Genomic DNA, 70,242 nt, shown 5'->3' on the forward strand with positions numbered 1-70,242 from the left:
ATCTTTTTCCTGGTTCATAGTTTATCTCTCACTCTCTTAACGACATCTTTTGAAGGACAAAAGTTTTTCATTAAAAAAAAAAATCTAAGTTTTCTCTCATATATTGTGCTTTTGATACATCTAAAAACTCATTTCCAAGCCCAAAGTCACCTAGGATTTCACCTATCTTCTAGAAATTTTACACTTTACGTTTAAGTTTATGATCAATTTTGTGTTACTTCTCACGAAAGATGGAAGGAATGGGCTAGGTTCATTTTTTTTTTTTTCTTGCACTAGATTTCATTTGTAAACATCTGAGCATTCTACTCTCATTTGTTAAAAGACTATCAATTCTGTATTGAACTGTCTTTGCTAATTTATCAAAGATCAGTTGGTGATATTTGTGTCAAGTCATTTCTGGGCTCTGTAGTCTAACCTACTGATTTTGTACCTATTCTTTGGTCAGTGCCACACTGTCCTGTAAGCTTGATAATAAGTCTTGAAGTCAGGACGCATCAGCCCTCCGATTTTCTTCTTTTCCGCACCTCCTCCTTCGTCCTCCTCCTCCTCTTTTTTCTTCGGGTTGTGTTGGCTGTTCGAGGCCTTATGCCTCCTAAACTTTAGAATCAGAAAATATGGTTGGCGGACATTTTTTGTGATTGCGTTAAGTCAATACGCTAACTTGGGAAAAGTTGACTTCTTAGCCAGAGTGAGTCTCCCAGTCATCATCTTTGATTTCCTCCCTAATGGTTCGTAAGTTTCTGCCTATAGATCCTGTACATTTGCGGTGGGTTAGACTCATATTGTAATTCATTTATGGTGCTATTTTAAGTGACATTGTGTTTTTTTTAAAGATTTTATTTATTTATTTGACACAGAGAGAGAGATCACAAATAGGCAGAGAGGCAGGCAGAGAGAGAGAGGGGGAAGCAGGCTCCCCGCGGAGCAGAGAGCCCGATGTGGGGCTCGTTAACCCTCTGAGCCACCCAGGCACCCAGTGTTGTGTTATTGATTTTGAATTCCAATTGCGTATTGCTGGTATCCAGGAAAACGATGAAGTTTTGTGTATTAACATCGTGTCCTGTAACCTTGCTCTGCTTGCTTATTAATTCCAAGAGTTTTTCGTTGTTATTGTCGAGTCTTTGGGATTTTCCACATAGACGATCATGTACAAAACATGCTATGTTTTCTGTGTACGAAAACAGTTTCATCCTTTCCTTCCCAATCTGTGTATCTTTTATTTCCTTTTCTTGTCCTACTGCTCTAGCTAGGTTTCAAATGTAATATTGAATAGGAGTTGTGAAAAGGCACACCAAGACATCTTTGCCCTTCAGATTTTAGGGGGAAAATATTCAGTTTCTCATCATTAGGTATAATGTTAACTGTAGGTTTCTGTGTGTTTGGTTTTTTTTTTGAAGGTGTTATCTGGTGACAACTCTCTATTCTTTTCCTACTTTGCTGAGAACTTTTTTTTCTTTATCACGAATGGGTGTGATGTGTGTGTGTGTGTGGTTTTTAAAGATTTATTTATTTATTGGAAGTGGGGGGGCAGAAGGAAAGCAAATTTGCAAGCAGACTCCCGGCTGAGTGTGGAGCCTCAGATCACGACCGGAGCTAAAATTAGGAGCTTGCTGCTACACCAATGGGGCCAATAGATACTGTGTCCGCATTATCTGATAGGATTAGGATTTTCTTCTTTAGGCCTTCAGTACGGTACATCACATAAGTTAATTTTTGAATACTGACCCAGCCTTATTCACCTTGCCGTCCCATTTGGTCTTGTACACGTTTTACATGTTTTAACAAACGATTTGGATGACCACTCAGGTAATAGCTTCATACTGGAAAGATTGTTTATTCCTTATAACTCTCTTTCAATCTATAGCTTCCCTCTTTAAGTTTTTCTCTTGTTTTCTCAAATTCAGTCATTTGCCTTGCACAATTCCCAGCGGTTTGGATTCTGCTAATTTCCTCCCTATATAGTTTTTCAATGTGTTCCTCTGTATTTGGGTACTTGGCTTCAGAACGTGTTTTCTGTTTCAAAGCCATTGGCTTATTGATTAGTGTGGGGGCAAGACAGGGGATGAGGTATGCTCCCATCAGGCAGTACGTGATGTTTGCTTGTCTCTGCTCCATCCCAAGCCACTGATGTCTGTGGCCCCGATTCAAACACTCATAAAGGAGCAAACCCAGATGCTTTATTTCCCGCATTCTTTCATCGGTCGTCGGCTGGAGGATCTCTACAAAGAGGGAGTTTTCTCTCATGAGCTATTTGATACCTAGTGAAAGAGTTTACATAGGAAAGGCCAGAGAAGTGTCTGCTTCTTTTGCTTTATTTCCCAGTTCTCAAAATCTCGGGCTGATTTCTGTAATGAGTTTTTAAAGCAACACCGAGGTACTCGAGGATTGAAACACCGTGTCTTCCTGTCACTATTGTTCCCTTCTGCCCCTTCTGTGGCTAACGAGAGCCTCTTCTAGGAGATGCCTGGCTCTGTTCGGCACGCCCCTACAGTTTTGGCAGTGCCCTTCCTTTCAGACATGAGCGAGCTCTGCTCATGCATCTTCTACAGCTGCAGACCCAGGTCTGCGGTCAGCCAATGCTCAGGGAGCCCTGGTCCCTCTTGCTGGGAAATGTGGAGATTGCAATCAGCGGCTTAGCAGAGTTTCCACAAGAACATGGAAGTTGCATGCAGAGACCAAGCCTGAGTGGTCTCTGAGGCCCACGTCACATGTGGAAGGCCTGAGTCACGTGTGTCCTGGCTTGCGAATGTGTTCCCACAGAATGGTTTTGTTTTCCTTTTGCTGGGGGGCCGCTGAGTTTCCCCTATTCAGGACAAGTTTTTACATTCATTTCTTGGCTCGGGATCCCTGAACCACATTCACAGGGCAGATCTGGAATTCTTACACGCATGTGGTACAGCTAGAGGTTTTCATTTCTCATGGGAAAACGGCTTCCATTTAGAGCCCCAGGCAGATGGCAGGCCTGCGAGGCACATCTGGGAGGGGCAGTTGGAATTCCTCTAACTTCCTTCTCCTCGGGGCGGGGCTGTCCCCACGGATAGCTCTTCTGTTCTCCCAGCCAGACGCTGGGGGCTCGGTGCTCTGGGTGCGTCCGTGTCTCCTCCCCCTGCCCCCAGAATAGGGTAAATGTCGGGGCTGTTGCTGGGCCTGTTTCCAGGCGGTGGGGATTTGTGGAGCCTGGTTTTTGCTCTCATTTGAGTTTGCTTTACATGTGGCACCTAAGGTACCTCTTTTCTCTTCTGAGCTTGGCTAGAGGTCTTCAAGACAGTCATATTCAGCCTTTCTATATCTGTCCTCACTTCTACCTACTTATCAACCAGGGAACCCTACAATTACATGTTCTGGGGGCTCTCTCTGTCTCTGACGGGGTTGCATCTTGTCCCTGAGGGTGGGGCGTGGGGGCATGTCTCCCTCCTGGGATGCTCCGTCCCCACCTCATGCCCTGTGTAGGGGAAGACACCCACACACCGAGGTTTTGGCTTCTGTACTATTTTAACACAGCAGGGCAGGGACCTTCTCCCATCTCAGGAAGGCTTGATGGGCGACCATGCCTCCGTTCCTCCAACGCTTGACCTGAGAGGGACGTGTGCTCACGGGGCTTTTCATGGCCTTCGTGGAGGGAGGGCTGCGTTCTTGCCCGGGGAACTTGCCGGGTGTTGTGGCCACACCTTCTCCGCTCTCTTCCCCTTCCTTACCAGGCCACATGTATGTATTTATTTCCAGGTCACTCTTTCAAAAAAAGACATTTTTAGGAACATGGCTGTTAATGCCTCCCACTTCCTCGTCAATCGGCTCTCTTCTATAGACGCGGTCTTCAGAGATATCAGGGCCCAGTGGTGCCTGGGGGCATCTGAGCTCACACTTGACCCACTAGGGAGCTCACTGGATGAAGCAATGATGCGCTCTGGGACACTTCCCAAGACAGGAACACAAAGGCTGATATTCTTCTCCTCCCGGTACGTGTTGTTTCTTCTGAGGCGCTTTATGACCGACCGAACACTGGTGAGCCCTTTGTTCCTAATTCGGAGTTATGAATTAGGCATTATGCAAATGTCCCACTTCTCTATTTTGCTTCCCCTCAACCTCAAGAAGTAGAGAGCCGGTGGAGGGTGAACCCCAAGTCCTGAGCCCAGTTCCACGCTTCCTCTCCGGAGCAAAGCCTGCTCGAGAGGGACTTGGTCCACATGATTCCCTCTCATCTCAATACGGCAAAGGATTGCTCCCGGGCAGGTACGGAGTGGCCGGGCCAGGGGCGTCACCTGCGGAGGCTGCCGATGTTTCCTGCGGCCTCTCGCCGAAAGCGGTTTCTAAGGAGCCAGCTGGCGAGAGGGGCCTCACAGCTTTGAGTAAATGGTGCATTTGCCAGAAAAAAAGTGAGCCATGTTACGACCTAGTAACGGTTGCTTAGAGACTGTTCTTGAAACCTACGATTCCGGAGGAGGCGGCAGTGAAAAGAAACATGCGGTAGACCCAGGTTCCAAAGACACGGGTGGGAGTCCCGATCCCATGACTCGGGCGCAATCTTGGGAAATTCGTGTTCATTTCCCAGAACCTCGTCCCCTCAGCCACTTCAAGGGGGACAGGGTTGTCCGCTTCAGGGGAACGTGCCGAGGGCCAGAGGACACTGCCCCATCCGGCAGCAGGATGTGTCTGCGGTCAGCAGACGGCACTGGAGGTCCTCGGCGAGCGTGACAGCCGTGGCCCCCCCAGGACGGCCGTGGAGAAGACACGCCCTGTGCCCCCAGGCAGCGTGGTCCTCCGGCCCCCCGCTCCTCCGTGCCCTGTACGGACGGACTCCTTTGGGCTCACGCCATTTCCCCAGCGCCCAGCATCCTGAGCAGCGCCTGCTGCCGTCTCGAGTAAAGCCGGTTCGTGGGCAAGCTGAGGGTCGGAAGCAAATGAAACGTCGTGGCCGGCCGACTCGGCCCCTTTCTGCTGAACATGAGAACACGCTGCGTTAAGGCTGGAGACCCACGTCCACGGAGGCGAGCAGAGCAAACGTCGCTGTGGTTAGAACCTTCTCTTGATGGTCGCCAGAGTCTCCACCTGTGCCTTTCATTCAGCATAGACCGATACCTCCCCAGGGCCCAAGGGCATCTGCTTCCTGTTCCCACACTCAAGCTTGGTGGCAGGGGGCACCCTATGTTGACTGCTCACTCTTGCTGGACACTTTCCCAGGTGCAGGAATTGGAGTGGTGGTCCCAGCTCCCCCGGGCTGCAGCTTGGGCTCCCCGAGAGCAGCCCGGGGGTCCTGCAGGAGTGTGGGCCAGCTGTCCCCTTTGGAAAAGGACAGACACAGACGCATATATCTTGTGGCAAGCTGGCTTTTAGATCATGGAGGAGAGGGTGTTGGGTGACCCCATGGCCAGGTCGGACTAACTGTGTGCCCCAGGCAAGCCCTTAGGGTTTCCTGAGCCCCAGTTTTCTCACTTGTACGTCGGGAGTGGGACTGTGTCCTCGCGAGGGCTCACTGGAATGACAGCAGGTGGCGAGCACTGTCTGTCCCCTCCTGCCCGCCCCTCTGCTCGTTTGGGTGGACACTCTGCTCGGTTGCTTCCCTCTGGTTGCACGGCTTTCCCGAGTGCCATTTCCTGTGGAACTGAAAGTTTCAGCCCCCTTAGATATTGTCCTCTGCAGTTTTGGTCCTCTGACTAAAAGTCACTGTTACTTGGTCCCCATTTCATTGGCTCCAAGTTTTACAGTAGTGGAGACATCGTACCTGGTTAGATTTGAGTAGACAGCTCCAAATTCCCAAATCAAGGACTTCGAGTGGAAACTGCCAAGAAAATCCAGAAGCAGTGAGGTCAACAAATGCAATGGCTGTCATTTGTCCCTGGGAGGTCCAGTGTCACAGGCCTCAGAGTTTGGATGTAAATGGTGTGTGATTACCTCAACAGAGGAGCAATGAAAATGCCAAGTTAGTTGCTTGATTCTCTTCCCTTCTTCTAAACGCATGTGCATGGCCTTTTACAGGGAACTTTCCTGTGCCTGGAGCGCAGGCTGGCTCCGGGCTCCTGTGCAGTGCCGGGCATGGCATGGTGTGCAGAGCCCCACACACTTACCCAGGCCTGAGTGCTTTTCCTACAGGGCACGTTGACATCAGGGCTTAACGTCCTGCCAGGACGAGGAATTGTGCCTCACGCTCTCCTGCCTTCCTTGGAAATGTGTCATTCCTGATAAGGGCACAGAACTGCTTGGTGTGTTTATAGCTCCCTCCCTTCTCTGGTTCCTCAGAAATCTCCAGGGCCACGGGGGCATCCAGCAGACAGGCTGTCCCGCGCTGCTGGCTGGGGTGGTGTGGATGCGAGGCCCGGTTCCCAGCCTGCGGCGACGAGTTCATGGTCATACACTGGCGCGTATCCTAAACTCCTTGTCATTCCTGAAATTCCCAGGTGGGGCATTTCCACTCAGTCAACCCTGTGCTGTAGGCACCTAAGGCCAAGCTCGCTGGTGACCAGGCCAACCCCCGTCCTCCCCTCCTCAGGATCAGGGTCCCAAGTTTTATCTGGACTCATTACAGTGAGCCCCAAAAGGCTGCGTTTCCCAATGACCCCCTCCAGGAGACGGAGCCCGGAGCCTCCTGTGCGCTCTAGGGGAGCCCCAGCTTAGCCCAGTGCCCCACCCCCAAACAGAGAGGAAGCTTTATTGGGAAATGTCATCCCAGAGCAGCAGGAGCGAGGGAGGGGACTCTGGGCAGGTGGACAGGACGCAAACCCAGTGCCTTCCTGAGGTACCCACAGCATCTCGGGGAAACGCGGCAGGTTACTTGGTCATGGGGATTTCCTTTGCCACGGGACATGACATCTGGGGGAGGGAAGGGAGCAGTGGGTCTGCCAGCAGCTTGTCTCAAACCTTTGGCTGGTCACATCTGGATGCATGGGACACAGTCCGCGGACCCGCCAGGTGCCAACCGTCCCCTCCACGTCCCTGCCCTGCACACCGTTTCTGATGCATCCCTTCTCTCTCCTCATACCCTCCACCCTTCCGCCCCCTCCCCCTCCACGGAAGACACGACTTATGTCTTCCACAGAGGAGGTACAAGCCTCCAGGTGAGAACGCGTCTCAGCCTCGTCCCCTCTCCCGGGCGAGCCCTCAGCACATCTTGGGGTGTCTGAGGGGCCCGTCTCGTTCCCATGGCTCTTAGGTTTACTGGAGCAATTCCCTTTCCTCTTGCACCGTCAGATTTCCCATCTCCTGAGTCACTGGCGTCACCATAGAACCATGCCGGGATAAGTCTTAAAGGAAGACCTTTCAGTGGCCGCCTCCCTTCTCTGCCCCCTTTATAGAAAAACGCCCTAAATGAGGGACGCATTAGCGCCTCCTCCCATCCGCCCTTGGGTGCCCGGCAGTCATTCCTTCGTCCCCTCCAAGGTCACCACTGACTATGACAGAGCTAAAGCCAGTGGTCAGTCCTCAGTCCCGGCCCCAGTCACCTCCAGCTGCACGGCAGTGCCCGCCACACGTAAACACCGTGGTGACAGTCGCTGGTTGACCGGGCGGCTCTGGACGGGCCTTTCCCGCGGCCGCGGTCGTCCGAAGATGCACATCCGAGCTGGTGCACTCGCGCCCCACGGCCAGCCAGTGCGGCCTGCGGCCTGCGGGGCCCGGTGGCCGTGGCCGGCTGACACGTGGCCTGTCCCGTGGCTTGGGCTTCTCATCCTGTGGGGCGGGGCTTCACGAGACTGTCTAAAGGTGAACGTTCGGGAGACAAGCCGGAGAAGCTGCCGGGCAGCTTGCAGGCTCTGCCCTGGTGGACGCGGGGTCCTCGCACTCTGTTTGGCCTGAGCAGGCAGAGGGCCCGTCCCCGTTCAAGGGGGTGCGGGTGAGCCATGAACTCTGCCCCCCGGCGAGGGAGTGGCAGGGCTACCCTCTGAGCCAGTCCCTCCCTCCCCTTGCAATGACCTTCAGGGCCTTCGGGATGTCCTGTCCTCCCCTCCGCCAGCCTCCCCGGCCCCTCCTGGGTTCTCGGGGCCTTTCCTGGGTCCTTCTACCTGCCCGGGCGCTGCCGGGGACGCTTTCCAGAGCTCCGTTCGCTAGTGCCTGCCTCAGAGAAGGGTCTCTGGGCCCCTTGACTTCCCCGTGGTCTGTGAACCAAGATCACGAGGGACATGTACCCCGCCCCCTCCCCCAAGGCCCAGAAGTGCTTATTCACCAGTGCTGGCTTCTCTCCTCCTTCCCCTGCTCGTGGGAGGCCGACAGCATCGTGTCTGGAGAGAAAAGCATTCAACAGCACTCGGAACACGTTTGTTATGCAAACCTCCACAGAACACCTTGGGTAAAGACGGAGGAAAAAGTCTCACCTCTTTGTAAGAGTCTCAAACGTCACAGTGTTATTTCCTATCCTCAAATATTTAAACAGAGTTTAGAGACTTAAATGCATGTTTTCTTCTTCGGAGAGCGTCCAGGATCTCCTAGTTCCTGGTCCGCGCAGGTGGAGCTGTTCTGCTGAAATGTTTTTTTCTCCTCTGACTTCCTGAAATGGATTTGCTTAAGAAAATCGGTTTGTGGAGCTTAGTATATATCCGTGGCAAGCTTGCGGGAAGCCCACTGGGGTCGCGACATAGCCCATGAGCACGTGCACGGCAGGCTGATTCCAGACCCGGGATGCGGACCCCTGTGCGACCCCCTGTCTCTGGGACCGCACCGGCCGGCTTTGGGGACAGCCACGCATAGCTGCCCCCACGTCCTGTGGGAGGACGGGGCAGCACCCAAGGTCTCCGAGGAAAGAGTCATTTGAGCAGGATCCAATTCCCGAGGCTGCGCTCTTTGTGGCTCTCCATTTCAAATTGGATTTTTCTTTGAGGATGTGGTCTTCAAGGACAGATCATCATCTGCGCGTCTTCTGCGGAGGCTCCCGGGAGCCTCGTGGTGAAATCAGACCAGAGAGACGAAGGAAGGAGCAGATGGGCCATTTTCCAGTTCAAGCTCAAGTGGGTCTCGAGGAGAAATACGGCACAGTCAGACGTCCTCTGAAATGCCGTCTCCAGGGCGCACACTCAAATGGTCTCCATGCAGAGGACATGAGTCCTTTGGTAAAGCGCCCGGCGGGGAATGCAGCTGCGCCCGGCGGGGAATGCAGCTGCCCCCGGCCGCCCTTTGCTGGACCAGGCTGAGGGACGGTAGTGAGGGTGTCCCGTGCCGTGCTATGGACCGAGTGCGGCCCCCAAAGTCATTCATTCCCTGCGGCCTCTGGTTCTCGGCCTTCGTGGCCTCCTGGATTCGAGGCTCTCTTCTATGTCAGAGCATTTCCGCTCCTTCCCCGCCATCTCGCTGGTTCACGATCCCACGCCCGCCGCAGGTGTCTTTCTTCCACGCCGCCGTATTGGTGGACCCAGGAGCCAGGGCCTGCCTTCAGAGAGCGCATGGCCGGCTGTGTGGTTGCCACGGCGAGTGGGAAATGAAAAACATCTCAGGGCATCGAATTCTCACGTCTTTGAAAAATAAGACAGGAGGATAAGGAGTGCGACCATCCGGCTAGGAGCGTGGTGAGTGACACACTAACGGCGTCGGGCAGAGGCTGCCGGTCTGCACGCTCAGAAGGACTCGCCCACCTCGTGGTGAGGCCTCTCTGTGCGTGAGAGTCCTGAACACTCTGGAAGGGGCACGGGCAGATGGCAGGCCCTCTGTGGACAGGACCCTGCTGTGAAGCCCTCCCAGCTCACTCACGTGGTGGAGGAGACACTTGGGCCGGCACGCTGGGAGCCGTCATTGCCGGCAGCCAGGGAGAAGGGGTCAGGGGCAGGGATCAGCATGCACAAGGGTCCTGGGGCTGCGATTATAGCCTCGATAACGGGGGGAAGGATGGGACAGAAGAGGCAGGGGAGGCAGGCTGGGTTACCCTGGACAGGCTGGTGGGGAGAAAGCCAGCCAAGGCGGGAAGCCAGCCGGGGTCCCACAGCTCGGTAATGGCAGCAGAGAGTAGGGAGCCGGTTTGAGATGTGGTTTGGAGGTGGAGCTGGCCGGCTTTGCTGATGCGGTGTTAGAACACCGCACATTTAATTCTGGGTGGCCATTCTTGCGAGCCCTGGGATGGGGGCTAGTGGCGAGGGGTGGGCAGGTCAAATTAAAGGACAAAATGGGACCTCAGTGTTGACGTCATCCTTCTGGTCCTCCTCTGTGGCTCTGTGTGGATACAGACAGGGATTCCTGTCCTAGGGTCGTCATCATAAAGTATTAATAGATACCCCCCCCCTTTTCTTTTTGGCCATTTTATTTTCTGGAACTATCCTCCTGAGCCGCTGCAGAGGAAGTCTCCCTGGGGCCTGCCAGCCGCTGGTCCGAGGGCGAGCGCCGTGCGGATGCCGAGGACAAACGTATCCTAGTGCTTGGAGCCTCTGGACACTTCCCAACAGTCAGCGAGATTTCCTTTGGAGACGGCATCCGTGCAGGGATCTTGAGAAGGACAGACCATTTGGGATTACTGGGTGCGCCCCAGCCACCAGGGTCATTAACCGAGGGGGTCACAGACCCAGAGCCTGTGCCCTGGGGATGGACGAGGCGTCAGGAGGCGAGGACGGCGGGCCTGAGGGCACTCGGACTATTGCTCCGTGACACAGACTTCTGGTCTCCTGAATCAGAGACAACGCGTCCATGTCATTTGATGCCACCAAGTGTGTGGCAATGCGCTCCAGCGCAGAGGAGGTCGGGCACCAGCCCGCAGGGGCTGCCGTGACCTGGCTGCTCTGGACTCCGCGTCCCGCGGGACGATCTGCTCTACGCCGCCCCGAATCTCTCTCCTTGCTTCTTCTCCGCCGACCTCGATTCTTCATCAAGGATTACGTATTGTCCTTTCCCCCAGCAGGACGAGATGATCTCGGCTGATTTCTGTTGTGTGGGATGGGTGTGAAATCAGCATCTTGTCGCCCAGGTAGCTATACGGGGGTCCTGACGTCTGGACGGTAATCAATAACGTGATTATCCCATGAGCCGATCAGCTCATAGAGCACTCCACGCTCCCAGCGTGCTGGTGACCAGAGTGTGGGACGGGTGGCCCCGGGGACAGCCCCCAGCAGGCCACGGACACAGGGGAGCAGACTGCTGACGGGTTTTATCACAATGCTGGGTCAGCAAATCAATTCGCGGTCACAGGCATTGACTAGACGTTGGTGGCTTTTATTGCTTCTGTCCACTGACTGGATGACATGACACCAAGTTCACTGATGCCCTCCGTGTCTCTTTACGGAGGGCCAGCCCTCGTCAGTTACAGCGTTGGGACCCTGGCGTGCAGAGAGGGAGCAACGTCGTGGCGCCTGATCCCGGGGGGCTTCGGTCTCACGGAAGTCAGGCGCGCAGGCGGCTGCGGCGGGAGGGAGGGAGGAGCAAGGCAGCCTGGGGCGGGGCGCAAAGCTTCCCTGCAGAGGTGGGGGGAGCTGGGATGGGAGGCAGGGGAGGCAGAGGGAAGCCCGTGGGGAGACCCCGGGGGCAAGCCCGGCACACAGGCGAGGGTGTGGGCTCAGCTGTCTCTGACCCACCCGCGAGGCCAGGACAGGGTTAGGCAAGAGGCCCACGATCAGAGCCTGTCTCGGGGTCCCCCAGCAGCCGGCTGTGTGAAGGGCACCCGGGGCACCCGGGTGGAGAGTGGAAGGTGAGCCCTCTGCCCGCCATCGGTCCCTCGCTGCGACGGAGAGCCTCTGAGGTGGTCGTGTAGTCCTCTGTGCTGCCGCGGCCGCGGGTGCTTTTGGCCAGACGACACTTCCTCAGGGAGGGCTGCGGATGCGGGTCCCCTAGCAGCTGGGCATTGGGGGTTCCGGGGGGCACCAGCAGTGCCTACTGCGGTCAGAGTCTAGGATTAGGGGTGAGTGGGTCTGCAATGGGAAGGATCGCTCTGCTGGAGAGGAAAAGGAGCAGCAGGTATGACAGCAGACGGCAGACTTGGCTTGACGGGCGCTCGCCACGCACGGGCGAGGTCCGGGTGAGAGACGGGGGCGAATGCCAGAGGCTTCGATAAGGTCCGACGTCCTGGCATCACGAGGCAGACTGGCCGTCGCTCTGGGGCAGCAAGCACCAGGGAGCTTCCGAGGGACAGACCGACGGAGCAGGGGCAAGTCTCGGAGACACTGCACGTGCGTGCCGGGCAGCCTGGGCTTCCAGCGGCTCCTCGGTTGCGCTGGGCGTGTGCTCCGCTCCAGGTAGCAGTCAGCTCCGCTGCAGACGTGTCCAGCCCTCAGACCCGCTCCCCCTGCACGGCTGCCGTCTTGGCCCAGAGACTCAGGATGAGTGTGAGTGTGTGCCCGTGTGCATTAGGGCAGGTGAGAGTGTGTGTGACCGTGAGTGTGTGAGCTTTGAACACACTGGTTGCCGGGTTCACCCCAGCAGGTCAGTCCTTCCCTGACAGCAGGAGCAAATTGACCGCCCAAATCTCGTGGCTTCACCAGCTGTAAGTAAAGTCGACCTTGCACTTGAATCAAACAGGAGTGTTCTGACGGGCAGGCAGCGGACCCCTCCCCAGGCGTGACTTTCAGGGACCCGGCCCCTCCCATCATACGGGTTCTCCGCCTTCTCTACGCGCCTGGGAGGGGGAACAGACACGGTGCGGACCCCGGGGCAGCAGGTCCCCGACGGTGGGCCCACGCGGCGTGCGCACTGTGAGGAGCCTCCAGCCGTCCCCCGGCCTCCCGGCCTTCACTCAGCGGGAGCGCGCCTCGGCCAACACGCAAACCAGATCTGGTCGTCACGGCGCCCGTCCAGGTGACGGACATCAGGGTCATCCTTGCAGGTCTATTCGGTGGGTCCCCTCACCCTCTGTTCTGTTTTCCGTCGTTTCAGGCACCTGGAGTCAGCTGTGGTCTGGAAGCACCTAGATGACCCTCCTTCTGACATATGGCCCGGAGGTGAGCAGGGACCTCCGCGCAGTTCGCTGTGCCCACACCGCCCACCTCCTTCCCCTCATCTCCCGGGCGCTTTACCCCGTCCCGTCATCACAAGAAGACGAGGGGAGCGGGATGAGGTATTCCGAAGAGAGAGCGCAGTCCGCAGCTTCTGCTGGAGCATCCTGTTTCCATGGCTCTCTTTGTTGTTATAGTTACTGTTACTAATGTCTTACTCTACCTAACTTACCCATTTATAAACTTACGAGTTAAACCTCGCAGACAGGGGTTCGGCACTAACCACAGTGTTAGGCATCTGCGGGGGGTGTCGGGGAGTGCCCCGTACCTCCAGTCCCGGCGCGGGCAGCCGGGCTGTCCAAACACCCTGTGCTTCACCCCTCCGTGGCGTTGAATGTAAAGTTCCTTCTTGCGTCGTGCTGTTCCCTTCCCAGGAGCTGCTCCTGCTCCCTGAGCACGTGTCTAACCTGTCCCTCCTTACAGAGCGTCACGTCTAGGACTCACACACCGTGGGGTCCGTCCTGCACCCCGGAGCCTCTGCTTCTGTCTCCCTTCCTCCAGGTGAGAGCAGTGAGTGCCACAGCGGCGGGTCCTCCGGGCGGACGGTGATGACGACGGGCCACCGCTGGAGGCCATCGGGAAGCTGAAGCCGTGCGGAGTCCTTGTCCCGCACGGGGTGGCCGAGCTTTCTGGAGCTGCCCGGAGCCCCGTGCCTGAAAAGGGAGGGGGGTGGATCGGATGATCGGAAGCTTTCTGACCATGTCACACCTTCTACGCCGGTGTCTGTCACGCGGGTGGCTGGGGACAGACCATCGTCAGCCCAGGGCTGTCAAGGTGAGGTGGAGGGGCCGCAGCAGCAGCCCGTGGCCCCGCTGGACCTACTGAGTCATGAATCTGCCTTCTAACAAGCTCTCCGGGGCATTCTGAGGCCCGCTAGTTTGAGAACCACTGACCTAGAATTTGGTCCATTGTTGCCATTCTATTATCTGCATTTAAGCCTTGTTGTATGATTGTTCAGCATCTACTGTGCAAACAGCGCTGGAACCGGCTCCAGAGGACCGAGATGAGGCGGCGTCCTTGGCTTTGAAGGTCATACATCCTAGGGGAGGGCGGCCAGCATGGGACGCTGATCGCGCACGGTCAGGGTCATTAAGGGGCCGCGTGGTCCCTGTGGAGCAGAGGGAAAGAAGCCATATCTCCTGGGGCACCACGGGACGGAGGCATCGCGAGGGGGTGTGCGTCCTGCTCCCCACACGACAGCCAGCAGGCTCCTGTTGCCGCGACTCTATGCTAATGGCAGGGCCACACGGCCGTGTCTGGAAGAAGGGGCGTCTGGGCAGAGCTTTGGAGGAGGAAGAGCCGTCATTCGGGAGATCTGGGGCACGCTGGGAGGGAGGGGTGAGGGGTTCAGGGTGTGGGGTGGGACCTGCCCACTCGTGCTTGGCGGAGCCACGGCCCACAGACAAGAAACATCCGCAGCTGTCGTGTGAACAGGAAACCAGCCTCCACTGCCTCCCTCGGGGGAGCTGGGCCTCATTTGGTCGGAAGCACCTTATCCTAACACATCTTGCTGTGGGTGCGGAGCACTGACTTACATCCATGTGGCCAGACCAGCTCTCAGAGCCTTAAGACCCCGAGCAGGTGTGGTTGGGCACCTGGGTGGGTAAGCGAGCAGGGGGCTGGGAAGGAGGCAGCTCTCAGTGTGGGGGCCGGGAGGAAGGGGGTTCCCCAGGAGGTGCTGGAACCACATGGCAGCCAACCAGCCAGCCAGGGCCCGGCAGAGTGACGTCCCTGTTTACCCCCAGAGTCTGGACACCTGGTCCAGCCTGTTTACACCCACGATGCAAGGTTTACAAGAAGCCCCCTGAGCTGGATTCTCTCTCCGCGGACCAGAGCAGCCCTGTGGCATAAACAACACGCAGCGATCCGTTTCCTGGATATCCCCTCCCCGCGTGCACCGGGTTCAGCAAAACTGAAGACGCCAGCCTCCAGGAGAAAGGCTTCCTTGGACTTTATGACCCACTTTTATGGGCCTGGTGATGTGGGTTCTGACCCTGTGGATTGCGTTCTTGTCCATCACGTGACCCGGGCCCAGCCCAGTCTGCAGACTCTGGGCTCTGGGCTTTGATGCTTTTTGAAGGCTGAGTGCAAACGGCTGCTCTTAAAAACACACAGTTAATTATTCTCCAAGCTGGGAGCCAGGATTTGCACCACCGGGAGGGCTGACTTTGTCTTGCGGCGTCCGCCACGACATCTGGCCCTTGGCAGGGTTTCCGGGACATGCAGGCAGCTGCTTCTTTCTTTCCATTCTGGAAAAATGCTGGGATCCTGACAACCTCCACAGCTGTGGGGGAGTCGGCACATCGTGGTCTGGGGTCTTCCATCCTCAGATCTCGCTGTGGATGAAACACTGGGGTGGGGTTCTAGGGCCTGCCTCCCCACCCCCGCCCACCTTCGATCTGGTACCTGTTGCCTCCCTTCCCTTCTCCGGACATCTGTCAAGTGCTGGCTTGGAGGTGTGTGGGCAGCAGCTCCCTCTGGGCCCCAGCACGGCGCAGAGGGCCGGTTAAACCTTCCCCCGAACTAGGTCGCCTTGTCAGGAACAGTCACGGCCCCACAAGCAGCCAGACCTCATGCGGAGCCAGCCCAGCTCTGGGAAGCATCTTGGACACATGGCTCTTCTTCTCTGAATAGCATTTCCTCTCCAGGAGGGATGCGTCATCCCAGGAAAGATGCCCAGGGCCTGGCACACCGGCACTCAAGACACGTCTGTTATCGCTGTCACGCCTGAGGCCTGGGAGGCTGCTGCTGCTTCCTGCGCTCCTCTGAGCAAGTTGCTGGACTCTAGGATGCCCCTGGGCCCACAGGGAGGTCAGTGTGGGGGGAACCTGAGGACGCTGTTTCTGCTGGTGATTATGGGAACGAAGTTCGGGGTCAGGAGGAGAGGTGGTGGCTCTGGCTCCTGGGGTGCTTTTCTAGTCCTGGGTGGCCGCAGGGAGATAGTATTCATAGTTCTTGGCAAGTAACTTGCAGCCTCAGAAAGTGGGCATTGCTGTATGAAACACACAGGCTTTCCACCCTGGCGCGGAATCCAGCATCACAAACTACCATCCTCCGGCACCGTCGTCTCCCTGTGGAAGTGCGCAGCTTCTGGGGACAGGCAGAAGGAAGACAAAGCCATGGACAGAGGACCAGCGTGTCCCAAGTTCCAGATCCTGTCTCCAGACATACAAGCCTCCGTGTGGAAAAGGAGGTGCCTGGGCAGAGCACGGCCTCGGACACTGGGACGATGGTGAGTGGCTGTCCAAGTGCCCGTGCAGGGTGGTTGACATCGGTCCCGGCCCGGACAAACCCGCCTGGGCAGAGGTGCTGAGACCACGGCCTTCTCCAATGGGGGAAGAAAGGGGCGGGGCCCTGCAGGGGTTCCTGGGGAGGCTGAGGCAATAGGGTGTCCCGGCCCCGGCAGGCAGGCGCGGGAGGGCGGGGTCTGTGGGACACCTTGTCAGGTGCTCGGTGAGGGGGTTACAGGGGACGGAGCATGGCGAGTTTTGTCCTGTTTCTGCTGGGGTGGAAACAACCCAGCAGTGTCCCTGGGATGTAAAAAGGGCACGTTTTGATCTCAGTTTTGTGTTTATAAAATGCAAAAGAACTGAGTCCCCGGGGATAGTGTTCCAACGCACCCTGGGAATACCGCAGTCGGTGTGGGACGGTGTTCTCAATGAACACCTAGCTCCTCATCCTGAATGCAGGAAGGATACTTTCTTTCCGGGGCATGGGACCAGGTTCGTACAGAACGCCGTGAAGATTCGTTTGATGACTGCAGGAGATTGAGGGAGGCACTGTTTTTAGTTTGGAATGTCACCGGTCACGTTGGATCCTTTGGGGCTCATCCTGCAAATCAATTTTGGATTTTGGAACTGGTGGTATGTGTATTCCCAAGGGAAGAGAAACGGGCCTTTGCAAGGAAGCCGGGGCACCGAGTCTCAGGCTTGGGCACGTCTGTCTGGAGCTGCTGTTTGGAGAGTGCTGGCTGTGTCGTGCTGTGACAGAGCAGTCACCGATCCCGCCTTAAGTCACACCCCACACCGAGATCCCGTTCTGTGCACGAATGGCAACCAGGTGAAGGGGACCAGGAGGAAAGGGCACCGGAGATCCAGAGGAAGAATCCGGTCCGGCCATTCAGAGCGCTGTGACAGAGATGGGGCCCAGGTGGCGGGGTGGGAGACGTCTGATGGAGTTTCGGGAGGCTTTTCTTCATGGACGCATGGCCAGGACAAAGCTTGAGTGGACACAGCTCGGCTCGGCCTGGCCACCGTGTTATCCTTCAGGGATGTGGCTTGGGGCTGGGCAGGGACCATGGACAAGCCCTGAGCGTGTCCTCCAGCCAGGGGAGCTGGGCTGGTCAGCGCACCTCACCGGCATGGAGGGGCAGCCCCTGTCCTCTGGCCCGGCTCGGTGGCTGCTCCACGCGCAGCTTCAGATGAAGAAGAAATCCCGGATGTGGAGACTCTCCTGGGTTTTCATGTCACCGCCCTGAGGCAGGTAACGTGCACAGGGGCAGGGACATGGGCTCCAGCCCCCCATGTGCGATGGGGGGAAAGGGAACCACCCAACGGGCTCAAGGCTGGTTCTGGGGGACGGGTGTGCCCTGCAGAGCTGCTGTGCCCCTGGACTTCCATCCACCTGCCTGCGCCCCGTCGTCCCCCGTCACCCGGATACGCCGTCTCCCCACCGCGGGGTCTCTCTGATCAAGAGTCTCCTTCTAGACACGCCTGCCCGCGTCGGCGCCCCGTCTCCTCTCTCTCTCGGTGGGTGCGGGAGACAACGGGCCCCCTCGGTGCTCCCTGTGCCCCCCCCCCCAGGAGAGGACACTCTCGGCTCTTGCTCAGGCTCCTGGCATCCAGGTGGGAGCCTCGGGGCTGCCCCACCCCTTTCTCCACTTTCCCTTGGGAGCCGGCGGGGGACGTGGCGGTCAACTATTTCCCGAGAGTTCACAGCTCGGCAGCCAGCACGTCTGTCTTGTCTTGCGCGGCAGGAAGAAGCTCTTCTCAGACAGCGTGCTGCCCTGCGCGTGGGTCCGGGCATGGCTGCAGCCACTATAAATTGGAACGTATAGGCAGGACCCCGTGGGCGCCCCTCTGCCTCAGTCTCCCCCTCCGAGGTAGGTCGGCACCTGCCACAGGGCTGCCTCCGACCCCAGCTCATCTACGCGGGAGCGAGGGCACAGACACACCGGAGCAGGAGCCTGGGGCCTGGTCACACCAACACCTGAGTGGGGACGCTTGTGTCCAGGTCCTTCCTGGAAAGACCTCGTCGGCATCCTCGTCGGGGCTCCAAGGTGCAGGCAGAAGGGGAGAGGCTGGGGTTGTCGGGAGCGGCCGCCCCATCCAGGACCACACACAAAAGGAATGTGGGCACGTGTCTCCTGGTGCAAACGAGATGGACGTCTCCCAGTGCTGCCTCTGAAGGACGAGGCCATGCGACCTCCGGCCTGCAGGTGTTCAAGCTCTAGGGGGATCAGAGATGGCTTCTTTCTGGCAAGATCAGGACACTCGAGGGCAGAGGTTCTCAGCCAGGGGCAGCTTTGTGCCCTGGAGACCATTGGCAAGATCTAGAGATGTGTTAGGTCATCACAACTGGTAGGAGGCTCCACACACAGCCAAGTGTCCTACAGGGCACGCGCAGCCCCTGTGGCATCCCTTGGCCCCAACTGTCCACGGTGCTGAGGTTGAGACTCTCTGCCCCGAGCAGCTGCCTGGATGGCTGGTTCTCCTCAAAGGCTGGTGAATTTCCATGGGGTCAGGCGTCCAGCCCAAGGTCCCTGGGGGACAGAACAAGAGCTCTAGGTGCAGTACCAAGGGTCCGAAGGTCAGCCTACGATCCCCCTGGCAGCTCCCAGCATCCTCGGAGACAGGACCCCAGACCTCCAGAGGCGAGAGCTCCAGGCGCACTAGGATGTGGACCTGCACAAGGCGGCCGGGCAGGAGCGAGATGCCCGGGCGCGTCCCGCTCAGGCTGTTTATCTGCTGGACGACAGAACCTCGGTGCTCAGTGACCAGACAGTGTTGGCTCTTGGGATTACTGCAGGTCAGCGACCCAGGCGGGGCTTGGCGGGGGGGCTCCTCCTTCCGGGAAGCTGATGGGGGAGGCTGCATGCCCGGCTGGGCTACGGTCTGGCTCCGAGGGCTCGCGCACTCCTCCTGGCCTCAGCTTCCCCGGAGGGTCCCCTGAGACGGGACAAGAACGCAGCCACTTCCTGTTGCTGGGGCCCGGAGGCCGATCACGTCTGTGTCGTTGGCCACACTGCACGGGCTGAAGGAGACCCAGAGCCCCGTGATTTGGGGTTGGGGGGATGCAGGGCCCAGCCCTCTCCAGGGCGCAGGTCAAAGGCAGGTCAGGTGTCTTTAACCCCTCCTAGTCCAGCTTCACCTCGAAGGCCGTGAGAGCACGCCAGAGGGAGGAAACATGGGGACTGAGCCTCAGGAGCTCCTGCCCTCGTCTGGGACAGACACGTTCTGAGGGAAGTCGTGCCAGGACCGTGGGCAGCAGAGGTCGAAGAGTGCTCACCCTGGGTCCCCTCCGAGGAGGAGCGTGTGGCCCTCAGACTGCTCCCTCACGCGGCCCGGTGACTCCCGTCTCTGCTCTGGGGCTCCCCTCCTGCCCTCCGCCTCCTTGCGCCAGCCTTGGGGACCCCCCACCCACGAGCTGCGCTCCGTATGGACCCCTCTTCGGTGTGGACACGCCCTGGTCATCTCAATCGCTACCACTTGTGCCAGCACGTCCCCGTGCGCCTGGACGTCCCAGGCAGAGAGCGGCCCAGGCACTTGAGGACGCCGGCCGAGCCGGCCGAGGCTTCCCGAGTTACCCACACTCAGGAGGGCTGGGCTGCGCAGGGACGGCGGCGGGAACCCAGGCCCCTCGCCACGGCCTTGAAAACCCCCCTGTGTCCCATGGCGTTTCCTCGCTGCCCACAGCCTGCCTGTTCTTCCTTGGGGGTCCGCGAGGCGCGGCTGGGGCTCGGCTTGGGGCTGAGTCCCGGGGCTGAGCCCTGTTCCTTCAGCTGTCCTGCTCCCTCCGTGGAGGTGCGGCAGAGGCAGTGACTTGTTTACTTTCGGGTGACCAAGGGACTGTGGACTTGTTTGACTGTTTCTGTGGAATAGGTGTTCTACCGAAGAGGAAATCCGAGAACAGAGTCCTCGGGGGTTACGGGGAAGCGGAGCCGCGCCTGCCTTCCCGAACTTGCGCAATGAGGGGCGGGGGTGGTGGCGGCCTCTGCGGGACCCGCTCAGCGAGGCTCCAGGCGCCCTGTGCCCCAGCCTCCCCCGCTGGGGGCCGCCCCAGAGAGCCATGAGCAACAAGCCAAGCAAAGGGGAGGCGGGTGGCGCTGTCCCACCTCAGGGGGCACCTTGGAACCCCCTTTTCCCTGCATACGGCGCCTGCCCTGTGTGCCGTGGTGGAGGCCAGTGGCCCTCCAGAGATGGGTCTCCATGTGGCTCGGGGAGGGGGTGTGCTGGAGGGGCCGTGGCCGCCGCAAGGCTTCAGGGGTCCCGCAGTGGGCCACTGCTCTTTAGTCACCATACTTAGGGGGCAGGGGGCAGGGGCCAGCTAGGGCTGAAGGGGTTAACACGGGGAGCTCTCGGGATGGGCCTGAGCTGGGCCTGAATGCTCTTGAATTCACACCCACCCTCCGGGCTGGAGCCTGGGTGCCGCCACTCTGTTCAGATTTTCGGGGCAATCCCCAAGTGTCTTCTAGCTCGAGAGCCAGCGCCTGCTGACCCCCCGCACATGGGGCTGACACGGGGGAGACCTCAGGCAGCCCCACAGAAACGCCTCCTCGGGGGTTCGGCGAGCCTGGCTCCGACCGGCCGTGAGGACACCTGAGGATGACAGCGTGCCCGGTGGTCTGGGTGTGTGTGAACCTGGGTTTTGTCTTCACGTCCGTCCCCACGAGAACATACAACGAAGCGCAACACAGTTCGGCAAACCTGGGGAGACGGCCAGGCCTTTGCGCTCCTTCATCTCTGGGGGGGGTATTTCTGAGCCCCACAACAAATCTGCCCTGAGTTTAATCTGGAAAAGTTGGGGCTCACTATGGGGTTCTGTTAATTCATCCCGAGGGAGTGGGGGGAACACAGGGTAAAAGCCTCTGCGTGGGGACAGACTGGGGGAGTCGGAGTCAGGGGAGAGCCCACGGTGGGGCAGGGTTCCATGGGGATCAGGAGCTCGGACGGCAGGCTCCCAGCCCAGGCCTGCCTCTGTCCCCACACGGCTTGGGCAATGGAGTGGGGTGCCCACGGTGACCACTGGTGCCTACCGATGGTCATCAGATCTGCACCAATGGTCCCAATTGCCTAGACTCCGGGGACTGCGCACTTCCTGGGGCAAAGCTGTTAGGTTGTGTCCAGAAAGTCTGACCACACACGTGCTATGCACGCCCCATGACCCAGCCCTCCCGATCCTTGATGCACGGTCACGAGGAATCCGTGCCCGTACCCACCAACCCACGAACAACATGACCCGCAGGACAAACACCCTGTGGTCGATCCAGCCATGCAGACGGAGGGCGCACCAGCACCTGTGACGGTGTGGACAGGAGCCTCACCACGTCTGTCATGCGTCGGGAAAGAAGCCAGAGTCTGGGCTGTGTGATCTATGCCCGTGTTCACGTGCATGACCCAGAGCAGGTGACCTCAGGGACAGGACACAGACTGGTGGTCATCGGGGAGGCGGCGGGTGGGGCTCTGGTTGATGGACGCACACAGAGGTGGTGGTTGGACCGCAGAATTCCTCACTTGGAAATGACTGGTTTGATGTTGTGTGAATTTCACATACATGAAATTAAAAAAAAAAAATTGCTTGCACACGACTGCTTTACCCACAGCTGTGTCCCAAACCAGAGACGGCCCGGAAGCCCACCCATCCCGGAGCGAAGCGCTCTTCATCCCACGCCGGGCGTCGCCCCAGCGAGGACGGCCGAGGGGTGCTTGGGCAGGGAGGACTCGTGAACCCGTGCCGCGGCGTGGAGCGCGTCCGCTGCGGGAGTCTGTGCCTCCACCGATGGCGGAAGAATCAGAATAGTGGGGGTCTGTGGAGGGGAATGTCCGGCGTGGGGCCGTGACCTGAGCGTATGCGGTCGTCAGAGCTCCGTGCTGTATGTACAACCCCGATAAAGATCATCCCCCGAAGAAAGCGGAGAAGATAGATCTTGAGAGACGGGAGCAGTGGCCACTGAAGGCTCACTCACGACGGGCTGGCCAGATGCTCTCACAGCCGCTGCCCAGGCTGCTCCATCTCTACGGACAGCCCCACCTGCGTCCCTCGGCCTTCTCTGATTCTGCACAGCTCTGTCATTCCCACACTCCCAACAGGGCTGAGAGCCCTCGGGGGCAGGACGGGGTTTCACTCCCAGGGTGGGCGTGTTCATGGCCTGGCAATGTAGGGGCATGGGTGCTGTGGGGGTCTCCACGCTCACAGTGACCTCAGGTGTCCCAGCCAGAGGTGGCTGGCAAACACAGACCACTCAGCATCCGAACACATGCCCAGAGGAGCCTGGAAGAGGGGTCTGGACCTGACCTTGAGTGTCCTCTGTCCATGGGCACCGGCTTCCTGGCCTCACTTAGCCAACGGCCACCACCTCCCGCCGGCAGGAAGCATCCTTCCTACGGCAGCCCAAGTGCTGAGACCCAAGTGCTGAGACCTTGGCCCCGGGAGGACTCCCAAGGGACCCTTGGCCCCGCCCTAGGCTGTGGGGTCCTCTGGAAGCTCAGACAGGGCTTTCCCAGGCTTTCTGTGCTCCGGCCCTGGGAACAGGCAGGCTGTGACTCAGGGCCTGGGCCATGGGTGGGGGGCGGTCTGTGTTGATGCTCTTACGCTCTGAGTTTGGGCGTCTGGAAGGCCTGGCAGGAAGTGACACATCTGGGTAACGAATGAGGAGCTCACAGGTTACACGGACGCTGAGGAGCATCCCGGGAACCCAGGTCCAGAAGCCTGCGGACAGGGGCTCCGGGTCACACACGTGGGTGGGCTCACACCCTCCAGGCTCTGAGCACGCTTCCCATCAAAGCCCTGGCCCCCACTCTACCCAGAGCTTCTGCATCTCGCTCTGTGTCTGCAGGCCTGGGGGCTGTGGGGGTCCGTGTAGCCCCATCCCCGTGCCCCCGGCGGGAGATGGCATGGGCAGGAGCCAGACCGGCAGGGCTGGGAACGTTCCCACCGCACCACCCCACAGTTTCTGGGGGGCTGTTCTTAGAACCCTGTCTTGGCCCCCGTGAAGCTCGTACTGACCTAACGGCCTAGTTGCAAAGGGCACCTCCCTGGGACTGGCTGTCTGGGCCCTACTTCACCCTGTGGGGAGTCTCCACCCAGAACGGAGGAGAGTCAGTGGCCCCAGCTGGGGCCCCGGGCTGGCCTTGGCCTCTTCCAGGCCCTGGCGGGTGTCCGAGGAGCCCAGCTCCCAGGCCGGGTCCCGTGGGGGTCGGGGCTGGGTTCTCTTTCACCTGCCAGGTGTGCAAGCCCGCCAGTGCCCTTGGTGAACCTGGCCCCCCTGGGTCTCCTCTGCAGCCCGCACGCGGCTGAGGACCGGGTGTGCAGGCTTGCACTGGCCGTGACCTTTCTGTTTTAAGAGTGTTCCGCCCCAGCCCACAGGCTGACTCTCCCTCCAGGCGCCCGCCCTTCTGGTCCCCAGTGGGAGGGCTTGGGACCATTCCGAGAGCTGGGACCTGCCCCAGGGTCTCAGTAAGTTTGGGGCTGAGCCTGGGACGTCGCCTTCTCTCCTGATGCTGCAGGTTTACAGCCTACACTCTGAGAACTGCTGGTTCGTGCCAAAGGGTCTCCGGATCTGTGGGGGGACATGCCAGGTCTCCCGGCGCCCACAGGCCGTATCTGACACTTGTGAGAGTGCGGCCTACAGCCCCAGAGATGTCCAGCTTCCTCGCCACCCTTTCCTGAGATAGGACAGCGGGTGCAGGCTGCAGGGCTTCCAGTCTGCAAAACACGCTCACATTTCCATCTCAAGGGTTGTGACCACGTGGGGACCCTGGGGCTTCCCCGTGCCTTCTCCGGGACTGGGTCCTGACCGCTGCGGCTCCTCGGGGAAGAGCCATCTCGGACGCCGGTGTGAGCACTTTGGCCGTGTGCCCCCAGCCTTGCCTGGACGATCTGAGCCTCGGCTGCTCCCTGGGAGGGGGAGGATACCCCTCCTCCAGTGCTGATCCTGCCGCTCGGGGGCCGCTTGAGCTGGTAAATTGGGAGCTCGCCAGGGCGGCCTGTTCTCTGGGACCCCGTGACGCCTCCCCTGGAAGGCTCACGAGGTCTGAAGCCTCCTTCCAGTGCCCCAGCGGGTGAGCTCAGGGCACCCCGGCCCTTTCTGAGAGCTTGCCAGACCCCGGGGAGGGAGTTCTACAGAAGTCCTTGTTGGGAGCACTGACCAGGAGGTGCTCGGTTTGGGAGAACAGCTCGAGTTTGTTTTGGCACACGGGGCAGGCTGCATTTGTTTTGCCTGTGCCCTGGACTCGCCGTGGTCGGCTGACACCCCGTTTCTCTGGAACAAGGCATTGCTGGCTGGCCCGGGCTCCTTCTCCTCCTCCACCACGTCCGGCAGCCTTGGACACCCGCCGGCCACACTGAAAGCAGCTGTAATTCGACTGGTGCAGAAGAGACCGAGGCCGCTCCCAGGGTAGGGTCTGGCGCGAACCAGCCCCGCCTGCCATGGGCTTCCCCGGAGCCCTCCCCTTCCCGGGAGCCGCTGGCAGAGGGGTCGGGCCGTGGGGCCACCTGGGCAAGCCTCCCTTGAGTCATCATCTGTCTCTGGTGTCCCGGGACGGAACTCACAGGACCAGAGGACGGAGGGCGGGGGGCGGCGGCTCACGGCATGGGGATCAGGGAAGTGAAATGGAGGAAGTGAGGCCAGGACAGTGTCTCCTCCCGGAGCAGCTGGTGGGGCTGGCCGTCGGGCCCAGGGCTCAGGCTGCCAATTCTCTATCAGGACTTAGAGGTGACACCCCACCCGCGGGCTTGTTTGGGTTTCCTCTGGGTGGGACTCTGAGGCATTTCAGGACTGGGGCCCCGCAGCCACCTGTGTCTGGAGGGATGTGCCCAGCTCTGCCCCAGCGGCTGCCGAGAAGCCCTCCTCTGGGCCCCGAGATCCCGTTCCTGACAGAGGCTCTTTCCTCTTTCCGTTCCGCAGACAGAGGATGCTCCCAGCGCCGCCTGCCCGGATCCGCCCTCTCCGCGTCTCTCTCTGCGAAGACGCGTCTGCAGCCCCGACAGCCACGCTGCCCGCGGAGCGCTCCTCCCCACGGGGACGCTGAGCTCCCGCCCAGGAAGCCCGGGCACCTGCACTTCCCGTCTGCGGCCCCACGCACGGCGGGTCGGGAGATCCCGCGCGGCGGCCCTGACGTGAGAGCCGCCCCGCTCTGGGCACGAAGGCCAAGGCCCTTCCACGCTCACGCTCTGTGGTCCCTGGGGCTGCGGGTGGGGTTCGCCCAATGTCCCGGCAGCAACCACCCAGGGCCGGGGCGCTCCCTCCGGACTCCCGGCGGGGTCTCGCAGGCCGTCTGCCCCCACCTTCTCCCGCCCGTGTTCGCCAAGTGGGACCGCTCTCCCTGTGTGTCTCTTCCCCAGGTAAAAACCGAGTCACAAGCTCCCTGTGGGCACGTAAGGCCGGTCGAAATTCGGAGGAAACTGGAGGGCATCCCATGCACAGACTCCGCAGTGACCCCTGTGCCTCCAGCAGGTCCCAGAGCCGGAAACGGGAGTCCCGGTGAGATGTCAGGTCCGGCGAGAGCAGAGCGGCCCGGGAACCCCTGGGGAGGACGGAGAGGGGAGACGCAGCAAGCTGGGGCTTCGCAGCCGTCCGGGGCGTCTGAGCGGGAGTCCGGCCGCTCAGGGCAGCCTCGCAGGGCACGGCCGCCACGAAGCCACTCCCGGGGACCCCCATGGAGGACAGGAGCCGGCACGTGCGGGGTGGTCCTACAAGGAACACGCGGGAAGGGCCAGCAATGACGCCACGGCATGGAAGAATCGTCAAAGCCCCCGGCCGGACGCAGGAGGATTCTGTGAACAAGGAGCGCGGAGCCGGCCGGTCCGTGGGGAAAGGAGGCAGAGCCGTGGCTGTCCGGGGCGGGAGGGAGGGGCCGTTCCGGGCGGAGGAGACGGGGTTTCTCTTCGGGTTGAAGAAAATGTTCTAAAACCCGATCGTGCGAACGGACTCACTTCCCTGTGAAGACGCCGTGCGCTTCAGAAGGGTGAGCTGCGGGAACGCGTTACATCTCAGCAGAGCGTCGTCCGAAAGCGAGGAGCCCGAGGCCGGATGGGCGCTTGTCCGGGGCGCCGGGCACGCTGACCCCGCTGGCGCTCTGGGCAAACGGCTGTGGGCAGCCCGGGATCAGACGTCGGCCTTCTGAGACCTGGGCCGTGCGGAAACTGGTTTGCTTCAGTTTAACCCCGAGTCCTCAAACGTCAAAGAACTTCCTTTTTTTTTTTTTTTTTTTTTTAAGATTTTATTTATTTGACAGAGAGAAATCACAAGTAGGCAGAGAGGCAGGCAGAGAGAGAGAGGGGAGAAAGCAGGTTCCCTGCGGAGCAGAGAGCCCGACGTGGGGCTCGATCCCAGAACCCTGGGATCATGACCTGAGCCGAAGGCAGAGGCCCTAACCCACTGAGCCACCCAAGCGCCCCATCAAAGAACTTCCTGAGGGCGGCACCTGGACACCCGCACTGAGGTCTGCAGGCCCGTGCTGCCTGCCCTGCGAAGGCACTGGTTCCGGGAGCACCTGACCCCGTGCCAAGCTGCCGGAGGCCTGACCGGCCCCATGACCCCCCACAGCTCCCCAGCAGCTGTCCGCAGCCCAGGGTGAGGGCTGTGGACAGCTTGAAACGGACTCCCCAGGCCCCGGGTTCCAGGGAGGGTCTGCAAAAGGACACCGCCAAGGTCAACGTGCACCCTCTGGGCTGCAGTCTGCGGGCCTTCAAGGGCCTTGGTTTTCTGGAAGGAGGAGGGGGCTGGCTGACGGCTGGCGGGTTTTCAAACATGGGAAAGGATCCGGTGGGAAGCGGCAGAAACAGCTTTTATTTGTAGACAGGATTACACGCGGTCTCAGTAGGGCTGTGCGATCCGTGCGGACACCGGTGTCTGTGTGCGCCTCCCCGGGGAGGGTTGGACGTGATCTTGCGTGGCAGCTTGGGGACCCGGAACGGGACTTCTCATGACCTTTGACTACCCCGGCGTCTGGCGATTAGATGGCGTGGAGGGGAATGCCAGCTGGAGATAAGGGGAGCCATGCAGACCCCGCCAGATTCTGTCCCCGAGGGAACACTACACTAGGTGGGGCGCCTGGGTGGCTCGGTCGGTTTAAGCATCTGCCTTCAGCTCAGGTCACGATCTTGGAGCCCCCGGATGGAGCCCTGTGTTGAACTCCCTGCTCAGCCTGGAGTCTGCTCCCCCCGCCCTCTCTTTCTCCCTCTGCCTCTCCCCTCTGCCCTGCTCATGCTTGCAAGCTCTCTCTCAAACAAAAAACCAAAATCTTTAAAAAGTACACTGTAGGGGCACCTGGGTGGCTCAGTGGGTTGAGCCTCTGCCTTCGGCTCAGGTCATGATCTCGGGGTCCTGGGATCGAGCCCCGCGTCGGGCTCTCTGCTCAGTGGGGGGCCTGCTTCCTCCTCTCTTTCTGCCTGCCTCTCTGCCTACCTGTGATCTCTCTCTCTGTCAAATAAATGAAATCTTAAAAAAAAAATTAAAAAAAAAAAGTACACTGTATGTTAGCTAACTTGAATTTAAATAAAAGGGAAAAAAGTGAAGTAAGAAGAGATAGAGAACACCAGATTGCCCTGAAGCCTCTCCCCGCCCCCCGATCCCCGGTCCAACATAAAACCCAAGACATTGGGATGCTCGGCCCTGCCTACCGCTCGGACATGAACAGGGGCTCCCCGCCCCTCAGTCCCCAGCCCTACCCCAGGCCTTTCCTTGCTGTCTCCTGGGCAGGTGGCTTTACCCCACACGGCGAGTGGTCGCCTCCTTCACTCACGTTGATGACGGATGTCACCTCTTCTTTTTTTTTTTAAGATTTTACTTATTTATTTATTTGAGAGAGAGCGCGTGTGAGAGAGCATGAGCAGGGGGAGAGGCAGAGGCAGAGGGAGAAGCAGGCTTCCCGCTGAGCAGGGAGCCCGATGCGGGACTCGATCCCGGGACTCTGGGATCATGACCTGAGCTGAAGGCAGACACTTTACCGACTGAGCCCCCCAGGCGCCCCCAGAGGTGACCTCTTCCTAGAAGTCACTCCTGACCCTGCTGCGTTCATCCAGACCCATGAGACACTTCCACCCCCGGGCACTCTTACAGGTCTGGCATTTTTGCTGTGGTCTGTCTCTGTCCTTGGGTTATCAGCTCTGCCTGGGAAGGGACATCATCTCCTCTGGCATCTTCCCGGCAGTAGAATGGTGTTTGGCACAGAGGAGATGCTCAGCAATAGTTGTTATTACGGGAGGGTGACTGCGGGAGCCAAACTCATGTCCCCGAGCCAGGGGGGGAGCCAACGAAGTAACCCACGCCCAGTGCCCAGGACACAGCGCTCAGGAAGTGCTGGGCGTTCGACATGTTTTAACTTCTCCGAATTTTCAGGGCGTTCGTTATTTTAAAGCATTTTAAATATGTCTTCCTGGGAAAGGAATATGTCCAGTGTTCCCCAGTGAGCTGGAGTTTCGGGGATGCAGTCCTGGTACTTTTAAAAGCCGCGACCGCAGATGTGGGCATCTGAGAAGACTCAGACGGACTTGGGGCTCCGACGCAGTTTCCGACACTCCCATCCCGGGAGCCCGGCGGGAAGTCCGCGCCGTCCCGCTTCCGCACTTTCTGTGGTCAGGAGAGCTCCGTATTTCTAAAGCAAAAGGTATTTCCAGTATGCGCTGAATGTTTTCAAATCCGCAGATTCCTTGGGGTCTCCTTGGCTCATTTTTAAAGTGCCGCCCATTCCCTATTTGGAAGGAATTAGGGGGAAGGAGTCCTGGGCGCCGGGAGCTGCTGCACGTCACCCTGGAGATGCCCATGTGTGTCATGGCAGTGTAGTCCCAGAAGCGCACGCGCGCGTTCACACCAGACCGGAGTCTGCAGTCCTGGCCTTGTCTTGGAGGAGGCGTTTTACCTGGGACGGAGCCAGGGAAAATCGAAGGGGCCTGGAGAATGCACTGGAGGCGTTCCCGCACACTCCTGGTGGGGACGGGTGGTCTTGCTCGCCCCCGGGCCTAAACATGTCTTGAGATCAGCTTACCCAGCTCAGGCCGGCCTCTGAAGTGTGTGACGGATGGAGCTCACAGGCTAGTACGAGGGTAGGATGTGTCCCAGCGAGGCTTGTCCCAGGTCTGCGTGTATTTCTGTGCGTGTGTGAGTGTGTGCAAGCGTTAGTTTGGGGGACAAAATGCAGTTTTTGCTGCCCCTTGGTCCTGCTGAAACTGTGGGGGAAATACCTTAGACATTTAAAAAAACCTACTTCCTTTTCCTTCCCTAACTATTTACTATTTTATGGCTGTGGTTTGCCTCCTGGTCCTCTTCTCTGAGCTTCATGTATGCTCGGTGTGGACCTCCTCCCGCATGCCAGGGACCCGGGCTAAGTTTTTCCATTGGTCATGGCTGCTAGTTCCTTTGGACGTTCCGTGAACTGGGTGTTTCACAGATGTGGGCGGCGAGGCTCTCCCATGCCTCCGGGGCCGGGAAGAACCAGGTCCGTGGCACTGGCAGGCACCCCGCCGCCCGGCTTCTCCAGAACCTTATAGGGAAGCAGGTGGGAGTTCCTTTGAGGACCTGAACAGCCGGTCTGGGCCAACTCTGCGTCCCATTTCCAGGAAGCAGAATGCGGACACCCCCTGGGGCACGGCTGCTCCTGTCCCCTCTTGCCTCTCCTGCTTGAGAGCCTGTCCAGAGGCTCCTGGAGCCACAGTGGAGGGGGGCATCATTTTGCACTTACACCTTGGGGAGCTGTGGGATGCTGGAGGCTATTCCTGGGAATTGATTTCCTTTAGCACTTGGGTGCCAGTGCATGGCCCCAAAGGGAGGACTTGGGTCCTGCTGGTGGGTGTCCAGGCTCTAAGAAATCAAGGGACGTCCCTGGGAACTCGGAGCCCAGCGGGGACCACTCAGACCAACCCAGCTGTGGTTCCGGGACAGAGAAGCTCTGTGTCTCCCAGACCCTGGGTTTCTTTGGGGGGTGGAGACTCGTTCATCCCCAAAGAATTGGGATTTTAGGGAGAATGGGGGGAGCGCTCGGTCTGGCCCCTGACATGGCCAGCACCTTTGACACAGCGCTTTGGGCTTGAAACGGTGTCTACGAACACATCGACTATGGTCCTCAGGACTGTGTTTCAGAGTCGGGGAAGGGTGTCCGTGTGTCATGATCCCGGGGCACCAGGTCTTCCATCCTCGGTGGGACCGAAAGTTCCAGCAACAGATCCTGTAGGACGAGGCCCCTGAAGGTCACAAGGGGCAGCTGGGGACAGCCTCTCCGACAGACACGGTCGCTCGGGCTCGCTGGGTCTTGCTGGGAAATGGCGATGGCCTGACGCACCTGGGGGCACCTCCAGGACACAAGACTTCCCGCGGATCACTCAGGGCGTCCTGGGCTTGACTCCCCACGCCTTCGGCTCCGCCCACGGGCTCGTCGGTCCAGCGACCCGGGATCCCCTACTCCGCGCCGGGCTGGTGCACGTCTTCTACGACCTTTCAGGCTTTGGGGTCCCTGTGGTCTTGCTGCTCCGCTCCTCCGGAGCAGCCACAGACACGACACGCGGGCCACACGTGGCCGGGCCTCTGACGGCTTCCTCTGACGTGGAGGCAGCCAGCCTGCCGGCTGGATGAGCTCAGGCTGTCGTTCTCGGGTCCTGCTCTGGCCAACAGGACGGAAAAGCTCTACTAAGTCTATGTTTTTGACGCGTCCATGGAACACCTCGGTCCTTGCCGCTGATCTCAGAGTGCGCCGCAGCCCTCGACCGCCTGTCACCTCGCAGGAGCTGTCCGGACAGTCCCCTCTTGGGGGGGACTGAGTTGTCATGGCCCCGAGGCCACACGCTGGGGTCCGAAGCCCCTGGACATTGAAGTGAGACTGTGTTTGGGGACAGGAGCCCCTAAGGGAGTGATGTAGGTAGCTGAGGTTCTAATCTGTCAGGACTGGAGTCCTTATAAGCACAGGAGATTGGGATAGAGGGACATCCCTGTGAGGGCCAAGAGAGGACGGTCTACACCCCAGGAGAGGGGCTTCAGGACGCCATCCGTTACGGTCACCAAGCCCGCTCGTAGACCTGCCATGTCCCGAGTGTAGGAGGCTCCCGAGGGTCCCAGCAGAGGGAGGGATGGGCGTCCTCCCCGCACTGGCCCCGTGAGGGCTGGGAAGGCACCCGCCCTCCTCCGTCTTTCTTTGTCCTGCCACAGCCCCAGATGGGCAGCGGCCCCAGCGGCCGCCGGCTCCTTTGGAGAGGGCACCGGTCTCGACGGAGAGAGCATGCCGAGCTGCGGCTCAGAGCCCCTCCCGGCCTCCACAAGGTGGAAAATACGCATCAAAACCAGCTGGGGAGGGGGGCGCGACGTGCCCCCCAGCGGGGCCTGTCTCCAGGACGGCCAGGCCTCTGGCGGCAGACGCCTGCGGCAGCAACACTTGAGCCGGGCCGGGCGTCACGGAATCTGAACGCCGGAGCTCAGGAGTCGTTAGAAAAGCAAACAGCCCGCGGTGGAGCCTGGTGCCGAGCCGGCTCCCAGCCCCGGCGTCCCCGGCGTCCACGAGCACGGCGTGGCCGCCCAAGAATGAAGAAGCCCATTGGGGCGTCCAGCGGTTACGGGGCTGGAGAATCAAACTGACTTGTTTCGTTCGTTTGTTTTGTTTGTTTGTTTTTGGTAACTTGCAAACCTCACCTCCAACGACGGCAGTAACAAAACCCAAGCCGGTGCTGCGGGGAACGTTTCACGTGAAGCAGGTGCCCAGTGCCTGGTGCAGCGCTGCTCGGGCCTGGGCAAGTGTGACCGGAGAGGACTCTGACCGTCAGTCCTGAAACAGGCCGTTTTAGAGGCTGAGAGTCAAGAGCGTCAAAGTCTCCGCTTCAATGCCTGGGAACCCCTTCGGGGTGTCTGCCTCTGGGGCCTGGGAACCCCCACGCCACCCCCAGGCGGGGTGCACAGACGCAGCCCGAGCCGCTTGCCTCGTCTGGCCCTGCCGGGACGGCTATGGCAGGTGGAGGGCGGCACGGCTGTCCTTGACGGCCACACCAGCTCCGCTCGGGCTCTGACACACGCCTGAGTCTCCGGGGCCGTAAGGCTGTGAGGCTTCAGGGCCCGCGCCTCTGCTGGGGGGTCCAGCCCCTGTGGGTGCGCGGCCCCGGGGCAGGCAGAGCGGGGCCCGCGGCGGGCACGGGGGTGTTAGGGAGTGCGGTCCACGGCCCCCCGAGGTCCCTTCCGGGTTTGACCCGCATGACGGGTGGGCGGCGGCCTTGGTGGTAGGAGGGAAGGGGGTGGCTGGCATATGCCCAGTCCCTTTCCAAATCCCTTTAGAATATGCCAGCCCCGACTGAAATGTGAGTTTCCTGATGAAAATAGCCACTTCGAGCGAGAACTACCGGCAGAAGTGCGTCCCAGCTTCGTGTGCTTCGCTCGCCGGGACGGCAAGAGGGTCTCGGCCCAGGTTGTCCACGGCGCTCTGCTCTGCGGGGGCCTGCGGGGCAGGGGGCTGGGGGCGGCTGCTGGCACGGCCGCGGGAGGCTTGCTGGAGGCCGGACACTGTCCCTTTGGTTGGAGCGAGGGCTGGGGACAAGGGCAGTGTGAGGATTTGAGGGTCACAGGGAACTTTGCCAGAGGCCTGCCCGGGGCCCGCTCGCCCAGCGTTTTGACTACAGCCGGGCTCTTGGGGAAAAGTCAACTCAGGAGTCAGCAGGCTGCGGAGGCTCTGGTTGGGTCTGTGGCAAAGGGGGGCTCAGGGGCTGCAGGACCAGGATACGCCTACACACGCGCCCCGCACCCCCATCCCGCGGCCCCTGGGCTGTGATGCTATCTGTGTCTCACGTACTTGGCTAAGAAGTGTGCATGGGGAAACCGAAGCCAGAGCACATTTTTTCCCCAGCCTTTTCCTTCAAGCTTCTGCAGAAATAACTTTCTGCAGACAGGCTGGCCGGGGACAGAGGCGTGTTTTGTGTGCAAACAATGCTTGCCTATTCCCTGGGAAACAACACCGGGTTACCAGGCAGCTTTGCTTGGCAGGGCTTCTCCAGCAGCCGCTCAGGCAGGAAGAGAGCAACCCTGGCGACAACAGGAAGCGGGCCGGCTGCTCCGGCGGGTCTCCGGCGTGCCTACGCCCCAGCCCTGATCCCAGCCACCGGGCTCTCTTCCCTGGGCGAGTGACCTCGGAGCCGGGAGCAGCAGGAGCAGGAGGCAGGGCTGGGACCCACAGGCAGGCCCCTCTCTGCCGGGCAGCAACCCCGAGGACCAACCCGAAGCGGGTCCGGGAAGGAGCGAGGTGGGGTGGGGTGGGTGGGGTGGGGTGGGGTGGGGTGGGACGGGGCGAGGGTGCTGTGCTCCCTGCACCTGCCCTCAGGCCTCCCAGCTCTCTGCTTGCGGTCCCGCTCCCCAGAGTCCCCGCTGCGTCTGGTTTTTACAGTTACCCCAGGGGTCCCTGCCGCACGGCCTTCCCACCCACCCTTCCTCCGGCTCTCCTGGATGCAGCCTCTGGGAAGGGTCTGCTCCGTCCTCCCCGACCCCATCCCTAGAGCGTCCTGTGCTCTTTTGCCTTCACCCGAAGTTCAAGGCTCTGTCTTGTCTGTGCAGCAATCGTGCAGATCTTTCGTTATTTTATTTTATTGTTATTTTTTAGTTTTTACCCTGTTTATTCCTAAACTCCTTACTCCCGTGTTGACCCCGACTCCTGGAGGTGTGGCTCTTGTAAGCCGCGTGCTTGGGTGAGGTCCGTGGCTTTGTTTGGTGTCGTGTCTTTCTGTCTGTCTGTGGCCCGTGTGGAGCGCAGGGGCAGGTCCCTTTCTCTTACTTTGCAGGAGACCAGGGTCCTTGTGAGCCCTCCCGCACCCCCGCCTCCCGCCTCTCTCGACGCTCTGTGCACGGGCCGTGCCGCTCCTAACGGCGGGGGTCAGCGCACAGTCGCAGACCGCGCCGGCACAGAAGCCCTCCGGCAAGTCCGTCCCCGTGCCGACTGGCCAGGGATGCGCACGGATCCCCAGAAGTCGCGTTTCTGGCCTCTCCGACAGGAGCGCGCGCAGCTTCCCCAAGCCATGCCTGGTTGCTTTGGGGGTGCTTGTGCAAACGCAGGTGTGGGCCTCGCCCATGAGTGTGACGGTCCTTGTGCCGCAGATCGGTCGTCTGGTCGCTTGCCAGCTCCTGCCAGCCCGAGGCGCGCAGAGCCACACCCACAGCTCAGCTCACTTGGCTCTGATCGGTGCCGCGTAGACTCATTCAGCTCCAAGGCCAGCGGGTCGCTCGCCGCCACGCTCACTCTCAGATGCTTGTAGAGAGACGTGCAGTCCTGAGAAACGGATCCCACGGACTCTGCCGTCCATTGCCCGGACAGTCACCCAACTAGAATACGGAACCACACCCTGGAAATTCAAAACGCGGAGTCAGCGGGGCACGAGGCGGTGGGCAGCGAGGGCTGCGTCAGAGAGAGTCCCCGTCTCCCGCGGCTCCACGGAGATCCGCGGCGAGCGCCGGACCACGTGTTTGTGCTGCTCTGATTGGCCGGTTTCTCGGGTTCGGTGACGGAGGGACTGCAGGGAGGAGCAGGGAATCGGGGAGACACGCTGGGAGTCTGCAGGGGTGTTGTAGGCAAGAGACCACCTCGGCCGGGACGCTGGTGGAAGGAAAGGACGGGCCTGGGGCTTCTTCTGGAGCTGGGGTTGATGAGACTTTCCGCCCACGAATGAACAGACGCCTCCAGGGCTCGAGGGTGCGCTAATCCGACGATGGTCCGATTTCCCGAGATGCTGAAAGAAGGCAAAGTCACAGATGTGGTGGGTGGAAATCCGGAGGCTAATTCTGCCCAGCCGGCGCGTCTGCAAGGCCTGAGCGGGAGAAGGGTGCTCAGTGGGGAACGGCCATCAGTCCCCGCCTCCGTGTAGGATGCGGAGCGGGTCTGGGATGAGGATGACCGCGCGGCAGCAGAGAGCGCGGGTCTGAAGCCCGGCGGGGGCCCGCGACAGAGGAACAGTGTGCGGTTGGATGAGGGGTGGGACGTGGACGTCAGGCGAGGCGGGGACGGAGCCAAGGGACATTTTAGGACGTCAGCTTTCCGGACTGTGTTGTGTTGGAGGGGAGGCGGGAGGGATTGGGAGCTGGAGGGATAATCACCGGAGGGGGAAGAGCTGGGCGTCTGACCTGGGACCAGCTAGGTAAGAAGTATGCCTTCTGGCACTTTCGGGAATTCTCCGTAGACTGGGGTTCTAAGCCCAGCTCAGGCTGAGGTCTTCCTCCCTGCCAGCTTAAATATGTCTCTGTCTTACAAACTGGCAGTTGTTATTGGTTTAATTATAAAAGCAACACATATTTATTATAAAACATTTGAAAAATGAAGAAAATAAGGAGTCGAAGTTGAACTGCCCAGAAACAATAATTAGTGCTACTGGATGTTTTAAAAACATGGGTATGTTGTGCAATGTATTTATAATTTCTATTATATGATGCTTTGTCGTGGCTTTTAACCCCAGTGTATGGGGTCCATTTTCCCACGCATCACGCGCCCCCCCGGGAAATGCGAGTCAGTGCGTCGTCACCTTTCCTAGACTTCGAGAAGAGGAAACTCCAGTTGCTCCCGCTCCTGGGGCTGCCCTGCTGCTCCCAGTGCTCTTGTACGTGCTTTGTGAGCTGCGGCGACCTTTCCCACCCGAGAAGGATGCGGTCTTGCGCAAGCTTCAAGGTCACGTAACCAGAGTCGTAAGTCAAGGAGACCGACGGCCCGAGAAAATTTTCTTGGAGGTCGACAAGAAGAAAGTCACATTAACGTCCGTGGGGACGTGTCTCCCTGCTCACTCTTACTTCCTCAACGCATGTCTACAGCCTTGGAAACGAGCAGGAGAAAGAAAAGTGAGCAAAGAGTAAAAGTCAGTGGGGCCCGGAGAGAAGCCGGCTGGTCTAGCAGCCCCCGCCCGGGGGAGATCCGTGGTACAGCAAGGCTGCCTTTTACGTTCTCCTGCCCACCTGCGGCCGGAGAGCTCTGGGCGGGTTCCAGGTGAAGCCGTGGGGGTTGAGATGTGGTCCGGAAAGGGTGGCGGGAGCCGGGCGGGGGGGTGTCTCGGTCCGCCCACTCCCTGATGGCTTTGCCCCAGGACACATCGGGGGGCTCTGTGAAGTGTGACGTCGGCCAGCTTCACGGCACAGTGGCGAAGGAAATTGCCGTTTCTATGGTTGTCGTAAATACGAGTGTGTCCCCCACACACAATCTAAGGGAGCCGGCCCCGTACAGGAGAAGACGGGCAGAGCCTTGCGACTTAATGGGATGCATTTTATGAGTAGTAACACATGGTTTTATTAGCTCGGTTTGACCAGGGAAACGGAACTGCTCGGAGTGATGGAGAATAAGGATGAGGGAGGGGGAGGAGGAATCCCTGGGCGTCCAGGCAGAAAGACAACAGCACCTGCAGGCAGAAAGTTGAGTGATCCAGCGTTCTGGACAGGACGTGGGGAGCAGGGAGTGTCGCTAGAATCTGTAGGCAGGAATCCGGGTGAGGGCGTCGTGGGGTCTTCCAACGAGCCAGGGCAGGGGGAAGAGAGTCCATGAGGCCTTTCAGAAAACAGTCCTTGAACGGACGTTCTGTCTAGTCAGGAGCTTATCCGAGTAATCAGGCCACGGCGGTCATTCGCACAGGGGGCTGGCTTGGGCATCTGACTGCGGGGTCGGGGTTCCTACCTGCCCCGCCGTCAAGGCTGTGCAGGTGGGGTCCCGCTGCCGGCCCGAATGGGAGGTTCGGGATGCTGGGGAGGGGCGTGAGCTCCGACAGGAACTGGTGAGCTCAGCACTGGCCGAGGAAGGACAATGGGTGTTGTCTACATTTTATAGAGCAAGGAGTCTGCAGTAGACTATTTAAAGTTGTAAATGTGACCCCAGGCAGGCTAACCCCTGAGGAAATGCACAGGCGCACACAGACCCTGGGCAAGGTCGCATTCTGTCTCACCCGGATGTTCTTCCGGGTGCCCAATTTTGTTGGAAAAGAAAGGCGTGTGGCCGTCGAATGTGTAGAGAGACTCCGACCTGCATTTGTGACCAAGCAGCTGGACACCAAAGACACAGGATCGAGCGGGGGGGACGCAACTCGGGACATTGTTGGCTGCCGCATGCGAGAATGCTGCTCCCCTAATTCCTCGGATTCTAGGAGTTAAAACACACCAGAGACACACCTGACTTGTGCAGATTCTTCTCCCCCGAAATCACGCTGAGGGTGACAACGTTCCCTCCAGAACTGCTGGAGAAGCTTAAAACCCGCGGCCCGTAAGCGCGGCCGTCTCTGTGGGACGGGCTAAACCAACAGTGCTCTCCACGGGATGAATTTTAGGCTGCTTTTAAAAAAGGTGTAGGTCTGTTTGTCCTGATAAGGAGGACATACGATTAGTTATCATAGAAGGTTGGAGAGAATGGAGCGTATAGACACACACACCGATTATTAAGTTGTACGAAGGACGCGCGTACGCAAGATTTCGCATGAACGCGTACTTTATAAGACAAGAAAATGTTCGTGCTGTGCTTATTTTGGAGGCAGGACAATTTTATCTCTCACGTTATAATCTTCTGTGCCCTTCGGTTTTTTTGAAAATTGGTATTTCCTATGTTTTTGGTTTTGTGTTTATCTAATCTCCCCCGGCCTTTTTAGATTGAAGCACGGTTGACACGTGCTGTCCCATCGGTGTCCGGTGCACACCACAGTGACCGATAAATCCGTGTGTTCATCATGCGATGCTCCCCCCAGTGTCCCCACACACCGCACGGCGATACCGTCCACCGGCTCCTTGGGCTGTGCCTTTCATTCCGCGACACATTCATTCCGTAAGTGGAAGCCTGGGCCATCTGACCACCCCCCCTCCGGCGACCCTCAGTGTGTTCTCTGTATTTATAGGACTGATTCTGCTTTGTTTATTCACTTTGTCTTGTTTTTTAGATCGCACATACAAGTGAAATCGTACGGTGTTTGTCTTTCTCTGTCTGACCTCACGGATCATCATACCTTCTAGGACTCTCCGTGTTATTGCAAAGGGCAAGATTCACTTTTTTATGGCTGCGAAGTATTTCATCGATCTCTCCATCTCTCTCTATCCTCTGTCTCAAAAGGAAATACGGCCCATGCTGTTCTACAAAACTTCTTTTGCCGAAGAACATTCACCTTGAATACCTTTCCAGTGGGTCCTTTTCAACTTGTGCCTGGGGTTTCCAATACGGTGGTCGGAAGTTACGTTCATGGAAAATCAGAAAACCTTCCTGCAAGACTGGTGAACAGTGACTTGGGAATTGCTTCCTGGGGCAAAGACGAGCCAGATGCTGGCGTCCTGCCCTGGTGGGGTCCCAGTGAGGGGCCTGAGCCGAGCTGAAACCCTGCTGCCCGTGGCTTCCCACTGCCCACCGGGGACTCCAGAGAAAGCCCTCCCTGCTGTTCTCCTGGCGTTTCTCTTCCCTGTGTCCCCGAGCATCGTCTGTGTGCGTGGGTTTGAAAAAACCGCTAACCCAGTGGTAAGAAAGCCTTTCTCAGAGTCTGCTGGCCTCTGGGTGACTGGACGGCCAGGAGACCAACTCTGATGCCACCGACATTACTGCTTTGAAAGCAAATGGGAGGTGCTCTATCTGCCGTCATGGACCGGACTGCGGAGCCCACAGCACAGAACACGTGGTCTTCCTCCTGCCAGCCTGCGACCCTCAGAGGATGGACCCCACCTCGGGGCCGGGGCATCTGAGGGGAGCCCTACAGGCCTGGCGTGCAGCAAGCCTGCCCCACGTTGGGAGGTTCCCCACCGGTGGGTCCCGGCCACAGCCCAGCTCTTCCCCACGAGCATGGCCCTGCCTCCCGTCAGCGACCGGGGTTCAGCCATGGGTCCGGTCACAGTTCAGCAGGTCACAGCAGGTCACACTTCCTACTGGGGTCACCCAGCCACTCTTACTAGTTCCTGCTTTTATTCTTTATCTTGGCCGTATCCAGTTCTGGAGATAAGGGCTTTCCTCGGCTCACTGGCTCTGGCTTCACGTTCTGCTGGGCAGGAGGAGCGCGGGTCCCTGCTGGGAGTCAGGAGGACCCCGTGGCCGGGACCGAGAGGCGTGGATTCCTCCATCCCGCAGCCCTCCATGTGCGTGGAGAGAAGAGGAGGGAATTTGCTGCCTCGCAGGGCTCCACGTCCTTGCTGGAACCTTCCTGCCCACCCTGATGCGGCAGGTCCACCCCGGGGCCCTGAGCTTGTTTCCTGTCCCCGAAGGATTGGTGCACACGGAGGGGACCCCAGGGCAACCTTCCTGTCGTGGTTTCTCAATCTTTTGTGCTCATGCTGATCCATGTGTGTTTGATGGTGACAGAGGCACATGATAGACCTTGTCTTGAGACTTTTTTCCCCACTAAAACTGCACCGTGAAACTCAAAACCTCCTTTTCTCTTTTTACTGATCTAACAGTCCGTCACAGCATGGACGGTCATGAGTCACTCATCCACAGCCCCACTGATGGGCACGTGGGGCTCCAGGGCGTCCTCTGCCAGCGTCCGAGCCGAGACGGCTCTCCCTGACGTCTGGTGCGCACCTGCTGGGGCTTCTAGAGAGCCCGAGGAGCTTAGCCCCATCGCCGGACGTGGCAGGAGCCGGTCTCCCTGCTCACGGAGACGGGCCGTCTTCCTGCATTCTGACCTGTAGAGCTGTTTACAATCCTGAAAGGTTTCGCTGATCCCCGTAAGGAAAAACGACCTCTCATTCACGAGAGCGGAGCGCCCGTGGAACCGGCAAGCCTGACCGTCCTGGCACGTGACCATGAGTGTTGCAGGGGGTCCCCGGTAAATCTGCACCCCTCTCCCCTGTGCTGGGTCTTTCTGATAAATTTGTAGGCGTGTCTGGATCACGGTGCCCACGTTGTCTCCATTCAATGCATAGGAACAGACTTTGGCCTAGCTTTTATAAAAAATATTTTGTTGATTGTGTCAGAATTATTAAAATGTTAGATTATGTTAGTTATTTAAATTTGTAAAAAGTTTTCATTAGGAAGACTGTGAATTTGTCCCCTGGGGCTCCTGGTGTCCTGCTCTGCCCAGGAAGGCCCTCTGCTTGTTAATTTCTAGAGCGTAGCCTGTAGCTCCCAGTGGCCACCCGCTTCGCTGTCCCGATTCTCGGTGACATCAAGGACCGAGCGCCGGCAGGGTTGCTCTCCTGCAGACCCACCCCCGGGAGCCCGGTCACCGTATGACCTCACTGCTGGTGAGTTTTCTTTCCACTAGACCCTGTTCCTGGGCGTGGCAGCTCCTTCCCCCTGTTATGTCCTTCCAGGCTCCACAGGAATAAAAGAATTCACGGACCAGGTTCCTGTGCGAAGGCCTTTTGGAAAATTCATGGGCTGTTTTTGGGAAAGTGTTCTGCTTTTTTTCCAAACAAGGGGAGAGAAGCCAGGATGATTAATCCAGGCGAGGCCTCCCCTAATTAATTCTTCCAAATTTCTCTTTTGTCCTGGAGGAGTTTGCACCCGGTGAGGGAGTGACCTCAAGCCACAAGTGGCTGGCGGGGCTCTGCATGGGCTTTGTAGGGGACTTTCCCAGAGCACTTGCCCATGGGGCGCCTCCCCCCACCGCCCCGCTGGTGGCTCCACTCCCATCCACAAAGGTGATTTTGCCAGACTATATCAGTGCTTTCCTTTTAGGGTAGAATGCACAGAGGTAGGAAACCTCCACTATGTTCCTCTGTTTTCAGTTTGGAAAAAATTGTGAAGGTCAATGTTGTAGATTTTTTAAGCGATAATATCCTGTGGCATTGCTAAAAGACCCTGGTCCTTGAGGTGACCTGACAGGGTCAGTTCCGTCGGCAGGCCCCCACGATGGCTCCCACAGACTGCGAGGCAGTATCGCTTACGCGGGGCGCGATCCGCTGTGCTGAACGATCATTATGTCATGGTTTCCATGTGAAACCAAAACTGTGTTTCATGTCGGCTGTGGGGCATCTCACGCAGGGAGCCGAGGGCCTGGAGCTTCCCTGCCCATCTCTCCACCCCCAGGGGAAATGTGAGCCTGGGGCTGCCATCCCCAGCTGGCCCGGCTCCCCCACGCCCACTGGCATCCCCCTGATCCTTGGGTTCTCCAGGACAGGAGCTGCCCTGCCTGTGGGGTCCTCCCACGGGGCTGCCCTTCCCGCCTGTCTACCCAGCGGGTTTCTCTCCCCATTCCGTGTCCTCCCAAGGTGCTGCTTCTCGCAGCTTTCCCCGATAATCCTGCAGAGAGCCCTGGCCCTCCCTCAAAGCTATGACCTCAGAGTGCTGCCCAGACCACCTTGGGGACCACCCTGAGCCCTGATCCTGGTGCCAGGTCCACGCATCCCACAGAGTGACAGAAAGTGGACAACGCCTGCCTCCCGGGACTGTGGGCTCCACGGGTGATGTCCGGGAAGAGACCGCACCGCCTGATGTGGACAGTTGGGGAGGAGCGACGGAGGCCACGCGGATCTCAGCTCCAGACTCTCCCCCGGCCTCCACGCCTCGTTCAGTCCCTGCAAGACACACGTGTGCAGCTGCAAGCCCTCGTCTCACTCTTGGATGCCCCCCGCGCCCCCCCCCCCGCAGGTGCACACAGAGGTGTGGGCGCGGGAGCCGGTCCACCCTCCCCCTCGCGGTGGGGACAGGAGCTCTGTACCTGGAGCCCTTCTTGGAGGGTCAAAACCTCACTGAGGAGAGTGTGCGTCTGGCACACAGGAGGAGCTCGGTCCGCGGGAGGCAGAGGGCATTAGGTCAGGGTTCCCGCTGCTGAGAAGGCCTTTCTTCACTGCCCGCCCCCACCGCCTGCCCAGCCCCTGCCCCACACTGTAGTTGGGCTGCGGAGTGGGGTTCGCGCTGTGCCATCACGGCGCTCCTGGGTCCTGCCGAGTCGGCTGCTAAGTCCGGAATCCAGCCCAGGCCACGCTCACGTCCACCCCCGTGGACTGTCAGGTGCCGTTCACCTCTGCCCACGCACAACCTTCTCTTTAAATCCCGCGCCAGTCTGCATGCTCTGTGCATCCGGCCCCAGCCGGCGCTGCCCTGCAGAGCCCGGGGTTCCCTGCCGGGCTCTCAGAGCCTCTGTTGGTCCTGCGACTCACCGCGAGCCCCCCGAGGGCAAGGACCTGGCCATCCTCCCTAGATAACACTGACTCACATTAAGAGAACATTAACCACTCTGGGCCCTCGGCTCCTCCCCACTCTGACTGTCCCGGGAGAGCAGCCGGGCCCGTCCACCCTTCCCGGGGGAGAAAGTCAGCCATCTCCGGAGAGAGCATCACCAGATGCTGGCATTGGGAGTTTTCTCGGTTGAGCCTGGTTCGTTCGCAACTTGCTTCAGTCTGCAAGGCCTCTCCAAACTCCAGCCAGCCCCCGAATGCCTCACTTAGAAATGCGAACGGACAGCCAGGGTCACAGATGCTGGAGAGAGACTGTCCATGAGAGACAGACTCAAAGGAGGCAAATCAGAAAGCAGGTGTGCAGAAGAAACAACAACCAGGGAACAGAAGAACAGGAGTTGACTCAGAGATCCAAGACAGCGCTGCACACACAGATGACGATTCCACGGGCAGAAGATTACGGATCTCGGTCGGGATGGAAGGAGGAACACGGATGGATTCAGACATGAAAGCAAGATCATCCGTTCGGCCACCCGCCCATTATCTATTCATCACTTGATTGACAATCTGGTCATTCGTCCATTATCTACCCGAATCTATTAATCTATCATCTATGTACGTATCTATCCATCATCCGTCTGTCCGTCCAGCGATCAGTCCATCCACCTACCCGTCTACCCATCCCCCTCTCTCTACCCGTCTGTTACTGATCATGGATTTTTCTGTCTCCCCCGAACTCTTTCTCTGAAACCACCGATAAGGCGCTTCCATAAAATAAGGAGGAAAGCTAGGGAAGATGGAAATCTGGAAAAAGAGGCCCAACACAGGAGGGGAAGAGAAAGGAAAAAGCTTTTTCAATGCTTAGAGAAGTTCGGATGTGTTCACCAGATGTGTTAAAACCTTTGGAAATGCTACTAAGAAGTACATGGAACACTGAGCAAATAAAAACACGAGGCAATCTTAACTTCCGGGAAAACCCATAAAGGCTGTTTGAGGAGGGGAGGCCGACGTCCAGGCAGTGGAGAACAACATATGCCCCCAGCGGAGAGTGTCCCCTCCGGCCCGCGGGAAGGGGGGGTGGTGAGCGGCAGAGTGTGGGAGGACGGAAGAGAACTTCTCTCCGTCTCTAACAGAAAGTCAATCAAGGGACTCGAATGTCTTGATTAATCAAGAAACAGCAGGATTAAACATTTATTAAACTGAAATAAATGTCAAGCCAAAGAGCTTCACAGAGATTGAAAATATGTTCCTCTAAGAAGAAGGGAAGGTTTGGGCATGGAGCCCAGGGCTTTTTAAATATAAGCTACTTAGAACTCTCTGATTTCACTGTGCGGACGCACTCCCCTAAAAATAGAAACGATTCCATAGCAGAAAGGCCAGTAGAAGAATGTGTACACACAGCCCCAGAGGCCTCAACGACGTGAAAGCTTTGCCGACAGGATTATGTGTTGACGTTTTACTAAAGAGCCAGTGAAATGGGGCTTTCATTGATGCTGTTGGAGCTGGAGGAAGCCCTTCTTGTCCTGGGGCCACACCACAGTCACCCTCTCTGGGAAATGCTTCTGTGACTGGAGGCTTACAGGGCCAACACCTGGCCCTGCTCATACTTGAGGTGAGGCTAGGTACGCTGCTCTCCATGGGGGCGAGGAAGGCTCTGGAAGCCCTGTCAGTGGCGGGAAGGAAACATCAGTCATCTGTTGTTCGGATGAAGCTGCCTCTCCCCGCCCAGGAGAAGCGTGCGTTGTGGGCTGTCTTCACACCCTTTTCGGTGCCTGTTGAGAGCGTCATGTCCCCTCCCCTCCCCTCCCCTGCCCATCTGCTGGCCGACACCCTGCCCTGACCTGTGGGATGGCTCTCTTCGAGTGCTCTCCTGGTGTCCTCAGTCAGAACATCCTCTGACTCTTCTCCCCACGGAGGAGACGCCATGCGGGTCCGAGAGCGGAACCACAGCTCACCAACTGCCCCCTCCCAAGCCTGCCGTGGGAAGTAGGGTGACCAGTGGCTCACAGAGGAGTCACTGGGGGGCAAAAGAGCAAATGGAACGTGACTGCGGGTGCTGAGTGACCAGCGGGTCTAGACTACAGAGGCAGGCCCAGGACGGGGGCTAGGCCGGGCACGGGCAGGGTTGTGGCTGAGCCGGGGGGCTGACAGGGGATCTGGACTCGCCTTCTACCAGCCACGAGTACATTTCATGAGATTTCTGTGTTCTGGTTCCTTCAGGTTTGGGAGCTTGGGACCCTGGCCACTTCTCCTTGCTCTGAGACATGATGAATAGAGGCCCCCTGTTCTTACCTGGGTACCAGAGCGTGGGACAGGGAGGCAGAGGAAGTGGCAAGACCTTAAATGACATTAAATGAAGTGATATTTAGGCTCTTGTGTAAAGGCCGCGTCATATCAAATGAAGTAAAACCCCAGGCCATGGGAACACTCAACACTTTTTTAAAACCCAAGCCCGTGTCGAAGTATTAATGCAGCGAAACATCTCTGGAAGGAGACTAAGGAGCTGGCGGCTCCAGCCGCGTGAGGCAAGGTGCCCAGGGGCGGCACGTCCGGGACCGGTGCTGGCAGAAAGCGTGGGCAGGGCTCCAGACACACAGCCCCAGAGCTCCTCCAGGGGACGGGGCTGCGGGCAGCTCTGTGTCCATGCTCACTCCCGGGACCTTTGGCTTGGGCGAGGCGAAGGCAACACTGGGCCAGCTCTAGTGAGCTGTGTTTGAGCAAAGGCCTGGTGATATGGGGGCACCGGTCACACCAGTATCAGGTCGAGAGGAGCCAGAAGTCGGGGGGCAACACGGCAGAGAGCCTGGGTTTCGGAAAGCTTGCTTTGGGAGACCATAGAAGAGGGAGCATGGAAAATGTGGAGTATGTCCACCATGGAGGGCGGTTTCCAGATAATCCAAGTGATCCCAAGTGTCCCCTGTTGCTCCCTCCAATGACAGGTGAGAATTTGCAGCAATAGGGTCTGATCTAAAAAGCCAAGCCCCGTGCGTATCATACATAAAAGGGTGCTCATAGACTTGGAAATCACAGTAAGGAAGAAGGAGCCGTGCAGGAAGGGTGCTCACGGACCTGGAGCTCACATAGGGAAGATCGTGGAAATGGAGAGTCAAGAGATCACCAGTAGGACCTCTCCAACACTGCGTAGGTGGCCACGACAAGCTCACAGGAGCGGTGGGCACGTGTTCGAGTGGGGTGCGCCGTCAGGAGGCTCTGGCTTTCTCTGTGTGGCTACTGAGGTCGGACTGTAGATGTCCACGGCTGTTGGGTGCACAGCCAAAGAAGGCAAAGTCCCTCTGCACCTGTCCGTAGGCGACACATGCTGCCTCCAGCTCCCCAGACTCAGGGCAGGGTCCGCTGCTGGCCAACTCAATCCCCAAGCCATCTAGGCAAAGAGCGTGTGGGAGCCAGACTTGAGCTTGATCAAGCTGGGCTTGGAGCAGTGCAGCATCGTGGAGCTCAGTGAAGAGGGCTGGGGCTGGACCCACCTTCCTTCACAGGCACGTGGTCTTCTGTGTCCTCCTACCATCGCAGATGGGGGTGTCATTCATGAGAGGTTCCAATTTGCACCACGGACAGGGGCTAGGTCTGAATTAGAGCCTCCTACCACTTGTCCTTGATCCCTGTGTCATGGTTTCTGTGATTCCTGATGGTCTCGTTGGGCCACCCCATGGTGGCAGGTGCTCTTCTCTCTTGGGTGACCTCCACCAGAGAGCATCTGGGCTGTGTAGGTGCTTCTGGGGATGCCAATGTTAAAGCCACCATGCACTGGAGAGTCACAAGAGCAGGACTCAAAGTCTCTGAAAAATGTCCTCCAGATGCAAATTCTAGAGAGCCAAAAAAGAAAGTGGCCCTCAGTACCACGTCCTGCCCCATGGAGATGTTTGCCAACCTTCCTCACTCATGGGCGAGGGTCCCAGCCAGCCAGGGACAGCCGCAGAATGTGTGTCTGCAAGGCTGGGGCAGGGCTGGGTCCATGCTAGCTAGGGGAGATGGTCTGGGGAAAAAGATCAAGGGTCGCTGTGCACTCCAGCCTTCCGGTTAGGGTGATTCATTACACTGGCGAGGTTAGTAGGCGAACTTTGATCACCTGCAAAGTCTCTGAGAGTGTTGTTGACAGAAGCGATTGGTCTCAGAGACCTGGTTCACATCCAGGTGTCAGATGCGAACAGGGCTCAACCCACTCAGACGTGGTGAGGGCAGGAGAGTTGCCGTAGCACCCACACCCTGGCTCAGCTTTCCCTGGGTCCCTTGGTGCGTGACTCTGGCCACCGAGGTGCTCCTTCTGAGACACGCCGTCTCTGAGCTCTGTCATGGATCTGCAACATTCAGTCGACTCCTGATGGTGTTACTTCATCTGTCCAGATAACGTGTGGTTTTATGTCATTCTTGGGGAGAAAAGAGTTTGTGGGAGCATGCGTCCGGGGGACGCCACCTCTGGTTTCGAGTCCTGCTTCCTGGAACAAAGAGAAGGAGGCACCGCAGGAGAAGGATGGGGTCAGGCAGCTACGGTTGCTCGCGCGCGCGCACACGCACACACACACACACACGCACACACACGCGCCGTGGAAATGCCTGTCTGATCTCCCTTCTCTGCCCTCACGCCTTTCAAGGCTCATGCCCCACTTCCTGCTCAGTGCAGAGTGATTGGGCCATGAGAGCTGGTGTGATACCGACGTCCCACCCCTGCAGTCACCCGTGAGAGCGCCTTTCTGCCTGTGTTGGTGGCACTGTTGCCTATGAAGGGTGTTCATGAACGCTGGGCAGCTGGTTGTCTTTGGAAGTCCTGAAACAAACCTGATGTCTTGGCCTGTGCCACTCTTCCCACTGGGGCCATCTTGGACTGATAGTCACCCTTCCCCAGCTCTGTGTTCACTTCCCTCTGTATCCAGGTTAGAGTCCATGGGTCTTCTTTTTAGTGACACATTTGCTAATACCCTGAGCTCCCTTGACCTGCTCTTGATCAAACCTGAGACGCAGGTCACCTCAATCCTGGATGAACCCAAATATTGACCTGCTTTGTTTGTGCAGCCAGGAAATGAAGACAGCTGCCGAGAACCAACAACAAACTAGGTTGATATCAATGTGGACTGGTGATCAACAACCCTGAAGAACATCTTGATAGTACGGCCATGCAACAAAGGATCACAGCCAGGACAGACCAGGAACTTCAACTTTTCAATGACTGAAAGACAACAATCCAATTTTAAAATGGAAGAGATTGAAACTCAGTCTGGGGGTTTGAAGATACCCAAATGAATAATAAATACATGGACAGGTGCTCAATGTCACTCTTCATCAAGGAAAGGCACAGGAACACGCAGCGGCCACCACTGCACGCTCATCAGTATGGATGAAGTGGGAAAGGCTTCCCAAGAACCTGGGGGGATCTCAAAGAACTGGACCCTCCATTCTACAACAGTGGAAATACAAGGTCCACTCTAGAACGCTCTTTGACAATTTCCAAGAAAATTAGACAATTGACTCCCAGGTGCATATTGATGAGAAAAGAAGGTGTATTTCCACAACTTGTAAACCAACACGCACAGAAGCTGTATTCACCGTCACTGAAAACTCAAAACAGTTCATGTCTCTGTCAACAGGAAAATGGATAAGCCAGTTCACTGAATGGACCTCAACACAAAAGTGAGAAGGAAAAAAAAACAACTGAAAACCCACAAGCGCAGCATTGTGAATCTCAGAGGCACATTTTTTCCTAAGATTTATTTATTTGATAGAGAGAGAGAGAGAAGGCACGAGCAGGGGGAGGGAGGGGCCGAGGGAGAAGCAGGCTTCCCGCTGAGCAGGGAGCCCAACATGGTGCTCGATCCCGGGACCCGGGGATCCTGACCCGAGCCGAAGGCAGACACTTCACCCACTGAGCCCCCCAGGTGCTCCTCAGAAGCAGACGTTACGAGAAGAGTCCAAATATAAAAACGTGCACACTGTGTGACGATTCCAGCACGTGTGGGTTAAGAACCAGCAAACCGGGCTCCTAGGTGGCTCAGTACATTAAGCATCTGACTCTTGGTTTTGGCTCGTGATTTCAGGCCCATGAGATCAAACCTGGCATTGAGCTCCGCGCTGAGTGTGGAGCCTGCTTAAGATTCTTTCTCCCTCTCCCTCTGTCCCTCCCCCACCCCACCTCTCTCTCTCTCAAAACAAACCCCCCCCCCCAGCAAACTCATCAATGTCTAGAGGGCTCAGAATCATGGCCACCAGTGGAAGGGGTGGGAGAAGGTGGACTAGGAAGGAGGTAAGCGAACTCTCTGGGGGAAGGGCAACGGTCCGCAGCTTGAGCCTGGTGCTGCTTCCTTGGGTGCAAACAGCTGTCAAAATTCATGAACCCACACTCTCAAGTTTTGGGCATTTATACGTGCACTGTAGGTGAAGTCGTGAGGCCTCACACAGACTGGCCCCACCAGCAGGTGCATTTCAGAGTCCACATGTGCTGTGAGCCTGGCCTTAGTGGGCGGGGTGCAGGGGGAAATGCGAATCCCAGGCTTGCCCAGGGGCCGAAGACTGGTTCTGTGTGCCCAGCAGCACAGCGCCTGCCGGAAGAATGCCAGCACCTCGGCCTAAGGTAGGGGCAGGAGGGAGACATTCACAGCCGCTGCTGGAGGTGGGCTCGGGACGTGATCCTCAGGGAACAGCGCAGTCGGGAAACGGAGGGCAGAAAGTTCACGAGGGAGAAGTGTCTGAGGCTGGGGGTCATTTGCCGGAGATCGGGACAGGCGCATCTGGGAGGGGCTTGGGCCCAAGCCAAGGCATTTTTTGCCTCCGTACTTTGCTGAGCTACAACATTCTTGGTTTCAGGCCATGGCACATGTCTAGGGAAGCGGCAGGGCTTTGCTCTCTGACCAAAATGTCCTCAGAACAGGTGAGTGGACTGAGCTGACCTCCCCCACATGCTGGGACAAACTGTTTCTGTCTCACTCACATCGTGTGTTGTTGACAAGCGCCCGGGCGTGAGCGGAGATGCGATGTGCCCCCACCGTAATTAGAGCCCCCACCCCCGCCCTTATTCTTTACTGTCAAAACATAAAAACACTTTGGTATTCATAGAATCTTTTTTCTGCGATCGAAGCTCATTTCCTGATGGCCGATGGGTGTCCGAGCACGGAGAACCGTTTCTAAAAGGGGTGTCATTCGAGGGAGAAGTGACGGGTCCTTTCCCTGTAAAGCCTGTCCTGAATGTCTCATTCTTGCCCGACTGGCCCCAGGCGGGCTCCTCCCGTGGGCGGGGACCTGCCCCCAGACACGCCGGGGCGGCGATGCTTCTGATGGTGCTTCTAATCTCGGAGCTCCACCTTGCACACACAGATGCAGAATTTTTCATCCCTGGGAGACCGATGGGTGGGAACCCCGAGAAATTCGGGAGAATGCTATCTGTTTCCAGGAACAGCGTCCGGTCGGAGGAGAAGCCCTGGGGGACGTGCCCGCTGCGGCCCCACACCCTCCAGGAGGGCTCGTCTCCTGCTTGCTCTGCATTTGTGACCGAACCTTATCACCCCCCCCATGTCCCGGCTCTGGGCTGTTTTCACTGTAAACTCAGACACATTTGGGTCTTTCGCTATAGTGACTGTCCACTTTGGAGGGGAGCCCTAATACCCCGAACATGCAAGAAATGGGCAGCATTTGAAGGGAGGGCAGGGGAGGGAGGGTGTGAGGGAGAGCCATGCTAACCCAAAGCTGGCCACCGAGGCACATTTCCAGGAGGAGTCACCTTCCAAATCCTGGATTCAAGGTCATTGTCACCATGCATCCTTAGTCGGGTCTAGGTCCCACAGACCTGAACTCGGACCTCACCCACCTGCATTTCGTGGAGCTGCTCTCTACCTGGCACAGCCAGGTCCACAGCCCTGCCTGGGCCCCACTGCCCTCTTGGCCGCCATACCACACTGGACCCCAGTGGGCGGACCCCACTACGCAGTACGGCCTTCACTTCCCTGTCGGTGCTGGCCGCACAGGCTGGAATCTGGTTCGGAGGTGGTGTTTCGCCTTCCCCATCCCGCACTGACACACATGCGGACCGTACGGGACCCCACTGGGCGGGGGGCTGTGTGCTCCGACCCGCGAGTGGGAGACGAGGAGCCGCAGAGGGCAGGAGACCGGTCAGGCTCGAGGGAACCGTGCGTCCACGAGGGAGCGTGGCCGGACAGTGACCCGATTCCCAAGCCTGTTCCCCCGCAAACGACCCATTATGATCTGCGGGAACAGCTCTTGACGTCGACACTCTCGTGGCTGCCGCGTCCCTCCGGTCCTTTGTGAAGACGGTCGGGGACGCTGGAGCCGGGAGCGGCCGCCCCTGGGCTGGGCTTCACCTCGTCAGGGCCGGCCCTCGAGGGGCTCCCTGAGTGCTCGTGCGCACTCTGCCCTGGGCAACAAGGAGCGGCTCAGAGCCCCGGGGAAGAGCCGGGAGGAGCGGCGTGCCCACTGCTGGGCCAGCGTGCGGACCGGAGGACGGGGCGGGGACTGGGCCGGAGCCCCGGAGGCCGGACCTGCGGGCCCGAGACCTGACGACCGCACCGGTGGGACCCAGCTCTTCCGGAGCCCCGGGGAGCGGGGTTGCCACACGGCCGCGGTTTGAGCCACGCTTTACCGGTCCCTGGCGCCTCCGCCCGTCACCTTGCTGCGCTCAAGGTCTCGACGACCCGCGAGATGTGCTTCCTGCCCTGGCGTCGGCCTGCACGGTCGGCTCCCGGCTCTCACTTTTCCTCGTCTCTGCAGCCGCTGAGGTACCGAGGGGGGCCTCGGGCCCCGGTGTCCTGGCAGGTCGAGTGTCATTTCCCTCACGGCCGCCCCCCGGGCCGGCGCTCCAGTCGGAGGGGAGAGACCTGCTCTGCTCCGGATGCACGTCGGCCAGGCCTAGGGCTGACGAGTTCAGGAAGGTCCGGGAGGTCCTGTCCCCCCTGCCCCCTGTTCTGTCTGAGCTCAAAGGGCGGAGGCCGGAGGGCAAAGGGGCCCGTGCCTGGGACAGAGATGGCCGGGGACGGGCTGCTGCCCCCTGCCTGCTCTTGCTACAAAGGCCCGGCTGGGGCGGACTTTCCTCTGGGGAGGCGGGGGACGGCCGCCAGCAGCAGGCGCTGTTCCCTCTCCGGGCTGAGTGCCGGGTGGTCAGGGCACGTGGGGGGGGGCACGAGGAGACAGACCCCCGTCGTGCTGCCTGGGAATGTGCTCCCGGCGCTGGATGCGAGCCGTCTTAGGTCTCCAGAGTCCAATGAACAAAACATCCGTGGAGGCCCTTCTCGTCCTCGGCTCGTGTTTGTGGTGGCAAATTCTATTTTAGAACATCAAGGATGGGGCCTCCGGCCGCCCACCTTCCCACACGCGGCCTCTGCTGGCTGAGCAGCTGCTGGTTGGAGGTCCCAGCAGGTGAGCACGGCCCGTGGTTTCGCTCAGCGAACTACCCCCGAGCCACCCAGCACTCCCAGAAGGCGGACGAGGCTTCTCTACTCTCTCCTCCCTGCCTGTGCGCACCCTCCCCGTTCTGAGGACACGGTCAAGACGTCCCTGCCCCTCGCGGCTTTGGGAATGTGCCAGAACGTTGCAGGGCCCGGGACCATCTTCACATTCGGAACCTGCCGCCCTCCATGGTTGGAACTGGTTTGTGGTGGGCTCTGCCCCAGTCACCCTCTAGGCGCCCTTGGTGACAGCTCCATGGTCTGCACCCGGGCCCTGCACGGGCAGCCCCCAGGATGCCCGGGACCCCTCTGCTCCTGGTGCTCAGGCCCCTGACGGTCCCTCCCCTGTGTGTGGACGGGAACCGAGGCTCATCTCTAATACCTGGCTACGGCCGGCAGCCAACGAGACGGATGTCCCTTCCCAGTAGGCTACAGACAGACCGCGGCCTCCGTCGTGGCCTCTCTGACCCTCACACTTACTTGCCGCGCGGAAGCGAATGGCGATGTCGTGTGTGGCCCCATGGAGCACCCCGTGGCTGGAGCACGTGTCCCGTGTCTGTGGCCCGAGGATCCCGGACCTGCCAGCAGCGTGTGCGTGACCTCGGGCGCTGCCCTCTCCGCGGCAGGGCTGGGGGCGAGCGTCCTTGGCTGACGGCTTGACCGCAGCCCGTGAGCGTCCCAGACTCGGACACGCCCCGCCGAGCCGCACCCAGACTCCTGACCCACAGATGCCCGCAGTAGCCGACGGTCGGGCCTCTGAGTCCGCACATCCTGAAGAAATGTTTTCCGTGACCAAAGGTGAGTAATGCGACCTTTTCTGGAGAGTTTTGTCTGACTGTGCTGTGGGGCTCGTTAGAATGACCCTGGGGTGAGGGCGTTCAAGACAGACGCCCTCCATGCGGCTCTCAGGGACTCGGCCGCTGGGTCTCCAACGGGGCCCTCGATCAGTACCCTGGGCCTCGGGGTTCTAGAGCCTTCCGGGGCGGTTGTAAGCACAGTCGTCCTACAGCGCCGGGGTAGAGACCGAACGTCCTCACTTAGGGTCACTCCACACCGTCTACGCAGAATCCCCAAGCACACGTGCACAGCACGGGAGGGTCGTGTTTTCCCAAGAAGGCTGCAGCCCCAGCCCATGTCCCAGCCTTTTGGTGAGAGATGAACTTGACCCACGCCCGTCCGGAGGTAGAGCGTGTCCCCACCCAGGACCCCGGGCCGCTCACGGCTCCCTGGTGACCGCGCGGATGTGTGCAAGTGAGGCTGTGGGACTCGCCCGCGAGGCCGGCCGGGCTGTGCCGGGTGCGTCAGGACCCTGGATCCGCGGAAGCCGGCCTCTGCGGGGGAGTCCGGTCACCCCCAGGCCACCAGGCCAGAGAGGTCGTGAGCTCACACATCCACCGAGCCGACAGCCCGTGTCTCCGGCCGGCGTGTGGGTGGGCCGTCGGGGCGGCCAGGTCCACGTCCGACTCGGACCCCGTCAGAAGACCTCTCTGCCCAGATCTGGGACTCCCAGTGGTGAGCAAAATCAAAGGGTAGCTTTCCGCAACCGGGTCTGGGTGCTTTGTTCCAGAGCTGTAGCTGAGCGCGACTCGAGCTGAGGCGCAGGTGAAAGAGCACGTTCTCCGCTTAACGGTCAAAGCCATGGGTGGAAGGAGCCATGGCTTTCTGGAAATCACATGCCACGATCTCGGGAGTAAAGGAGAAAGTCTGCAGGGAAAGGCCACCCTTGGCACTGAGCTGCCCAGTCACCGGCATGGCCCCATGCCCTTGGCAGGACGTCAGAGTCCAAGGCAGGTGGTCGGTCACGGATGAAGGGGACACCGCATGGGGACCTATTATACCAGAGAGAAGGATGCTGCTTTTATCCTGGGGCCCGTGGGTGAGCCACTGGGGACTTGGGAACGTGCTTATCTGGGTGGTGTAAACATCCATTCGTTGGTGGGAAAAAAAAGCGATTAACCCCTTGCCAATCAGCTCAGTGGAAACAGAAGTAAGTTGCAGCCCCAGCAGATTCTATTTAAGTCCTGTGAGTCACCCTGTCCCGGTGCCGGGAGGACGAAGGCCGGTGCCTCCTGTAAACACTTGTCACTTCCCTGTTGTGCAGAACCGTGGGGCCGGCTGAGCTCACTCACGGGGAATGCGGGGAGCCCCTCGGAGAAGGGAACCAGAGACATTCCAGATACGGCTATCGCCACCGGCCGTCTGGGAGTCCGCTTTCTAGCGAGTCCGGGGCTTCAGAAGAAAGAAGCTTCAAAATAAGGAAGACTAAGGAAAGTGGCTCCAGCGAGGGCAGGAAGCAGAGAGGGAAGCGGCTGCTGCGAGGTCAGAGATAGCGCGAAGCAGGATACGCCTGGTCGTGGAGGAAACGCCGTGCTCCTCGGGGGAAGGACAGCAACGGCCGGGCCGTGGGCAGGGACCCCCGGAAGAGCGGGGTGGGGGGGCGGGGAGCGGGAGATAAAGGGGGCGTGGGCGGCGCGGGGGCTGCAGGGCACACAGGGCCCAGGAGAGAGCGGAGTCGCTGGGCCGCCGCGGACACCGGAGTGGAGGAAGGGGACGAGGGTGTGCCTGGGCAGGGGACAGCCAGCGGCCACCAGGCTGGGCAGCACAAGGATTTTGCCGGACGTCCCGCAGATCAGGACAATGTGGACGCAGCAGACGTTCCCAAGCACCGGAGGAGCCCCTGGTGCGACTGTGGGAGGGGACACGAGTGCACGTAGGGGTCCCGGGGACAGGTCAGGAGCAGCAACGGGAGGCCGGGGGGACCAGCGAGACAGCGTCTTCCAGAAACGCACCTGAGTCTGAGAATGGCACCCTCGTACGGACCCTCGCAGTCTGGACTCTGGAAGACTCTTGTGGTCTTTGCAAAATGTGCCCCTGATCGCGGCTTCTCTCCCTGCCCCGAGGGGGACCTTCTGTCCTAGTCCCTGAGGCCCTGCATCCCCTCTCCATCCCCAGCAGGGCTGACGCCCTTCCTCCAGCCAGGGGGCTCTCCCTGGATGACTTGGCCTCGGGCTGAAGTCGTCCGGGGGCTGTGCCTCACCCCCACCAGCTGGGTCAGGCCCCCCGCACCACACTCACAGTCCCCAGGATCTGCTCTGACTGCCCGGCCTGCCCCGGCCTGCAACTTGGCGGGAGCTGTGTGGGCGGCAGGAAGGCCCGCTGGCATGCGTCCCACAGCCCACCCGGCGTCCCCCGGTGCTGTCCCCACCGCAGGCTGTTAGGGAAGAAACTTCCTCCTGCCCCAGGCCCCGTCCTCTTTGTAACTTGATATTTGTTTGCATAAAGGACTTGACTGGTTGACGGTTTCCCTGTTGGACCGTAAGCTCTGGGAGCGCAGGAACCGGCGGGCTTTGATCTGTAGGGTGGCCTCGGGGCCTGTGGCATGGTTGGCGGCCCACGGATACGAGGTGTGTAAGCAGGAGAATGAAGGGTGCCCCCATCTGTGTAACTTCTCCTCCTGCAGACATGCCCGCACACCGCTCCCTCCAGCGTCCCCATCGCGGGTGGAGAGTCTGCCCAGCATGATGGCTGCCATTTCTTCCCAAGAAGCAAAGTCTGTCTGTCTGTCCTTACCAACCCGTTCGCAGGGGAGGCCGTGAGGGCGGGGCTTCTCCCCACACCCCCGCTGTCCGTGGTGACTCAGTTTCCTTTGTCTGCTGCCCGAGACTGTGCTCCTCGCTGGTGGAGACCAGCACGTGGGCTCACTTCCTTCCCTGTGCACTGGGGATCTGGGCCTGGTACCAGCAGGTGTCCTCGAGGGGTCTCCCAGGGGCCGCACGCTAGCTGCCCCCCCCCCCCCCCCGTCAGTCCACCCGTTACACCCACTGGGCGGCGGGTCGCCCTGTGTCTTCCAGACCCACCCGCTCCCACTTGGAGGAGCAGAAGATTCCAGAGTGTTCCCTGTGACCCTTTGGGAATGTGACATTTGCAGGCTCAGTAAAGGGTTTTTGAAAGTGTGATTTTTAACTCCTAACCTGTATTTAATATTTGGCTTCTCACACCAATTGATATTCTTTTTTGTTTTGTTTTGTTTTAAGGAAAAAAACTACATATTGTTTTACGATTTTATTTATTTATTTAAGAGAGAGCTAGAGAGAGAGGGAGCCCAAGCAGGGGTGAGGGGCAGAGGGGGAGGCAGACTCTCCGCTGAGCAGGGAGCCTGATGTGGGGCTCAATCCCCGGACCCTGAGACCATGACCCGAGCCGAAGGCAGACGCTTCACCGACTGGGCCACCCGGTGGCGTCCAGCACGTATTTTCTTTGGAATACCTTTTCTTCTAACAAAAGAGCGAAATGTTGCGAAAGCAATATTGAACAAAACGATTCTCCTCCTATTTCAGTCCTTCCTCCCTGAGGAGCCCTGTCCGTTCAGTAGTGACGTGAAACGTGGGTGAGATCACCCAGCAAGTCAGAGCCTACGGGGGGCGCGAGCCCTGCTTTCCAGACCCTGGTCAGGAGCGGCCACGATTTGGTCGGTTCTGTCTCCTGGAGAGAAGCCCACGCCCTCCACCGAAGCCCCTCTGCCACCTCCGAGCTCTGCAGCTTCCGTCCCAGAGCGGGCAGGCAGAGGGCACTCGCTGTGGGCAGCGGAGGGGGCTCGCTGGACTGACTAGCGGCAGAGACGAGAAAGTCGGTACCCAGTGCTGGGCGGGACAGCCTCAGCGGCGGCCCTGCCCCCAGCCCGGCCTCGCTCTGCTAAATGAGGCCGGCTCCCATCGCCCCGTCCTTTGCTGGCCGAGCTGGCAGTACCTGTCCGGTCACAGTCCCGTGGGAACAGAGTGATGTGAGGGGCGGCCATCGCCATGCGCTGCGCACAGTAGGCCTTCCTCTAGAGGGGTCCCTGGGGGTCACGCCGCACACGCCTTCCCTGTGCTCACGGGCGCTCGCTTAGTGGAAAACCTTCTCTGGCACAGAGCGGGGTCGTGGGAAGCCAGATCAAGCCCGCTGTGAGCCGGTTTTCTGCTTCCTCTTCTGAACAGAAAGGGTCCCGCTGCCTCCGTGAGGAATTTCCCATCCTTGTCCCATCTCTCCGCTTGGACACGCCACCTAGTCTCGGCGCCTATTTCTACTGGTTCTGAAAAGGCCCCTCGGCTCTAGGGGGCACGCCGAGCCGTGCGTGACGCTGCCCACGTGGAGAGCTGAGCCCGAGACGCTGAGCAGACACTTTGTGTCCCAAGAGAGAGCCAGCAGGTCGGCAGCACAGGTGTCAGGCCACGTGCCCGAGAGAGCAAACCTGTCCCCGTTCCCTGTGAAACAAACTGAGGCCGAGGGAAACCGCGTTCTGCACCTGCTGGTCTGCTGGACGTGGCCTGCACGGAGGGCAGTCTCGGGGGAGAGGCCACCAAGGACGGGACGAAAGGAAATTACTCTCCGTGGCTGGTATGACGGTGAGGCTTTGGTAGGAGGAGAAAAGGACAAGCCCCGCCTGGAAGCGTTCAAGAGCGTCTGCGAGCCTGGCGCGGGCGTGCTCGGGGAGAACGTCCCAGAGGCTGCGGGTGGGCAGGGCGGGGGCTGCCGGGCGACACGGACTGGACAGGACACACGGCATCTGGCCTCCTGTCGCTCCCCAGAGCGGCTTCCCCGTTCCTTCCAGCCGAAAGCTGGACCCATGTCCCGTTCACCGCAACCTGGCTGAGACGTGGCCTTCCTCGTGGGCTCTGCTGTCCCGGGTTTCTTTCCAGACCCTCCCCTGCCGCGGCCCAGGGCGGGGGTCGCCGAGGGGTGAGAACAGACCTGCTGCAGGGTTCAAAAGCTTCGCCGCTCGGAGACCAAGGCTTCTCTCTCCTGCTCCCTGAACTCTGAGTTGTGTCTGACACCGCTTCAAACTTCTGGACAGGCAAGAGCGGGGGAAGATCCCGGCTCCGCAGGGGAACCGAGCGTGAGCTCCCCGGCCTGCGCCCCCATCCTGTCCCCGGACCTGCGTCGCGTCCGCAGGCTCGAGGGCAGAGGGCACTGGATCCGCGAGGGCAGAGCTGCTGAGGTCTGTGCGGTCCTTGCTCTGCACACGTCACAAGGCTGTTTTTAAAGATAATTCAGAACACTTTGCAGAATGAGTTTAATGCGAAGCAGATTTCTTCGTGTCACAAAGACGGGAAGGACGGGAAGGATGGTGCCTGACCTTGTCCTTGACTCCGAGGATGACGGCGCGGTCCGGGTGGGGCAGGCGGAGCTCCGAGCTCACGGTGCGTCTCGGGCCGCTGCGGGGCACCTCGTGGTGGTGCATCTGCTCCTCCGTGTTCCAGGGTCTGACGCTCTCTGACCCACTTTGTGCAAGTACTTTTCCATTCGTTCTTGGATGTGAGAGAAAATTAGAAATTTGTCCTCAAAGGGAAGTTGTTGACGGAATTTTGCAGTGAATAAAGCTGTCATCGTTTGGAATAACGTGCAAGGGGCAGAGGCCCACTGGCCTTTGCAGTACCGTGACCGTGTCTGCGGCAGGCGCCAGCCTCCCCCTGCACTGCGTGGGCCAGCCGCACGCAGACGCCTCCCGGTCCAGGCTGTCTGAGGCCGGGACCATCGGCAGAAGAGGAGCAGCAGCGTGAGTGCGTAACCTGCGTCGCTGCCTGTGCTGGTCGGTCCTCCGGACCAGGGCATTCTAACATGATGCGCACCGGAAACCTCTGCGTATCCTGTCAAAGTGCAGGTCTGGGGCCCGGCCTGAAGGCCTGCATCTCCAGCAAGCTCCCGGAGTCCGTGGACCACACCTAGCTCACGGGGTCCTCATAACAGAACTGGGGATTAGATACGATCACCCCCTTTACTGGTGTAGCTCACAGGCTGACTTCCAAAGCAGGGGGTCTCCCAGCAGGGGTGACCCTCTTTGCCCACCCAGATGAGCCAGGACCAGCAGGGGGGAGGTGGGTCTGGGCGGCATCCTGTTCCCTCCCGTGCACCCAATTTACTCCCTGCTTTCCCAGAAAGGGTGTCAGCGGGGAAGGGAGGGAGCCAAATCCTTCCACAACGGCGTGCTCGGAGGTCAAGGGGGCTGCCATGAACACCGCCCTCCTACAGGGTCTGCCTTCTAAAGGGAGAAGACTAGAGAAGATCCAGCGTCTCTTAAGACCCCCAATATCCGGGATGCAGTGGAAAATCACTCATCGCCCCAAGAACAAGGGAAGCCACAACTTGGACGAGAAGCGACAGCCGGCGGCCCCAGCACCAGGATGACGCGGTGCTGGAATCATGTGACGAGGACGTTCGAGCAGCCAGCAACCAGAAACGCTCTCGAAGCAAGTCGAAAAGTGGGTCTGCCAAGAAATACAGAATATAAAATTGAATCCTGAAAATCACAGAACTGTATTACAGTCACACACGCACACACACAAACACACAAAAACCCGCCCAAACCCCCAAAGGCACCGACTCCAGCACCGTGTTTGGGGGTTTTGTGAAAATCACCCACTGACAGTGAGTGTCTTTTTCCTACAAGGACTCTGGAACAACGCCGTGCGAGAGTCAGAATTCACGCACCGCGCAAACCGTTTCCAGCCTTGAGCACTTTCTTGTGCACCTGCCGGCCACGCGTACGTCCGTGCTGATAACGGTAGCACCGGGTGAGGCCGAGACGGCGGTGCTGTGCTACCCCGTATGGGGGCCACACGCTCCTTCCCCTCTGATTGTGGACCTTCCCAGGTCATCGGTGAGGAAAGGGAGGCAGCGGACCCGGAAGGTGGGTGAGGACCCCAGCGCGTCCTGCGGAGAGCTCTGCAGACCCACGTCAGTGTCGGTCCCACCCTGGGGCGGGGGGGGACGGGGGCGCCGGGGCCGGCAGAGGCTGGGCATGCCAAGGGGGTGTGGGATGGGGGGCAGCACCTATTTCAGCCCTGCCCTGTGGTTATCTGACCGGGACCGTTCGCCTGGGCCTGGAGTGGATTACCTTGTACCTTTTTCTTCCCCTCGGTCCCTTCTCCGTCCTCAGCTGCCCTGTGCTCCCCGCCGGTGAGGGTGAGTTTCTCTCTCCCCCATCTTCCCGTCCCAGCATCCCCAGGGCTGATTCTCCCCCCCACACCTCTTTCTCCGTTCCTGGGGTGACTGCCTTTCCTTCTCTGCGACGAGGGCACCGTTCCTCACTGTGCATCCTGGTTCTGTCTCCTCTTACTTTCTCAATCGGTTCGGATTTTTCGTCTCCATGAGAGCATATCTAACCCGCTACAAATATTTCCCAGTCCTACAAATAACAGTGTTCCCCGACTGGTGGGCTCCCAGCTCCTGTCCCCAGGGACGCTTTCTTACGGCTCTCACAGCACGTTCTCCGCCTGTGCACCTGTGAGGGTCAAACGGCCTCCGTCCCCGATCGGGACAGCAGTTCCCCCAGACTCTTTAATGGTGGCACAGGGAAGGGGCTCTGTGTTTCCTGGGAGCCCTGCTGCTGGGGCCGGCCTGACCCTTGGTCCTTGGAAAGCTGTCATCATCTAGACCTTTCTAATCTGCCACAGCCCCTCTTCCACTGGCCAGGCTTTTTGCAACAATGACCAAGTCCAGAAGGGAGAACCCGTTGGCTGGAGCTGAAGATTAAGGATTTCGGGGGCTCTTCTTTCAGAATCATCTGGCAGGTGCCGCTAACCGCTAAAGGAGAAGGAGAAGGTTGGGCGAAACTTGTTTCCCATCTGTGCAGGTTCTCTGGGCTCACAAAGGCAGAGCTCTGTTTGAACTGTTTATAAACATTGGGTTAAAGGTCACCCGGGGGGGGGTCAGCATCTACAGGGAGTCCAGAATTTTCTTTAAAAACAATTTGCTGTCCTCGGTAGTGCTCACGAACGTGCTTGGCAGGCATCTGGGGTAAACAGGAGTTTTGTTCCAGTCCACTGGTGTAGGAAAAGCCCTGGGATGTCAGCGGGCAGCCTTTTCCTTGCGTACGGCACAAGCCTGGTACCTGTGAGAAACCCAGCTGTTGACTTCCTTGGAATTCTGAAGATTATTCAGGGCTTCCCTCCAGGCCGGGCTTGACCCCCAGCAAGCATGTGGACTGACAGAGGTCCGAGAAGCCAGGTCAGTAAGCCTGAATTAGAATACTGAATTCTTCAGCAAACCTCTGAGGACCCTCCCTTACCTTGAGGAGACCTTCTCCGGCAGCTCCCCGTGCAACGTGGTCCACGTGTCATTCATGGTTGACCAGCGTCCTCAGGAGTCCCGATTTTCAGAAGGGGATGTTTCACTCGGTTTCAGCGCCGGAGAAGAAGGAGAGCTCAGGTAAAGGAGGGAGGGCAGCCAAGGGCAAAGGTGGGCATCAAGGAGGTGGCACGCCGTGGTTAGAGGCGACCGGGACAAGGCGGGCCCCTCGGGTGCTTTGTCTCCCTCTGGCTGTCCGTTTGCTGCAGTTAACCCCGAGCATTTTGTGAGGGGACGCTGCGGAAGCGTCTGGACGGCGTCTGGACGGCGCCTGTCGACACAGCGCTCGCATCCAGATGTCTGGTTCTGTGGCCGATCCCGTCCGGAGGGAAAGCAGGCCCGGTCAGAGCCCGGGCTCGCGCAGCGGCCCACGCGGTTCGCCAGCACTGTAGTAAGCAAGTCCGCATCGTCGAACACATACACGAGGACACACTGTCATTTCCAGACATGAACCCGACCGGAGGTCCTGGAGGGGGCTTCCTGTAAGGTGTTAAGGGGAGGGGGTCCCACATCTCAGAAGTTTCCCGAGAGCAAAAGAAAGGGAAATGGTGAAAGCTAGCTCAGAGGGTGTGCCTTCGGGGTGGGAGCTGTGTTTGGCTTCAAGTGTGTCTTTCAGGAGATAATGCTCCAGTCCTGGTGGACGGCCTCTGCCTCAGCTGGCCCGCCTGTGACCAGGGGTCCCTCGCCACGTGGAAACTCTCTTGCAGTACCAGGTGCGGGACGTCCGTCGGGCCTGTGCCTGGCTAGTTCACCTCCCGTGGGAGTCTTGCTCCAGGCACTGACCTGTCCCCGACGGGGTGGTGACTGCCGCTGACATTATTTGTTCTTGCTTATTTGTTTTTGCTCAAGAATCCCAAAGGAACGATGCCAACGTTCTGCACACAAATGAGTCAGAGAGGATGGCGTCTTTAGACAAATCCCAAATAGAATCAGAGAGATCCGCCGAAGGGAGGGACCTCAGAATCCCCAAGAAGTGTCACCCAGTCCAAGGTCGACGTGCACACGGGGCTGAGTGGGGGCCCTGCTCAAGTCCAGGGGTCGTCCACCGGGGGCCGTCTCCTCCGGATCCCACTTCGGATGGCTAAATAAGAAGGTAAACTGAGGCAAGACCACGATGGTCAGAAAGACGCATTCACTTGGAAAGAGCAGCACAAGGGCAGTTCCTTTTTTTTTTTTTCCCCAAAGATTTTATTTATTTGACAGAGAGAGATCACAAGTAGGCAGAGAGGCAGGCAGAGAGAGAGAGAGAGGAGGAAGCAGGCTCCCTTCCGAGCAGAGAGCCCGATGCAGGACTCGATCCCAGGACCCTGAGATCATGACCTGAGCCGAAGGCAGCGGCTTAACCCACTGAGCCACCCAGGCGCCCCAAAAGTGCAGTTCTGAGCGCTTCCCCGGCAGGGGCTGGGGGTGGGGCTTTGGCGTGGGCTGTGTGGACAGGCAGAGAGTGTGAAGGGTGGGCAGCTCAGCTACCCTTTGTTAAAATAAAAAGCAAACGAGACCAGTTTCAGAAATCCCTCCAGTGGAGAAAACCAGTCCAGTCCCACCAACAAAGGTCAATCAGCTCATTTTGTGAGACCTAACCCGGGTCATTCCTCCCTCACACCTCTGGAAACATAAATAGAACTTCCCAAGGTTGGTCCGTGGCTGCCCCAACAAACTCCCAGCATGTTAGAAAAACCCAGTTCCATCAGTCTCCGGGAAACCAGGCGTTGGCGGGAAATCAGTCTCTCGGAGCCCAAGTGCTGTTTTCCTGCGGCTACACGTGCAAGATTTCCCGTTTTATACCCCAGGCCAGCCCCGACCTCTTGGGAGGGCTGCTTGACCCCAGACCTGCCCCGGCCCCGGGAAGCCTTGCCTGTGTTTGCGCGGCAGAAATGTCCTTCCTCTGCTGTTCCCAGCTGTGACATCTGGTGGAGGGAAGGCCACCCAGAGCCATCTGCATGGCGTCTTTCCCTACTGTTTATCCCAAACCACACAGCAGAAATGGCTTTGGTCTTTCGCCAGATGCTAAGTGGGGAGCACACACCTTTCCTTCTCCTTGGGATCCAAATGAGCCTTTTCGTCATTCAAAACAAAGAGGCTTAATTTTTCTTAACATTCTGGTCACTGCTAGGGTCGTGTGTAAATGAAGGTTGCTTTTAAAGAAAGTGAAATTGTGGGGCTCCTGGGTGGTTCAATGGGTTCAGCATCTGTCTTTGGCTCAGGTCATGATCCCAGGGTCCTGGGATCCAGTCTCGGATCGGACTCCCTGCTTGGTGGGGAGTCTGCTTCTCTCTCTCCCCCTCCCCTGTTCATGCATGCTCTCTCTCAAATAATAAAAAAAATAAAATAAAATCCTAAAAAGAAGAGAGACAGAGAAGTGAAACGGCCCGCTTGGGTGTGTGCGTGGGCCATGGTGCCGCCGTGGATGTTGTGCATCCCTGATGGCTGTCCTAAGCGGGCTGGCTGCAGGGACAGACCACCTCCCCCTCAACAGGGCTCAGAGAAGCACAATCCTGGTCCCTCATGGCCCAGCACTGTGTGGATCGGACGGCTCCTCCGCTCCATGTGGTCATCCAGGACCCCAGGCTCCTACCACGTGTGACTCAGCCTTGCTCTTCTTGCTTTTGGACCTGGAAGTGACGTATGCAGAGGAACCACCTGGAGATTTAGGACCAGGTCTGAGAGGCGGGGAGGTGGGGCCAACCACTGTCCTGAGCTCCGTCGTCATCATCTGTGACCCCTGGGGAAGCGTGGGGATCGCACCGCACAACTATGTCCTGAGAAGAGAGGGGCGCACAGACATTGGTAAGAGGAAGCTGCTTCAGCCACATCAGCCTGGTCTCCCCAACCCAGAATCCACTGCTCAGACGTGTCCCTAAACAGATGGGGAAACAAAGGCTCTCTCAGATCATCTCTCCTGGGCAGGATCTGTCCCCAGCAGAGTCCCAAGCCGACGGTCGGCCCTGCTCTAGACCTGCAGCTGCTCACCATCGCCCTCGGGAGCCGGGCTGCAGCCATGCGCCATGTCGCAGACCGCGGGCCCTGCCGGCCTGAGTCAGCTCCATCTGCTCGGGGGGCGGCCACAGCCTCGGGTCCCCGGTGTAGGGGACAGGTGCCAAGCCAAAGACGGCTGATTGGGAAGTCCCAGAACGGGCATCTGTTCTCTCATGAAGTCCTCTGGTTTGGGCCCACAGCCCGGGCAGGCCTCCCCTCCTGCTTTCCTCAACAATAGAAGAAAAGATGCTTCCAGACACTTCTGGCCACCAGAGCCTCCCCTTGTTTCTCTCTGAGGGCCTTGGACCCCCCATGAGGCCAAGTTGGGGGCCAAATGCATGTCCTCCAAAAGTTCTGTTGGGAATCCCTGGGCGGAAGCCATGGTTTCCAAGGGGACAACGTGGCTGTCAGAAGAAGCGTCCAGATGATGCCCAGATAAGCCTGGGAAGCCATCCCATGGCAAGCGGCGGCTTTGTGGACGGGGCAGAAGGCGGGGAAAGGGAACATGAGGCCGCTGGCTTCGCTCCAACGAGCGGTGGTAAGCAGGGGTCCCAGTGTGGGCGCTGGTCTGGCTGGACGGGAGTTCCCGGTCCACGATTACGAGCCGCGTGACGCTGGGTGGGAGGGTCTCGATTGCCCAGCGACACGGTGTGGAGTATCACGCAGAGGGTCGTTGGGAGGACTCAGCGAGTCACGCAAACCGCCTGCCGTCGGCCGCCGTCCCTTACTGGGCAAGCCTGCCCGCGAGGACCCGAGCCCCACGCCCTGAGGCTCCTGCTGTCTGAGCCACGGACCCCGGAGCGCCCGCACCTGCTCGGCCGGCTCGGCCCTCCCGACCACATGCAGCGACTGTCACTGACATTTAAAGTCTCTGAGGTGCACGGTCCCCTTCTCCAAGCTCTACAGTCCTGGATAGCCAGTGGCCACTCCTCTGGTGTCACCGGTGCAAACATTCCCACCCACACAGAGCCCCGCGAGGGTGCCCTGAGCCAGCGGGACGCAGACGGACGAGCCGGTGCTGCTGCCGACCCGAGTCCGGGGGCGCGTTGCCGGGACCCTCAGCGCCGTGGTGGAGAGCGGTGCGCACTGCCGTCTCCATCACATCACGGCTTGTCACATGTCCCACGTCACAGGTTGGGGGGTCCTCCAACTCAGACAAGCCGGAGCCAGACATCTGACGGCAGGGAGGGCACCTTTACCCACGTGCCAGCGGATTTCGGCAGGCACGGCCCCCACCGCGCCCCTGGAGGCGCGAACCCGAGTCCTGAGGAGACGTGGACGGGCTACGGCGGCAGGAAGCCGCCGTGACCACCGCAGCCGTCGCGAAGCACATTTCCAAATAACAGACATGGGGCGGTGCCTTCGGAGCCGACGGTGGCCCCATGGAGGAGGGAGGCCGCTTGGCAGATGAGGACACGGACACGGGCAGGGCAGGTCACCTGCTCGAAGTCCTACGCGACCGAGCGGAGGCCCTGCGCGGTGTGCGGCCGGGCGTTTGCGGACTCCCGGGCGGGCATGCGTGTCCGCCCCTCCGGCTCCGGATCCCCATCCACAGTCACGTCTCTGCACGGTTCGCTGGTGCACATCGGTCCCTCTCTGGCCGGTACGCTGTGGCCATGTCGGCGTGTCACATGTTTGCCCGCTTCTAGCAGAAGTCACAAGCAGGGGCTCTGCTGCCTTGTCTTTTTCTTTTCTTTCTTTTTTTTTTTTTTTTTTTGGGGTGTAAAGTGCCTTGAGGAAAAAACATGGGTAGATGCTTATATATTTCATATATATTTATATATTTATGTTTCTATATTAGATATTAATATATATTAATTGATCTATTCCTACAACTTAGAGTGGTTAATATTAACACACAATATATTATATGATCTCATATTAATGCATGTATTACGTGTAAATTGATGTATTAATAACAATCAATAATGTTAATGTATAGTTTGATATACAATTACATAATGTATACTATATTAATAATTAACAATAATAGTAAATAATATTAATATATTATATATTCTATTTCCAGGTTTTCTTCAAAACTAGGACGCTCGAGCAATGCCGTGCCCACTTACACGGCTGCCATCAGCGGGAATGGAGGACCAGGGCTGTGGGGAACCAGCACGCCCCCTCCCCCTGCCTCCAGACACCCACACGTTTCTCCTCCTGGCCTTTGGTTTTTTCATCTTTACAGACATACAACGGACCCACAAATAATCACACACATTTAAAGCGTACAGATATGTGTACACGTCTGCAACACCGTTACCACGCTCAAGGTAACGGACACAGCCATCACCCCAGGGCTTTCCTGGGCCCCCTGATCCTGCCGACCCCCCACCCCCGGTGGTCACTGGTCTACTTCCAGTCGTCGTAGACGGGCGGTCCGTTCTAAACTCCTGCGTGCATGAGATCACAGTACATACTCCTTCATCTGGCTTCTCGTGCTGAGCCCAAGGGTGAGGACTGACCCCCTCTATTCTTTTGTCAGTGGCTTATTCCTTTTCAGTCCTTTCCTGCCTGCCGAGCGGCATTCCGTCTCCATTTATCCGTGCCCATGTGGCCGGGCTTCTGGGTTGCTTCCAGCTTTTAGCTATTTCCAACAAAACTGCTATAAACATTTGTGCACAAATCTTCGCGTGGCTGCGAGCTTTCGGTCCTGTCGGGTAAATGTGGAGGAGTGGAGTGGCTGGATCGCGTTCTTCCTGCCGCACGGTGTTCCCCGGCAGATGGACTGTACGTGCATTGCCGGCCATTGCTACAAACATCTGTGCACGAGTCTTGCGTGGAACACAGTGTGGCAGGGCCTTGCAGAGACACGCAGCACACACCGTCATCCCATGGCAATGCCCAGCAAAGGGCATCGCGTCACAGCTGGCTTGGCATTTGGAAGGGATGCCTGGAGACCTCGTTGGCATTTCAGAGCCGGCCTCTGCCGCCCGTTGTTTGGGATACAGAGTTAAGAGGGGACTGTGTCCAGGGCATGGGGTCAAGTCTCTGGGCCCGGGGGCTTCACCAGCAAACTGAGTGGCCGGGGGTGAGGGTGCCTGTGGTCCCATGATCTGCGCTGCAGGAATGAGTGGAGACCCGGGGAGACACGAGCCATCGGCTCCTCCCTGTGCGACTCCCAGCCCAGATGTCAGTGAGTTCTGCAGTGAGTGGCCCTTGGGCCCCTGCAGCGTGAGGCTCCTCCAACAGGCACTGGGCCCTTGCAGAGCACCCTTTCACACCAGCTCCCTCAGGGGCTGCGAGGATCCGCAGGCACCCGCAGAGGCCATGTATGCAGGGCACTGAAGGCAGGCCTCCCGATGGAGTGAGACGGTCAGGTTGCTGAGGGCGGTTTGCTCACAAATAGTTTTTGTTTTCTCTCCTTGGCCTTGGCTGGAATCAATTTTGTTACACGCAGGAGAAATTGGATTTATCTTAGGGTTGGGCGACAAGGCAAGCAAATGCTGGCAAAAATCCAGGGACAGAGGAAGCAGTCCTGTTTGCAGAAAGAAGGTTGTCTCCCAGGCCCGTGGCTCCACACCGGGGTAACAGCACTCAGAGCCGAGGGTGACCAGTGACCTTTTAATTCCTTTTATGAGCTATTATTCATGTATAGTATAATCCATCCACTTACAGTGTGGAATTCAATGGTTTCTAGCATATTTGGAGCTGCATATCCATCACTGCAATTAGCTGTAGGACATTTGTGTGACCTCAACAGGGGGCTCTGTGCTCCTTCGCCCTCGTCCGTCAGTGACAGCCCCCTGCATCCTGGGCAATCACCGATCTGCTTTCTGTCTCTAGACCTTTGCCTATTCTGGAGACTTCATCTGAGGACAATCACACGGCATGTGCTCCTCTGTCATGTGACTTCTACACAGCAGACCGCCTCCAAGGTCATCTCTGTGGTCTCAGTGCCACATTGCCTCTCTGCTAAGTGATGGTCTGCTGTGCATGTATGACACCGTATTTATCCCTTAACCAGCTGCGGAGTTGTTTCTGCTTGTGGGCTGTTATGAGGAACATTTGTGCACAAGTGTTTGATAAAAGCATTATATATTATATTATTATATTATAATCTATTATATTATTAATTTTATTATTATTTATTGCCAATTATAGTATTAATAAAAACATTATCTATTATGTGTATTATAATGCTTTTATTAATATCCATGCCCCAGTTTTTGTGTTTATTCACAGACTTTGTGTGGGCATAGACTTCAATTTCTCTTAAATGAAAAAGCCAGTCCCCAAGGCCACGTATTGTATGATTCCATTTACACGAATACCCAGAACGGGTGCACACACAGAGACACAAAGCAGATCAGCGGTTGCCAGGGCCGGAGTGGGGTGCAGGTGGGGCGTTTGAGGGAGGGGTTGTAATGGGTGCGAAGTTTCTTTTTGGGACGCCGAGAATGTTCCAAAATTAGATTGTGGTGATGGTTTTGTACAGATTTGTAAATATACTAAAAACCCATTGAACTGCGTACTTTAAATGGGTGACCTTTATGACATGTCAATTCTACATCAATAAAATCATTCTAGAAACAGAGAGAGACAGAGAGAGACAGAGACTGAATTAAGCCTCATTACTCTGCGTTCCCAGCCTTGATCTTATCCGTAGATACATATTGGGGTTTAATCTGTCTGCCTGTCCATTTGTTTCTCTCTCTCTCTCACACCCATTATGATCTTTTCTTTTCTCTTCATCTTTCAAGATTATGTGTCAGTTGAAAGTCCTGCCCTCAGGGCAGGGACACAGTGCTGGTCCTGCTGAAATCCCAAGTGGACAGAGAAAGGCAGTGGACTCTTCTGGCTTTGGTTTGCAGGACTATAGGGCATGTGGAAATTACATGCGACTCCTTCCTCCCGTTATAAACTCATCAAGATATGGACGAGATGCAAGGCACTAGAACATGCGTTTGAGATTCTTGTGCCAAGAGCAAAGAGGCAACTGAGTGCCACGGAGAAATCTGCAGCTGGTGCCATGAAGTCCAGGGCCCAGAGCTGGGCACAGGTCCAGGCAGGGTCACCTTGTCCAGGAAGGGGAGAAGCATGCCCAGACAGGGGGCTGTGGATGGTGGTCATCTCAGGGATGGAACTGAAAACCCACTGGGACAGGGACACCACCGCAAGACTTGGGTCTATCTGAACATTGTGTGGGAAAATGGGGTGATGCCCAAGGAGAGGGCTGGGGGTGGGAGAGCCCGACAGTCTGAACTCTCAGAGAATATGTCTTCCTTTAAACACACAGGGAACAGACACACATGTGAAAGTCTCCCCAGATACCAAGATGGGACATCATACAGTCCACACTCTCCAGTATTTATCATATTGTGATAAAACTAAAAATGGAATAGCTGAAGAGAGCAGTGTATGTAAAACTGAAGGACGCTGAAAACACTACCATATCAGAGCATACAGAGCGCAGGTAAAGTTGTATTTGCAGGAAATGTATAGGAAGGAAAAAAAAAAGAAGGTGGAAAATTAACAGGTACAGATTCAACTCAGAAAATCAGAAAATAAACAATGGAGCAAACCTAGGATGTGTAGAAGCAAGAAAATATTGAGGATTTTAGCTGAAAGTGTCAGTGGACCAAACCCTTGCAAGCTGAAGTTTGAAAAGGGGAGAGCCACGAATAAATGGCAGCAGAAATGAAACACAAAGACAACTGCAGATGGAGGTCTATAAAATATGTCAAGGTTTCTGATCCAAGATTATGACCTAGGACACTCTGAACCTCACCTCCTACCACAGACACTCAAAATCTACAGCCACACATGGAATAATTCCCTCTAAAAGAAACCCAGAAACTTATTGAGCAACTCCTACATATTCGGTGAAAGCGAAAAAAGAAAACCTAACAGCTGGAACAGATTTTGGCCCACTCAACAATTAGAAACTACTGTGAGAAAAGAAGCGGCTTGAAAAATCACAAAGGCTTGAGAGACAACACAGAGCAAGGTCAGGCCAAATGATACGGTTGATCTTCTACACAAGGGCCCTCTGTCAAGACCGTGAGAGGTGTTCTTGTAAGCTCATGCCCAGAAATCAGCACAGACAGACACAGGCAGTGAAGAAATGGGACAGTGCATTTTGAAAGCAGAACAAGATAAAGCTTCAGAGACAGACCTTCATGAAACAAAGATAAGTGACAAAATGCATGAACAGAGTGAGAATTTCAGGGAAGATAAAACATGTAGGAAAGAACCAGACAAATCACAGAGTGGAAGGATACGATATATAAACAGAAAAAAAAATAAAAATCTAAAGAAGAGGGCAACGGGATTTATCCGATCAGAGGAGCAAAGAGAAAAAAGAAAAGAAAAAGAGTGACGTTACTTAAGGGACTTGTAAGACAGCAACAAAGCAGGATTTATGCATTCTAGGGGTCCCAAAAGGAGGGGAGTGAGCGAAAGTCACAAAGCTTGTTCAAAGAAATGACGGCTGAAAACCACCCAGACCTGGAGGAAACACCAGATATCCAGATCCAGGAAGCCCGGGGAGTTCCAAACAAGATTCCAAAGAGACCTAGACTGAGACATGCAATTAAATTATTAAAAGTTACAGGCAAGGATAGAGTTTTAAAAGCAGCATGAGAAAACAACCTGGTATGTACAGGAACCCCATAAGATTTACGGCAGATTTTTTTGCAAAAGCTTTGCT

General features: G+C 58.2%; 1 long non-coding RNA gene across 1 annotated transcript; it reads left to right on the forward strand.

Annotated features, from left to right (window-relative positions):
* The first annotated feature begins 33,099 nt into the window (after positions 1-33,099).
* LOC122916993 lies at positions 33,100-39,405 on the forward strand. The gene is made up of 2 exons (XR_006386344.1): positions 33,100-33,307; positions 37,659-39,405. It is a non-coding gene; the product is annotated as an uncharacterized LOC122916993 (long non-coding RNA).
* Positions 39,406-70,242: the final 30,837 nt, after the last annotated feature.

Source organism: Neovison vison, chromosome 9, assembly GCF_020171115.1.
Source record: "Neovison vison isolate M4711 chromosome 9, ASM_NN_V1, whole genome shotgun sequence".
Lineage (NCBI taxonomy): Eukaryota > Metazoa > Chordata > Mammalia > Carnivora > Mustelidae > Neogale > Neogale vison.